This window comes from Dermacentor variabilis, chromosome 5 (assembly GCF_050947875.1).
Source record: "Dermacentor variabilis isolate Ectoservices chromosome 5, ASM5094787v1, whole genome shotgun sequence".
In the NCBI taxonomy this organism is placed as follows: domain Eukaryota; kingdom Metazoa; phylum Arthropoda; class Arachnida; order Ixodida; family Ixodidae; genus Dermacentor; species Dermacentor variabilis.
This window is the reverse complement of record NC_134572.1, coordinates 200450729-200522817: the sequence shown is the minus strand read 5'-3', so window position 1 is coordinate 200522817 and position 72089 is coordinate 200450729. Positions and strand designations below refer to the sequence as shown.

Sequence of the window (72089 nt, the reverse complement as noted above, 5' to 3'; positions counted from 1 at the left end):
CCTTTAGGCCGAGTTTAAATTCTTTGCACTCTATCACGACGCGAACAAATACATGTTGCTCAATTTTGCATGTAGCGTGTCGCGTTATTTTTGTAGTTTGCTTCATTAGCTAATTAGTCTAGGATAATTAAAAAACTTCCGAAGCAAGGAAGCTTGGAAAAATATTCTAATTAGAAAGTTGCAGAGCAGTTGGCAAGATGTCCGAATAAACAGTTTCTATCTTTCTATCTTACATATTAGTGTTTTTCACCTTACTGCGGATGGACCGCAAAATACAAAAAAACACCACGTGACATGCCCGCCTGCGAGCCGTCATTGCACTGCTCTTAAGCCTTCCGCGCACAAACGAACATAGCATTTAACTTGTGTGAACACCCGTCTGCTGATCGCCATCATGAACCGCCGCGAGGGAAGCACATCGTTTGCGTCAATACCACAGACGCCTTCGTCATTGGCCTGTTGCCTTTTAAGCGGCAGCACGCCCTGCTAGATGCTATGTTCGTTTGGGAACGCTGCAAGGACAGCGCGCAAGCAGGTATGTCACGTGATATTTCTTTTTATTTCGTGGGCATCCGCAGTAAGCTGAAAAACACTAACACTTCTAGATAGAAAGTTAGAAATTGCCTAATCGTACGTTTTACAAAGTGCTCTAAAACTTTGTAATTTGAATTTTTTGCGTAACTTTGTTGCTTCAGTATGACTAATTTTTGTGACTAATTAACCAATTAAGAAAAATACAAGGATAGCGTGACACATACAAGAGTGAGCAACATGCATTTGATAGCGTCGTCTTAGAGTGCATCGGCATATTTTTAAACTCTGAGTAAAGTTAGAATGAAACACACGGCATAAGAAATGCGCGTGAAAGAGAGAAAGTTGTTTTCCAAGATGTGCATCAACTTTTCACATCGAACCTTGCGGAACCATACATGCCTCTATCTTGAAATCAAATACATACATATGTGTGTGCATGTGTGCGTGTGTGTGTGCAGGGTATTTTACGTAACTTAACATGTTAAGGAGAAAATTCTACATCGACATGAAAAATTTCCGATACAGCTTTCTGTTGCTCAATAAGTGCCACATAAAAGTATGTTTCCGAGCATGAAAGAAGCCCGCGAATGCACGCAGAGTGCCTCGAGCGGCCTGTCGCGCGGCAATTTTTCTAGCATTTGCGGGCTACTTTCGCGCTCGGAAAAACACTTTTATGTAGTCCGTGTTGAGAAACAGAAATCTGTATCAGAAGCTTTTCAGGTTGCTCAACAATTTTCTCATTGGCACTTTTAATCTAATTATAATACTTGAAAAGTCGGACAATTAATATTATTTACCCAAATAGAATTAATGAAAATAAATAATTGGACAATCACCAAGCGATGGCAAGCAAGATTACCTTGGTTCTATCCAACTACATTGCATTCCTATATTTTGAAACTCTGGCTGAAGTTAGCTGGGACACCCTGCATATAAAACGTTCGTGAATGAGAGTTTTTCAAGAAGTGCATCAACTGTTCAAATAAAGCCTTGCGGCAGCCATAGCTGCCTCTATCATGAAGTCACGTATATATATATATATAATATATATATTCGTTCAATGCGTTTCACGTATGAACTGAAACCACAGACATATCTACTGGGTGCATGGACAGGGGGTGATCAACCAGTAACGTGAATGGGGCACCCCCCATCCCCTCCCCCGCTCTCTGAAGTGGGGGAGCGGGGCGAAGTCACGTAATTTGAAGTATAGGCGTACCTACATGGCAGGCCGGGGTCACTGTCCCCCAGCCCACTCGTTAGATACGTCTATGGCTCAAGGAACGTGAAACAACACCCTGTATATATGCAATGGCGATAAAGTGATCAGTAAAACAATATATATGTGCCAAAGACACCCACATACATATGTGCGTCTGTTTTTCACATACTAATATTGAGTATACATCGGAACTCAATATTGCTCAGGAAGACTCAGTGTTATATAACAATAAGTTAACAGCATCGAATAAACGACTTTATTGTTGTGAACACTCGACAATATCTCAATAACACTCAATATAATTCAACACTATATCAAGATCATTTATTGAACGACTTTATTGTTGGAAACTACACAAAAATGGCCAATGATACTCAATACTATTCAACAATACGTCAACAAAATTTTGTCAGCAACTTTATTCTTGGAAACTACTCAACAATTTATCAATAATACTCAATAATATCATACAATATATCAACAAAATTTGGTCAACGACTTTATTAGGAACTACTCAACCATTTCTCAATGTTGCTCATAGTATTTGACAATATATCATCATAATTTAGTCAACAACTTTTTTGTTATGAACTACAAAACAACTTTATTGTTGAATGTTTGCTCTGGTTTAAATATTTATTGAGGTATTGTTGAAAGGCTGTTGAGTCAACAATTTGTCAACAATATACCAACAACATTTCAACAGCCATTTTCATGAGGGTAGGCCACCTAAAAGGCCGCCAGCATCATGTCAAGGTCTGGATCACACTTCTATGAGTTAGCCGCGTCCTTGAGAAGAAAACCGAGGAATGACAAGTTACTTTTTAACGATGGGCTGCCACTCTTACCTCTACCACAGATCTCTTCTCGCAGCGGCGAACAGGGCATTGTCGTGAAGCTGTGATGCGTGGCTCTTTCTTTACTCACGGTATATTTTTTTCGTGAAAAACACGTCATCGAGGCAGGTTTAGGTCAAACGGTGGTACCCAGGAGGAATCTATGTCCGAGAAGGATTGACTTGTACAGTCACATTTTTTTGGAACGTATGACCACCTTGTATTAAGCACACAACAGAAGTTCATACAGAGCGTTTTTTTTTGCAACAGTTTAATAGAAGGCTAATAAGTCCTAATAATAAGCCACATATATACATCCTTGAGTAAAAGCATACGGACCACCGAGCCGCCTAAAAATCAGAATTTGTTCGTAATTCACACGCATAAAAAGAAATTGACAATTGCGCTAGAAAATTCGTTATGCCAAGTGTGGATGGTAGTCTTTAATTTCAAGTTGCATTCACAGACAGAGGGGCAATCAAGTTTTATCGCGCAATCCCTGGTTCGTATACTTTGCTCACTGGTGTACCTTGGCGTACTTGATATAATAATGCTGGTCAGCTTACGTGCATAAACGGCATTACTAATCACATCAACTATGACCTTGGCTACACCCTATGAAAGAATCACCTACCTTTTCTGTTTGCTAAAAAATGATAGCTGGAAGACAGGCAAAAGTTAGAATGGGAATGAGCAGTACTGTATTAGTATCGGATATTGAGCGATATAGGGAGTGATAACCTTTGACTTTTATTGAGGTTAAAAAATCGCTAATCCCAGGTTTAATCCTAGTCCATGAGCTGGTTTGTTCAGAGAAGCAGACATTACTTGCACGAGAAATCGAAACACATATTCTACTAATTAACAAAAGCTCGCTAATTAACTCCCTAATTACTGTATTTATGGCGCATATGATAATTTATAATTGTAGCCGGTGAGTTTTCAAGGCGTGTACACTTAGAATTTTGAGAATGGGGGCAGTTTGGAGATACGCGGCATCATACTCAAGGTGAAGATGCACTGAAGTTCCACTTGGTAACACAAGGCTTGTTTATGCGTTGCACCACTAAAGTAACTGGAACGCCCTTCTATTTCGTCGCACACCTCAGGAAATACTATTGTTACGCGAGCAAAGGATTAGGAGTGGAGACTATTTACAAACTATATTTCCAAAAGGTAAGTGCAACGATGGCCAGTTCAGCCGACAGCTCGAGAGCCAGAAAGCGCTCGTCGTCTACGTCGGGGCGTCCGCGCGCATCGGTCACAAGAAACACGCAATATGCATGTATCACTACTCCCGGCGGCAGAAGCACCGTCCCGGGGCGTCTAAATATCGGTGATAACACGAAAGCAATATGGCTTCAGGCGTGCGACATGCACAACGCCAGTGGAATTTGGCGCAGATGAGGCCCTGGTACTGACTGGGGAGATTTCGTAGGTAACTGGAGTCACGGCCCGCAGCACTCGATATGGGCCTGTGTACCCAGACAGGAGTATCCTGACAGGCCAACGTGACGAGTCGGGGACCACAGGAGTCCCAGAGATCCATGAGAAAACTGGACGTCTCTGTATTGGCGATCGTACAAGCGTTGTAGCTTGTCTTGATAAGTCAGGAGGGGAGTGCGGGCAATTTCGTGTGTTTGCGCTGCCCTGGTGATGGCGTCAAGTGCATACTTGCGGGTTCCTGCTGCGGCGGGTAGAAGGGATGCGTGCAGTGGCAATGTGGGCTCTCGGCCGAACAGCAGAAAGAACGCAGAATGACCGGCAGTGTCGTGACGCAAAGAATTATGTGCAAAAGTTGCAAAAGGTAGGGCAAGGTCCGAATCAGTACGGTCAGACGAGAGGTACTTTGCAAGCATGTCTGTTAGGGTGCGATTCAGACGCTCAGTGAGACCATTAGTCTGTGGACAGTACGACGCAGTCAGCTTGTGCTTGGTTTCATTTTCAGTTTTTCAGTTTTCAGTTTATTGATGCGTTTTAAATGTGTTACAGAAGTAACTCTAGGAGGTCCCATAGTCAAAGACTGGGGAGGGACCTCCAACAATAAATACATAGAAAAAGTATACACAATGCGGTTAACAACAGCAGTAGCAATCCTAGGAAGAGAAAGTGTTAACAAATAAAGTCAAGTCATAGTAATAACAATAAAGTATAAACACGAAAAGCAGATCCAAGGAGTATTATTCGACATACATAAGCGTAAAAAATATGCAACACACTTTCCCAAGAAGTGGTGACGAATTTTCCTCTTAAATAAATGAATGGAAGGAGATGATTTAATGGAGGGTGGTAGTGAATTCCACATTGATGTTGCCAAAAAGTTCGCAGTAAGTTTGCCGTAGTTAGTCCTTGGTTTCGGTAGGAGGTAGTTATTATGGTGTGAAAATCGAGTGCCAGTGATATGGGGGGTTTGGTCTTTTGATATCAACGAAATTGGCAATTCTCCACGACAAAATTTATACGTCAGGACACTAAGACAACATTTGTTTAAATCCACTACGCACAACATATTATATGTGCAAATAATGGCAGAGCACTACATGAAAAATGGCTGTAACTGATAATTCTCAAAGCTTGGTTTTGTGCGTGTTGCAGCGGTACCAAGTGAGTTGCGTAAGTATTACCCCAAGAAGAAATGCAGTAAGAGATGTGGCTGTGAATGAACGCGTGGTAGAGTGAAATTAATATATGTATAGGAAAATAGGGGCGGACTTTAATTAGTATTCTGATCAGGACTGCTGGATGTCGGCGATGACCTGAGAAAGAAATGTCCGGCCATGGTCTGTGAGCAGTTGTTGTGGAGCACCATGGCAGAATCACGTCGTGTAAAAGAAAATGGGCGACATCTTTGGCGCAGCTTGTTGAAAGCACTCTGGTGATGGCAGAGTGCATGGCGTAATCTGTCGCCACAGCGACCCACTTGTTTCCATACTTGGATACCGGGAAAGGGCCAAGTAAGACCAAACCTGTGGGCATGCCGGGGTCAGGCAATGAACTACTTCATTGTAAGGATGTACGCGATATATATAAAAAGCCTTATTCAACCTTGCTACATCTTCCCTTGTACTGGGGAAGTAAGACATAGTTCCGTGTCTCTTGTTGAGGGTACCGACAGGGCTCGCGTCGAACTCTTGTGCTTCTCCGTATTTCTAGACGGGGCTCTGTGGAAGATACATCTTCGGGCACGAGGCTCGCTTCCCGTTGTGGGTCTACCAGGCGGAGGGGCTCTCGTGTGCGCTGAAGTTCCCGGCCGTCTTCAGTCTTGACGGTCGTCGAGCGGTGTTCATCGGCTGGTCGGAGAAAGACGGCAGGAGACCAGGTCCACTGGTTTGCATCGTACACTGTGACCTGCTGACCTTGCATCACAGGCGGCAAGTTCCTGCTGCCACGATTATGGTAGGTACACTGTCGTTGGCGTATTTCTTGAAAGCGGCCCTGGACCACGTCAGCTGGAATTTTGCGTGGTTCCAAGGGGCTGGTAGATACTGGTAGAACAGTCCTAGTGTGTCGTCCCATCAGCCGCTGCATGGGGGACTGCTGCACATCTTCAAGTGGGATACTGCGCCATTCAAGTAAAACCATTTTAAACACAGGCATTTCAAAGGGACACTCCTGTAAAAGCTTTTTTGCTTCCTGAACCGCTCTCTCCGTTATGTCATTGGAACGCGGATGATAGGGGCTTGAGGTGATGTGATCAACACCCAAGGTGTTGAGAAAGTCCTTAAACTCCCGGCTGTTAAAAGGCAGACCATTGTCAGTGTACAAATTCCTGGGCAAGCCATGGACCGAGAAAATTTGAGAACACCACGTATTAACAGAGCTTGCGGTTGTACGAGACTCTCGAATTTCCAAGGAGAAGAAGCCAACAATAAGGGCGAACTCGTGGTCTTCAAAGGAGAACAAGTCCAGGACAACAACTTCCCATGGTATGGAAGGTACATCATGGCTCACGAGTGGCATTTTAGGGTTCAGAGGATGACGCTTTTGACACACTTTACAGGCTTTACAGACCTGCTCGATGTTGCTCGAAATATTGGGCCAGAACATCCCGTTCCTTGCTCTAGCCTTCATCTTATGCACTCCCACGTGCGCCACGTGAAGAAGATTCATCATTTGCCATATCGTTGTTTGTGGTACCATTACCTTGTTGCTTCAAAACACGAGGCCACCCTGTGCATGTATCTCGTCCCGGTACACCCAGTACGTCCTAAGTGGCTCCGGAACTTCTTGCTTTTGAAGGGGCCACGTTGTATTTGCGTACTCCGGTAGCTTTTAGAGGGTGTCGTCATCATTGATTGCTGCTAGCAAATCTCGCAGGGAGCGTTGAGAGGCTGAAACAGATTCAAGAATATTGACTTGAAACTGGTCGTTTTGTTCCATGAATCTTCTACTCGGAAACCTTGATAAGGCGTCTGCGAGGAACAGCTCTTTGCCAGGCTTATACGTCACATTGATAGGATAACGTTGTAGAGTTAGGCGCATTCGTTTAAACGTAGCAGGCTCTGGTATAGCGGCTTACTGAATATCGCCCCTAAAGGGCGGTGGTCTGTTTCAACTTTTACTGCCTGCTGTCCAAATATGTAGTCATGAAATTTGGTGCATTCATGAATAATAGCAAAAGTTTCCTTTTCTATCTGAGCGTATCTTGTCTGTGCCTCTGTGAGTGTCCGGGAGGAAAAGGTAACGGGCTGCACATCTTGTATAAGCACAGCGCCTACCCCCAGCTGGCTTGCATCAACTGAATGCGTTAAGGTTTTGCTTGGGTCAAAATAGCGGAGCACAGGTGCTTGAATCAGAGCATCACGCAATCTAAGAAAGCTTTCTTGATGTTTTTCCGTACAGACCCATACAATGTCTTTTCGCGACAAAGTTCGTAGTGGCGCTGTTACAAGAGACATATTTGGGATAAAGCGCTGTACAAAATTCCTAGTGCCCGAAAACACTTGAAGTTCCTTACGGTTTTTTGGTGTCGGCATTTCCAGAATGTCTTGAACACGTTGGGTGTCCACTAGCAGGCCTTCGGCGCTGATCATATGGCCCAGATCATGCACCTCTCGCTGCAAAAAAAAAGCATTTCTTCAAATTTTGTCGAAAATTTAGTGCAATTCATGGCAGTGCGTTAAAGAAGTTGTAGATTGTGGTCGTGCTCCTGCTTAGTCTTGCCGCAGAGAAGAATGTCGTCCATTACTACTGCGACATTTGGCAGACCTTCTAGGATGCTCTAAATATCTCCGGAGCAGAGACAATGCCAAAAGCTATGCGCAAGAAGCGGTAGCGTCCGTACGGCGCACTGGTTGCACAAAGTTTCGAACTCGAGTCGCTTAACTTTATATGCCCAAAGCCCGATGCTGCGTCTAAGGTTGAAAAAATGTTGGATTACGCAAGCTTTGGCACAACGTCTTTTGGAGTAGGCATAGGATAGTTTTCCCGTCACAATGCCTTTTTCAGCGCTGTGGGGTCTAGGCAGATCCGCACTTTATCTTTCTTAATGACTGTGACCATTTAACTCGACCATTACGTCGGGCCCTTTACCTTTGCTACCATGCCTTGTTCTTCCATGAGCAGAAGCTCTTCTTTGACTTTGTCTTGAAGGGCCACTAGAACTCTCCTGGCTGGCACGATGACTCCTGCGGCTTCTGGCTTTAGCTTCATTGTATACTCCACGCCTTTCAGCTGTCCCGGTCCACTTGAACGGCAAACTTGAACGTTTTGCACGCGACAAAGACACCCGAGGCGTTTCGTCACTGATCCGCTTAGAGTCACGGGCACATTTTGTTCGACCACGAAAAACGACGCTTCGTGCACTCGCTGTTTGCTAACAGTCGCAGACAAACTTTTCCTGTCGCAGTAGACTTATGACCGAAAAAAGCAGTCAATGTGGCGTGGCAGGTTTGCTGGGGCTTGTTCGGCCGCAGTTTAGCATCCTTGCTTGAAATGACGCAGCAGTTAGCACCTGTGTCTAGCTTGCACGTGAACTGTTGCACTCCAATGATCTCCGACTTCGACTGCACTGGCAGTCAGGGCTTGTAAAAAGAAATCATCTTCTTCTGCTTGTACCTCACGCAGCATGTTTTTCACGCCTCTGGTGTCGTGGCACCGACTATCTACATGCTTGAGCAAAGTGATTACGCTCACCACACTTTTTTATGTTCATCCTTCACCAGGGCATATTTCGCCACGGCGAGTGGTATAGCCACAATGACTACTCGGTTTCCTTTCTGTGGTGACTGCTTGAATTACTTTGGCACGTGCTGCTTCTGCGCCTTCACTGATTTCTTTAAATTGCTCTTTTCCCAGTTCCTGAGCCCGGCAAATTTCAATGATCTTACTGTATGAGGGGCTCTCGGAAATAAGCCTTTCCTGCAAGCATTTGTTTCGCACTCCCAGAATTATTCGGCTACGGAGCGAACGGTCTTCCAGGTCCTCGAACTCGCGGCTCTATGCTAAAAGCCTGAGGTCTGTTAGCCAGTCACTGAAACACTTCCCTTGCTTTTGGTCTCTTGAGCCGAAACGAATTTCATTAAACGTCAAATTTTTCACTAGTTTGGTAGAATTCTTCAAATTTCTGAAGCAAAATGTCCTCGTTGTTCCTATCCGCTTCATTTTCGAATTTTAACGCGCTGTAATCATTTTCGAATTTAAGGCTTACCGCCACCGTTGCTCTCGGTGCAGCGGTGGCGTAGAGGTAGAGCATTCGCCTCGCGTGCAAGAGGACCATGGTTCGAATCCCGATGCAGCGCAATTTTTTACAGGGTTAAAAAAATCCGCGCGCTGATAAAATTGCATAAACAGGCCTAGAGCATGGCCTGATCCCGGTAACCAGAACCGGTAGCGCACTCCCTCACCAGCGCAGGATTGGCCACCCTGGTGCAGTACTTCGCGACAACCTCCTATGTGAATACAATAATCAAACGTCGACTCTCTGTCCCCAGCTGCGAAACAAATGACTACGGCGGTGGTCAGACCTGTGGCGCAGCAGAGGGTGTTAAGAATCCTTGGATCCACACAGGAAGCCATTGGAATCTGAACCTGGCAACGTTTAACGCTAGAACGTCATCCAGTGGGACGAGTCTAGCAGTGCTATGGGAGGAAATAGAGGGCCGTAAATGGGATATAATAGGGTTCAGTGAAGTTGGGAGGACGACAGAAGCACTGTAAGGATTGGGAGATCAATCCCACCGTTTGTGACCAGTTGTCAAGATTGGAGTCGGCCATGAATTAGATGGTGGCTGGCCCATGCCGTCGTCCAACTTATCCACGCTGAGGACGTTGTTGAAAGGAAGGACTGCTTCTCATCGAGCAATACGGGTTTATTTACAGCATCTACATAAGGACGTTGCAGTTCATCAGACTAGCATGACTGCGAGAGAAAGCACACTGAGAAGCCGCACAACAGCGGTTTATAAACACTCGGTCCTCCCTCGATCCCTAGGTTAGGGAAACGTTGACCTGTAGACGAAGACGAGCCCCCTCTCTGCGGGAGGGACACACACGCACTTCCGCACAGGTTCGCGATCTCCACCGGCGTCAGACGGTCTTCGCAGAACTCGGGGCTTATGTCAGGAAAGGCGCATCTTATTCCCCGAGCTGACCCCCGCAGCGCGGCCGCCGGTTCTCCATTGTCTTGCGTCTTGAAAGGCGCATGGGAAGGGGCCTCCGAAGACGTTCCCTTGGGACCTGCCTTGCTCACGGCAGACCAGGTCAGCGGTGGCGTGTTTAGTCACAGAGCCTGGTTCGTCGAACTCAACTCGGCAATCCCGCGACGCAGAGTGGCGGACGTAGCGCATTGTCCTGCGGACGCAGTAGACCTAGTGACGCCGTTTGGCTAGAGGGTTGCAGTGGCGTTCCAGGAAAAGTTGACACCGCTGTCGCAACGCGCTGGCAAAACTTGCACCTCAGCGGGCCGTTCTTAAAAGCGCCTCCATGGCCCGGAAAATCACGACTGTCCAGCGCTGAAAACCCTTGGGCAGGAAGAGAACGGCTGGTGGCCAGGGGGTGATGCTTTGGCGCGCAGCGACCACTTGTGTAACGATGTCACCGCGCCAAAACATCCAACAAAGACAGTTAACTGCAAAACGAACCCGACAACATGGCTCTGCGCCGAGATGACGTACCTTGGATCTCACTTTAGACCCTTTAAGCTTCAAAGAAAACATAAGTGGAGAAAAAAAATGCTGCAGTTCGTTATGCAAATTTTTGAAGCAATTTCGTGCTGACAAATTAAGCAATCATAGAGGGGATCCCCCTAAATGAGAGTGGATCTTCTTGGCTTAACAAAATTAATAATAACCACAACATATTAACAATAATAATAATAAATTTAGGCGGGACGCTTAAACGCAGTATTCAAGTTAGCCTGTTGAAACAATCCACATTGCAATGCAACTTTCCCTTCTTATAGCTAACGGAGAAGTTGTACTCTTGGAAAGTGAGGCTCCATCAGAGCAAGCGGCCATTGTTGTGTGACATTTGATTGAGCCACGTCAGAGGACAGTGGTCGGTCTCAAAGATGAACCTCAATCCGTGCAAGTAACATGACAACTTCTGGGCGGCCCAAACTAAACAAGCGCACTCCTTCTCTGAAGCGCTGTAGGCTTCCTCTCTTACAGTTAGTTTATTGCTGGCATAAAGGATAGGATGCTCATCGTTATCGTCGCCGACCTGACTAAATACCACGCCCATACCTCTGTCGCTTACGTCGCATTCAACTATAAGTTCCTTTGTGTAGTCTGGCGCGCGAAGCACAGGACGAGAAACCAATAGCGATTTCAAACTTTGGAAAGCGTTCTCTTTTTGCTTATCCCAGTGTACGCTACTCGGCGGTCCCTTTCGAAGGGCGTCCATTAATGGACTTGCCATTTTCGAGTAATTTGGAATGTACCGTTGATAGTACCCCAGAAGCCCCAAAAATGAACGAAGGTCTGTTTTCGTGCGCGGCTGAGAAAATTCTTCAATCGTAGCTATTTTCAGCTCGATCGGCCGTCTCGTGCCCTGGCCGACAACATGGCCACAATAAGTAACCTGTGAACAACCAAATCTACACTTTTCCGCTTCCATCGTCACGCCCGCTTCCCTCAACAGTGAGAACACCTGGTTGAGGTAGGTTACGTGTTGTTCCCAGCTGTCCGAAAAAATTGCTACATCATCAAGATATGGCAAGCCGAACTCCTGTAAGTCTTTTAGGACAAGATCCATTAACTTAGAGAAGCTAAAGGGCGCGTCCTTGAGCCTGAAGCTGAGTGCGAGAGGGTGAAAAGTGCCTACAGGTGATATGAATGCGGCATAGCGGCGGGCACTTTCTGAAAGGGGAACTTGCAGTACCCCCGCACGAGATTTATAGTTGAAATGTATTTAGCAGCACGAACTCTTTCAATTCGTTCCTCAATGTCGGGTATCGGCTACATCTGATCCATAGTGATGGCATTGAACTCCCTGTTGTCAACACACGGACGAGGGTCCTTGTTAGCGATTCCTACCAGTATTAGCGGTGACGGGTTGTCACTCTTAGCGGGCTCAATAACTCCCAACTCTAGCATGCGCTGTATCTCTGCCTCCATAATTTCTCTCTGTCTTGGAGACACCCTCTAAGGCTTTGATCATACGGGTTCGGTTCATGTCAGCTCTATTTCATGCGTTATTAGTTCGGTTCTACCTGGCCGATCGCTGAATCAGTCGAGATATTCCCCTAACACCCCTTTTAGCTCATGTAGCTGCTCGGGTCTAAGAGCGTGCGAGCTTACCGACTGTTTTACTACTTCTTCTAGGCCGATTTCATAGTTGGAGGTCACCTTGTACTCCTTAAACTTGGTACTAGTGTCATCCTGCTCTTTGATTGTAGAGTTAACGACTCCGCTCCGCTCTACATACGGCTTCATAAAATTGCAGTGATATATCCTCGCCTACTTCCTGCGACCGGGCATTTTCAGAGCATAGTTAGTATCTGAATGTTTATGCAACACTTTAACGGGCCCGTCCCAGTGAACTTCAACCTTGTTCTTTCTTGAAGGTTTGAGGATCATTACCTGGTCTCCGGCGTTAAACGTACGAAGCCTCGCATTCTTGTCGTAATAGAACTTGGCCTTCTGTTGAGCGACTCGCCTGTTCTTTTCGACTAGTTCTTGGGTTGCGCTTAGTCGTTCCAGCAGGTTTAGCACGTATTCAACCACTGTTGGGCTCTCTGCCCTTTCCTCTCACACCTCTCTTAACATTCTCAGTGGAGAACGGAGTGTCCTCCCATACACTAGTTCTGCTGGCGAGAACTCTGTAGCCTCATGTGGAATCTAGTTCAGGACAACATTCATTTGGGCTAGATGGTGCGTATTTGAATTAGGAAGGAACAGCGCCAACTAAGACGATCACAAGTAGGGAGAACGACACAGGACAAGCGCCATCCTGTGTCGTTCTCCCTACTTGTGATCGTCTTAGTTAGAGCTGTTCCTTCCTAATTCATGTGGAACCGTTCGCAAAGCAAGCAAAGTTGCCGGCAGACAGTTCTCCCAGTCCACCCTGTGCTCTTAACAGAGCGCACGCAAAACTCGCTTAAGCACTGAATGCCACCTCTCCACACTGTTTGACTGAAGGTGATTGACGGAACTGTGTATCAACTTTACCCCGCACTTCTGCAAGAATGTGGAAGTCAGTGCGCTGGTGAATACTGACCCTTGATCCGCCTGAATTTCGGGTGGAAACCCAACTCGTGCAAATACTGTCAAAAGCGCGTCTACTACTTCGGTGGAGCTGAGCTCTTTCAGAGGGGTTGCGTCTGGAAACTTTCTAACCGGACACAACATGGTAAACAAGTACCTGTAATCCGATTTTGTTTTTGGTAGAGGCCCTACCGTGTCTATCACAAGTCGTCTGAAAGGTTCTGTTATTAAGGGCACTACCTTTAGGGGAGCTTTCCATGTCTCTCCTCGTTTACCCGAGCGCTGGCTGGCGTCGCATGATCTTACAAAGTTTTCTACGTCTTTGAAACAGCCAGGCCAGTAGTATTCCATACGCAACCTTTACTCTGATTTGTTTATGCCTAGGTGGCCGGACCAACCATTTCGATGACAGAGACTCAAAAGGTCCTCCCTGTACTTAGTAGGTACGACTAACTGATCTAGAATCCTGCCCTTTCGATCTCTGTAGTGCCGATGCAACAATCATCCTCTCTCTTTTATCGTCACGTTGCGCATAGCAATGCCTTCTTTAGCTGTGTGGTGTAATTTAGCTAAGCTGCATCATTTTTTCGCTCCGCTGCCAGTCACTCTCTGTCCACTCGTAAGAGTTGATCAATGTTCTTTGAGGCTGGTGATAGTAATGACCCTGTCTCGCTTGCGAGTGCATGAGCGGGCTCTTCCTGTAGGGGTGAACTTTGACACCCTGGCAATACGCTGTCATTGACCTTGTCAGCTGGCAGGCTTTCCTCAACTGTTTTTTTGTCCCTCGGGCAGCTCGGATTCAGGTATTGAAATTGTCTCTTTTGCTACTTCCGCTGGAGCAGCTTGTGCATTTCCACCCGAAAGCGACGCGATTTTATGAGCTTGACCTTGCGTAAATGCCTGTACTACGCCCTCTGCCAGTTTAAGCCCTTTTTCACGCAGTAACCGATTCGAACGCTTCGAAAAAATGTAAGGGTCCTGCAGTGACAAAAATTTGGAAACTGCAGCCTCGGCCACTAGCTCCCCGAATGGTCCACTGATTTTAGACTTTGGCCATGAGCAGACACACGCTGTGTTCTTTTTCAACCTGTTTGATTCATGCTACTTCTCCAGTGAAGTCATCTACCGTCACGTAAGATGGATGTACAATGTCCATCGTGGCGGCACTGTCTCTTTGCACCCTGCATGGTTTGCCATTAATTTGAAGGTAGGGAAGATATGGGCGTTAAAGTTCCATAAAATCGTCTTTTCCTTCTACGCAGGAAAAAACTACGATAGGCTTTCCGAAGCTCACAGCGATATGTCCCAGTTTGTGGCACTTATACCAGCGGATCGGTCTAAAAGATTCGAATTTTTTTTCGGCTCTTTTTGTGCGGTTTCGCCGTGAGGTTTCTCCTCGCTCTTTTCGGCGGGCTTTTCGTCCACATCTACAGGCTCCGATCGTCCAGTCTGTGAACCCATCTTGAACGGAAATAGTTCCGTTACCGTCCCAATTACTGTCCTCGGCGTTCAGCTTTCTACGCGTTGCGTACTCTTCGGGTAATTCCGCCGTCATTTCCACAGTGTTTAAATTTCCTGTCTTGCACCCACAGCTTCACAGATGGTGGGATGCGTTTGTAAAACTGCTCTAGACACATGCATTCAATGATCCTGTCTCTGCTCTCGTACGCTTCCGCGGTTTTCAGTCACTCGACTAGGTTTGCCTTTAAGCTATATGCAAACTTCGAATACCCCCCGCCATCTTGCCTGCGCTCCTAAACCTTTGCCGAAAAGCTTCGACTGAAAGGCGGTATTTCTCCAGGAGACTAGCCCTAACTTTCGCATAATCATATGCATTCTGCGCACTGAGCCTGGCGATTACTTCAGCCACCTCACACGGCAACATAGACAGCAACCGCTGTGGCCATATACTCGGACCGAAGTTAATCTTCTCGCAAGTCCTTTCAATATTGCATAGGAAAAGCCTATGTCGGTACCGACCTCAAATGGCTTTAATAGCCTGTCCATGCGGTATGATTCTGCCTCACTTGATCCTCCCACAGCCCCTTCACTTCCTTGAGACAACTCCAAACATTTGCTTTCAAGTTCAAGTTGCATTTTTCTTAACTCGCGATCTTTATCGCGTTCCTCTATCTCTCTCTGTCCCGTTTCTCTCTTTTTTTCAGAAGTTCCAACCCCATTTGAATTTCTTCCTCACTGGCCTGTTCGGATATTAGCTGCAATAATTCTGATTTTAGCATTTCATTGCGTACATCTAGGCCCAGTTCCTAACCAACAATCAACAATTCTTCTATCAGCAGTGTCCTTAACTCCATGATTGCTGCTTTATTGCCTTGGTCCTGCTCGCTAAATCTGCCTACAAAAACCCAATCTAGCTAACAATCAACAATCTACCTTCCCTACGGTTCTAAACAGAACAACCCCAAAATGAACCCTAGAGAGTCAAAGCGAGAACCAAGCACTCATCGCAGACACAGCACCATGTCGCAAAGTCCGTCTCACCGCTGTCGGCTAGTTGCGAGATTGGAGTCGGGCATGAATTAGATGGTAGCTGGCCCATGCCGTCGTCCAACATATCCACGCTGAGGACGTTGTTCAAAGGAAGGACTGCTTCTCATGGAGAACGGGGAATATGAGTTTATTTAAGGTATCTACACAAGGACGCTGCAGTTCATCGGTCTAGCATGACTACGAGAGAACGCACACTGAGCAGCCGCACAACAGCGGTTTGTAAAAATTCTCTCGTTCCTCGATCCCTTGGTGAGGGAAACGTTCGACCAGTAGACAAAGACGGGTCACCTCTCTGCGGGAGGGACACACACACTTTTGCAACCAGGTTCACGGTGCCCACCGACGTCAGACGGTCTTCGCAGAACTCGGGGCTTACGTTAGGAAAGGCGCATCTTATTACCCGAGCTGACCCCCGTAGCGCGGCCGCCGGTTCTCCATTGTCTTTCGTCTTGAAAGGCGCGTGGGAATTGGGAAGAATTGGGGATAAGAGTTAATGGAGAATACCGTAGTAACTTGCGATTCGCTGATGATATTGCCTTGCTTAGTAACTCAGGAGACCATTTGCAATGCATGCTCACTGACCTGGAGAGGCAAAGCAGGAGTGTGGGTATAAAAATTAATCTGCAGAAAACTAAAGTAATGTTTAACAGTCTCGTAGGAGAACAGCAGTTTACAATAAGCAACGAGGCACTGGAACTGGTAGGAGAACACATTTACTTAGGGCAGGTAGTGACCGCGGATCCGGATTATGAGACCGAAATATTCAGAAGAATAAGAATGGGCTGGGATGCGTTTGGCAGGCATTCTCAGATCATGAACAGCAGGTTACCATTATCCCTCAAGAGAAAAGTGTATAAAAGCTGTGTCTTACCAGTACTCACGTACGGGGCAGAAACCTGGAGGCTTACGAGAAGGGTTTTAGTTAAATTAGGGACGACGCAACGAGCTATGGAAAGAAGAATGATGGGTGTAAAGCGAAGGAATAAAGAAAGTGCAGATTGGTTGAGGGATCGAACGCGCGTTCATGACATCTTAGTTGAAATCAAGAAAAAGAAATGGGAATTGGCAGGACATATAATGAGGAGGGAAGATAACCGATGCTCATTAAGGGTTACGAACTGGATTCCAAGGGAAGGGAAGCGTAGCAGGGGGCAGCAGAAAGTTAGGTGGGCGGATGAGATTAAGAAGTTTGCAGGGACGACATGGCCACAATTAGCACATGACCTGGGTAGATTGAGAAGTATGGGAGAGGCCTTTGCACTGTAGTGGTCGTAACCAGGCTGATGGTGATGATGATGATGATGATGATGATGTAAGCTTTCCTGCCCTCCTCTCCAATTATTACAAGTAACGTTGCTGTTTGCACGTCTCTGGGCTGCTTACTTAACTGGGTAGCCGTGGAGAACAATGTGAACTCTCATATCCAAGTTTTCCATCCAAGCCAAGCATCTGCTGACGGGTCCAGTGGTTTCGCAGGGGAAAGCAGCGTTGACGAGGCCGACATAGCGATAGTGAACCGCTGACACCATGGTGGGCGTGTGGGGGTCAGGCAATGAACAACTTTATTGGAAGAATGAACTGGATATATATATATATATATATATATATATATATATATATATATATATATATATATATATATATACAAAGCCTTATTCAGCCTTGCTACAAATCCAGCGGGAAAGAACGGCTCCGAACAAATGTCGAGGGGTTGCAGGCACCTGGCAGGGAGTGTCAATGGTCTTTTTCGGAGCTGACATTTTTCGCACAGCTCAACGTATTTCTGAATGGAACGGGCAATGGCTGGCCAGAAGAAGCGTCGGTGGATTCGGTCATAGGTGTGGGAGGCGCCAAGGTGACCCGCCGTTGGTACATTGTGAAGTTCTTGGAGAACAGCTAACCGGAGATGTTTAAGAATGACGTGGAGTATGGCAGAACCGTTGGGGCGTACATTGTGGTGGTATCATACACCATCACGGAGAAGAAACAGGTGAAGGGATGAAGCAGAAGTCGAAGATTCCAAGCCATGAATGATGGCGCGCAAATGGCATCACAGCGTTGTTCGTCGGCAACGTGTAGCAGCTGAGACAAGGAGAAAACGCAAGCGTCGCTATCGGGGACATGGTCGGCGGGTGCTTCGTGCATTGGATAGCATGATAAACAGTCTGCGTCTTGATGTAATCAGCCCGACTTGTACACTATTGTATAGGAACATTCTTGCAGCCGCCGAGCCCAGCGACCAAGCCGGCCGGTAGGACCCTTGAGTGAGGAAAACCAGCAGAGCACGTGGTGGTCCGTGATTGCAGGGAAGTGCGTGCCACACAAGTACGGGTGGAATTTCAAAACCACCCAGACGAGAGCCAGGCATTCACGATCTGTAATTGAATAGTTGGGTTCCGCTGCTGTGGGGAGGTGGCTAGAGTATGCGATAACGCGATCTTGACCCTGCTGGCATTGGGCTAAGACGGCTTCGATACCGTGACCACTGACATCGGTATGCACCTCTGTAGGAGAAGACGGGCAAAGTGGGCCAGTATAGGTGGAGTGGTGAGAATTTCGGTGAGGTGGATAAACGCTGCAGTTTGAGCGGGGCCCCATGTAAACGGCACGTCTTTCTTCAGAAGATCAGTAAGGGGTCGGGAAATCGCTGCGAAGTCTTTAACGAATAATAATAATAATAATAATAATATTTGGGGTTTTACGTGCCAAAACCACTTTCTGATTATGAGGCACGCCGTAGTGGAGGACTCCGGAAATTTTGACCACCTGGGGTTCTTTAACGTGCACATAAATCTAAGCACACGGGTGTTTTCGCATTTCGCCCCCATCGAAATGCGGCCGCCGTGGCCGGGATTCGATCCCGCGACCTCGTGCTCAGCAGCCCAACACCATAGCCACTGAGCAACAACGGCGGGTAGTCTTTAACGAAGCGTCGGAAGTAGGCGCAGAGTCCTACAAAACTTCAGACGTCTTTGACAGACTGAGGTACAGAAAAGACGTCACAGCACGAATTTTCTCCGGGTCTGGTTGAATACCGGAAGTGTCGACGAGGTGGCCCAGTACTAATCTGCTGACGACCGAAGTGACATTTCGAGGAATTTAGTTGGAGCCCGGCCTCGCTGAAGGATTGAAGAACAGTTCATAAGCGCTCAAGGTGTGTTTCAAATGTTACGCGAACAAAGGATTAAGACTGGAGACTATTTACAAAGTATATTTACAAAAGGTAACTGCAGCGCTGGCCAGTTCAGCCGACAGCTCGAGAGCCACAGAGCGCTCGTTGTCGCCAGAGAGCCAGAGAGCGCTAGGCTCCAAGCTGATGTAATACTCGAAATTCATTGCAAGTTGATACATCTTGCAAAGTCAACAGCTCCAAATCGTAAATTGCAATATTTACTGTAAAGTAAATAATTAAGCTATTTAGTGAATTCCCATTAATAGGCCATAATGTGTTGCAATTTCTAGCGCTAGTAATGTTAGTCTCTTCGAATAATATAATGGACGGGAATTATGCTCTCCGCCTCACGCGAAAATTAAAAATTCCGCTAAACTTAAAAATCATCGCTTAGCAGAACCTATGCACTACACTCGAGTCTCCAGAATCGTAGGGTAAGATTAATTTAAGCTGACTATTGATCTATCATCAGTGTTACTAATGAAAAGGCATGCGGAGCTTCTATTGCAAAATTTGCTTCGTGAAGTCGGCTGGCCTTGCAGACGCTCTACATTCTACGCTCGATTATTCTAACATCAAGAACTCGGCGCTTTTCATTACTTTATCAACCAAAACGCAGTCTACCACCTTCGGAACGTATATTCAGCGTCAAAAGCTTACGGACTGCGCTATCTGGAAAAAAGAAAGATGGCTAACATTTCCGTATCCTAGGCATGGAGCGTGGCACTCGGATTCACAGCGTGTGTTTGTCAGTGCCAAAAATCCCTTTGGCGTAGTTTTACTGCCTTAGGGCCGAGTTGCGCTGAAGTTATACTTGTTCGCAAAACTTTGGCCGCGCAATCTTTTGACGGCGACTGGGCGATTGAACAGCTGTATTTCTTTTACTCCGCACACATATTGTTTTTTCTATGAATGGACTTCCAACCAACGCCATTACAACGTCAGTACCTTAGTTTGCGTAATTTGCAAGACACCCATCGTACACATGATGTACGAAGTACAACTTATCTATAATCTAATACATCAATATTAGGACAACTGGGTGGAGGTGTAATAAATATGTAAACGAATAACGAATATTGAAATTTCTTATCAAATTTTTCCCAAATGTGAGGGATACTTCAAAATGTGGCCTGCTCACCTCGTCTATCTTCCTAAGCTTTAAGGAGAATTCAAAGGCAAGTATTCAAGGGCAAAATAGCTGTCTCGTGCCACTACAGCTAAAGAGGGAATGCGTAGCTTAGTAGGACCATATTAAAATTTTAGCTGTCATTGTGCTACCTACGCACAACGAACAACACCTTCCTGTTTTATTTAGAGGTAGTGGAGAAAATTATTAATGAAGCTCAGTGGGCGTTCCCGTGTTCATGAGAAAATCGCAGTACCAATTTGTGTCGTAAGCGATTCTAATCAGAGAATTTTTCCAGAAGACCATCACGGGCCTTTGTCATAGTTCTTCTTTTGCTGAAACATGCTAAACTAAGGTTAGTAGAATATTCTCACACATTTAGAGAAGAATTGCACCAGTGATTATATCAAGGTACTGTGAGAAGAGGCTGCGCACGGTTGCACCGCACATGGGTTCCGGCCTTTACATCGCTAAACCCTGGATAATTGACGTCAGCGCCGCCACAACCAGCCTCAATCAGCTCCTTACGTCGAGCGGAACACGTGGACAGCCAAGGCTATACTGTAAGTCGCTTGCTCCACGAATTACCGGACTCTGAACTTCGCAAGAGGCACCCGCCCAGCTAAGCCTAACGACGGGTACGGTCTAGCCGAAGACCTTGACCTGGTTCGGCGCACCAATGGCCGCCAGTGATGGCACCGAGATGAATCTCGAGGACGCACAAATCCCACTTCCTGATGGACCTGCCGGCGGAGACTGGCTCACTGTTAAGTACGGTCGGAAGAAAACATCGACTCCTACCAATCCACCCCTCCAACCCCGACACCCATCGGTTCCCCGACAACCCCGACTCCCACCGCTGCCTCGAAACAACCTCAAGGTAATCATCTGTCCCCGAGACGGACTCAACCTTGCCACCTGGACCACGCCACAGGTTGCTGAAGGCATCAAGCTGGCATGTCAGCAACCCACTACGGAGCAAGTACGGACCCTTACTGTCAGAATTGACCCAGTACAAAACATCGCTATTGCTAGCACACCAAACGAAGAACTAGCTATGAGCATCCGTCAAATCACTACAATTCACCTGGGCGGTCGAGAATTTGCAGTCACGGCATACGTGGCGGCACCCGACAGCTCCGTCAAAGGGGTCATTCACGGCATCCCCACAGGAACTCCCACAGAAGTCCTCCTTAACGGGCTCTATGCACCTGGCCGAGAAATCTTACATGCCCGTATGCTCGAACAAACCGCTGCGGCAGGGATCACATTCACTGGTAAGGCTGTGCCCTTCTACGTCTGATAATACAGCGGTGAAGTACGATGCAAACCATACCGACCAACCACGCATTTTGCCGCATCTGCCACCAAGTCGGCCACCGGACCGATGTATGCCCAACTCCAGAAGCAAACATATGCCCCCAGTCTGGTACATGGAACCCCACTCAGGACCACCCCTGTCATCCCCGGTGCGCCTTATGCCAGGGGCCTCATCCTACGGCTTCCAAGGAGTGCCCTGATCGACTTAAGAAGGCATCCTCGACATCCCAAAGGACCAGCCACCGGGACTACTCACGGTCGAAGTCTCGGTCACGTACAGACGAGTAACGGAAGCGTTCCCGCTCCAGGTCTCGTATCCTGCTCGCGGAACCAAGAAGAAGTGACCCGGAACCTCAGCGGACCTGCTGTACCGGGATCACAAGCGGTGAGCTGGTCAGCACGGCTTTTCCCCTCTCACACAGTCCACCAAGACAACACCCTCTCATCACGTCTACACACAGCACCCACCCAACACAATTCTTCACCCATACACAATTCTGATGTTGAACTGCAAATTCTAGCTGAGCTAAAGGCCATCAGAAAAGAAAACAAGCACCTTCATGAAGAAAACAACAAACTTCACACACAGATTGCAGAACTATACGCGACTGGTACTGCCACTCAGCATTCCACACCAATAACCGCACCCTCAATGCCATCTTCTCCGGAACATTCTGAACCCATGATTCTCGCGGAATCAGCAAAACCGACAGAAATCGCACAAGTCGAGGACAAAGTTGATGTACTGCAACGGCAGCTTCTAGCAATGCAACAAAGCACCCAGCAACTGGCAAGCGTTATTGAAGAAACACTGCTCGCAAAAGATCAGCGACGCAAGAAAGTTAGAACACTAGTACAACAGGAAGTAGAGCAGGGACACCCTGCCGATCCACCCGTCAGCCAGGACGAATAGCAAAACCAACCACAGGAACGAAAACCCACTCATAATCTGGCAACGGAATTTCCGCAGCTACAAACGCAAGCAAGGATCACTGGGACAGTACATAAGTAACTCCAAAACGACCCCAAGCGTAATCGCACTCCAGGAAACAGGCACACACCCAACTCAAACTGGCTACAACACACATACCACCACGCCTGAAAGCCGCGTGGCCACGCTTACAGCTAAAACGCTCACAACCACACAACACAAAATAGACGGCAGTGACGTTGATCATAACCTAATTGCGATCCTGCCGCTCTAACGAGACCGAAAGAGCTTTTTCATACTGAATATATACAGCACACCCAAGCAGAAGCAGCCCAAGTTCGACTACTTGATCACTAAAGCGATTGGCATAGCCAAAAATAATAGTCTGCTGATTGTAGGCAACTTCAACGCTGCTCACCAGGCATGGGGCTACACGACAGCCACATCAAAAGGTACTGCACTCCAGTGCACGATACAGCAGCAGCGTCTCACCATCCTCACAGACCCCGCATACCCCACACGTCTAGGAAACAGCGTCTCCCGAGATACATGCCCTGACCTCACCCTCACTAAAGGGATACAGCAAGTTGCCTGGTAGAACACGGAGGAAACTCTGGGCAGTGACCACTGCATACTTGCCACCACATGGAACGTTACGCATGCACGCCATCCGATAAAAAAGACAACACTCACAGATTGGACAGCTTTTCGCAAAGAGCGAGCGGAAGACTCCTCAACGGGTATTACGGATCTCGAGCAGGGGGTACGAGAGCTCCAACAAGACGTAGCCAGACATTCAAAACAGATCACACTCACCACAGACATACTGGCCGTAGACCCGCACCTTCTTCACCACTGGCAAGCACGTCGAGGCCATGTTAGGAGATGGAAGCGCCAAAAACATAATCGTAAATTGAAACTACGTAAAGCGAAACTCATGGCAACCGCGGAATTTTATGCTGGGGAGCTCACCCGTCGCACCTGGCGACAATTATGCAACAAGTTGCAGGGTAATCTTAGCACGGCCAAAACATGGTCGCTGCTACGCCATCTTCTTGACCCCACACAAAGCAAGGCAATTAGCCAGCAAACAATCCAACGTATCTTCGACAACCATCCGGGTTCTGATGACGAAATCCTGGAGGAATTGCGGGCGCGGTACATAGGCGATTTCGAACCCGCACAAGGACAACCTCCAACCTACAGCGGGAGCGAAATATACGACCTCGACAAGCCGATCACTATCCCTGAGGTGCAAGAAGCACTCCACGCACTCACACAAAACACGACCCCAGGCAAGCACAAAATAAATAACAAGCTCCTGCGCAATCTGGATGATGGCACCATTCAATCTCCTACTGACCTCTTTAATCATCACTGGGAGCGGGTACACTACAAGCAGACTGGAAGCACGCGGCCATCATACTCATTCCGAAGCCAGGCAAACTCTCCAGCTTCGAAAATATCAGACCAATCTCACTGACTTCATGCCTAGGCAAGCTTCTGGAACATGTCATTCTGAACCGCCTTCAACCTCACCTAGAATCCAGCGACCTCTTTCCCGAAACAATGTTCGCATTCCGGCCCCACCTTTCTACCCACGACATCCTTCTTCAGATGAAGGAACAAGTGCTTGAACACACCTCACCGCACAACACCGGAGCAATTTTAGCACTCGATCTCAAAGGCGCTTTCGACAATGTGACTCACCATACCATCCTTACAAACCTAAGCCTCACGAACTGTAGTCGTAATACTTACAATTATATACGCGCCTTTCTAAGCAACCGCACGGCCACAATTGGCAGTGGCTCACTCAGAACCCCGACGTTACCTAACCGCAACACAGGAACCCCACAAGGTGCTGTTCTATCACCCACCCTTTTCAACATTGTTATGATGAAATTACCTGACAAACTTAACGAAATACCAGGAATCAGGCATGCAATACACGCCGATGACATCACTATCTGGAACACCGCTGGTTCCGAAGGAGAGAAACAAGACGCCCTTCAACAAGCGACCGACGTCTTCCAGCAATATGCAAAAACAAGTGGTCTCTGGTGCTCCCCCGAGAAGTCAGAACTATTAGTCGTTCGACAGAAATCACGAAGAAAACTCAATGAACTACCAAACATCATACTCACCCTCGACGACAAAGAAATACCCACAGTAAACCGCGTCCGCAATCTCGGACTCCACATGCAATAGGACGGCGGAGGCGCATACACCATCCAAAGTCTCAAGCAGAGCACCTTCCAGATCATGCGAATGGTCAGCCGTGTCACCACCAAACAATACGGCCTGAAAGAAGACGACATAATACAGCTCGTCCAGGCCCTGATAATCAGCCGCATTGCCTGCGCTGCCCCGTACTTGTCCCTCACTCCCAAGGAGATAGATCAATTAGACGTACTTCTTCGGAAAGCCTACAAGCAATAGAAACAATCAAGCCTACAATCATAATACAGCTCGTCCAGGCCCTGATAATCAGCCGCATTGCCTACGCTGTCCCGTACTTGCCCCTCACTACCAAGGAGATAGATCAATTAGACGTACTTCTTCGGAAAGCCTACAAGCAAGCGCTCGGCCTACCCCCGGGAACAGCGACACTCAAGCTTGAAGCGCTAGAAGTCCATAATACTATAAGAGAAATTATAGACGCCCACCTCACAAGCCAACGCGAACGACTAGCCCTCACACCAACAGGAAGAACATTCCTAGTGCGCCTAGGCTACCCCACACACGGCAAAGGCCACGAACAAGCATTCCACCTGGCCCCATACTTCCGGGAGCACGTAGAGGTAGCCATTATCCCCAGAAGCATGTACCCGGAGCATCATGCCGATCGTCGCTAAGCTCGCGCAAAAGCTCTACAGACAAAATATGGCAGTCTCCCCACCACACTATACACAGATGCCGCGCAGTACCCCCAAAACGCAGCCATGACGGCCAGCGTTGTCGACTACAACCTACAAGAGGTGGTCTCGATGACGGTCCGCACTGCGAGCGCCCTCGTAGCGGAGGAGACAGCCATCGCCTTAGCCATCTCCTCTAGTCTGACCAACGAGTATATCCCAATTATTACCGACTCCCAGGCAGCTTGCCGTAGCTACGCGAGAGGTCGAATATTTTCAATCGCCCAACGACTCCTCAAACAAGGGTCCCGATTCCCGGACGTTGAAATAGCGTGGACTCCAGGACACGAGTCCCTCCGTGGAAATCAGCGTGCGCACGCTGTAGCCCGAGCTCATGCCTCCCGGACGCCACAAGAGAGGGATACGGACGCATCCATGGAGCCCGTACTTTTACAACACAATGCCATACTACAACACCACAGGTTGAACAGACGACAATACCCACCTCCACACAAGACCCTCTCACGTGAAGACGCCGTAACGTGGAGACAACTACAAACCAATACATACCCATATTTAAGCAGACTACACGCAATCCACCCTAGACTATATTCATACAAATGTCCCCTTTGTAATGATTACGCCTCCCTATATCGCACCACATGGGCGTGCCCCAACGTGAAGGCGGCCCCGCAAATACCCAACCCCACACCCGAGCAGTGGGAGGCCGTGCTGACTAGTTCGGACCCTCGTAACCAGCAGCAACTGCTGCGGCGGGCCCGGCAGACAGCAAGAGCCGCAGGAGCCCTGGACTACGGGCGCCTCCTGCACAAGCAGAAATACACCTGCTTGACCTTTCTTTATTCAATAAATGTTTCTTCTCCTCCTCCTCCTCAAGGTACTGTGACCTGCCTCAGCAGCAGAGGAAGTCAAGAACTGAACAACAGATTCGTCTTGCAGCTGCGGTCATTGTAACCGAGGACAAAGCCTTCTCACACAACTTAGGGGGCATAACTGAAAAAGGACCTGCGGTTGAGATGGCTCCCTGTTTTTACTCGACAGGGCACATTAACATGCCGCTGTCTCTCTTCGCACTATTTTCAATACTCGTCTGCGTTCGTCGCAGCAAATATCTATGGAGACCCTTATTACGTCCGAAATTCCATGAAACTATATGCATGTAGTTCACATCATAAGACCCGCGCGCTGCATTTCGCTTTGAAATTTTAGGTCTAGAGCTAAACATCCGTATGAAGCGACAAAACTTTTCTAATGATTCCGACAGCGTTCATTTACACACAAGTCAAGACACGCAACAATGCGGCTTTGATATAATGCAAAGGGACTATGTCAAGTAGATTGAACTATATCCCTTTGTACGAATACTACTTGCGAATGCTGTGAACTTTTCAATTTTTTTGCGAGATAAAAAAATTAAACTATAGGGTTTTAAATGCTAAAACAACGACCTGATTCTTAGGCATGCCATAGTGGAGTCCTACAGAGAGTTAGACCAGCTGGGGTTTTTTATCGTGCACCTAAATTTAAGTACACGGGTGTTTTCCCCTTTAGCCCCCTTCGAAATGCAGCCGCCATTACCGGGATTTGATTCCGCGATCTCTTGCTTAACAGCTCAACACGATAACCACTAACCAATCGCAGCGGGATTATGTGCACTTTATTGTACTGCAACTGGGCACACTGAACGCTAAATATTTTTTTGTACGATTCAAGCAGCACAGACATCGCATCCCATTCCCAAACATAGCTGTGGAGGTAAAAATATTTCTTAGTAATATCTTCACAATGTTCACCTTAAAAAGGAAACCGCGTGCCTCATAATCAGAAAGTGGTTTTGGCAGGTTAAAACCCATAATTTCAAGAACCATCTTTCAAAACCCGTTATCTGCATTTATTTCCTAAAATACGCTATATCTCAACGAGCAAGGTGTTTGGCAGCATTTTGGCATTTTATAAAAACCATAGAACTAGGCATCTTTTACACGGGAAATTTGGCGCAGATAGAAACAAACAAGAACAGTAACTAAATTCATTGGTATTTCGCAGTATGCCAACTGGCGGACAATTGTCAGGCTAAGCAGCGACAAAAACAGCCAGCAGCAACCGGCTTCGAACCTTTACTCCCACGTGTGGTATTACACTCTAAAAACTAGGAAGGGTATCGCAGGAGAGAAGCGGCTGATTTACTCTTCAAAGCGTTGTTTTACTCTCGCAAAATGTCGAGTAGAGTGAAATGCATTGTTCACTCTGTCACCAAGGAGAGGGTGAAATGTGCTTTTCCCTCTCCCTTTTACAGAGAGAGTAGGATGCCCGTTCTACTCTTGAGGCACTAGAGAAGAAAACGTAGCGTAATCTTCTGCTTCAACTGTAGGTGACTGGCCCCGAACATGGCAATGTATTACACATGCACGCTGAGCAAAGAACACATCGTTTTGCTTCTAAGAGAACAAGCCGCCGCAGTTCAAAGGAACGCGTAGCGAGCGCTCTACTTTTTCACTCGGCGTTGCTCCACCGCGCGCGCGTGCTCAAGATCGCGGAACAACGCAGCACAGGAGAAAGGTGATCCGTCCAGCGAGCAGCAACGAAGGCAGTCCAAGAGAGATCGTGTGTCAGCCATCTCGCGTCGCCACGAAAACACGACAGTCGTTCGTAATGCCTTGGATATAACAAGTCCTCCACGGTAAGTGAATTCTAATTTAGGTGCACATTCTCCGTATAAGTCATGCTATCGCCAGGAAGTGGTCGCTGCGCTTAGCCGACGCGATTGACAAAGGACTAGGCATACGCGCTGTCTCTCGATGTCAATCGAAAAAGCCAGTAGTCGCGATAACTGCATGTGATTTTATCACTTTGCCGTTATCCGTAAGAGCTTTGAACATCGCAAACGCTGCCAGAACTATGGTATGTTCAATAAGACGCCAGGCGAGAGGACGCTTAAAATGGTTTGTTCACCAGCCCGTGATTCCGAGCCTATGCGGAGCGTGATTAGCGCGCGTTTTGTATCTTTGAATTTATTCAGTTGGGCAGTCTACTGTGTACGGAACGCTGTTGAAATAAGGAATCGCATAGCAGAAGGCGTCATTTTGCTGGCAGCATGCTTTTGTTATGAATAAGCCGCGCGCTTGACGGTGTCTCGCCCATGGGGAATCTGCGACCACTGAAGTTACGTGCAGCACCAGTGCTAGTTAGAAACTTTGCCGCAGGCATTCAGCTGCATGCTGCAAGAGGTCAATAGGGCGCGTTATCTTGAACTTACTGAAAACGCATGAGGAATCCGTGTTTTATGCTGAAAAAAGTATAAACCCCATATAAGCGATCTTGCGCGCGGCAGCTACAAGCGACGCGATGGAGATGGCTGTCGCGTTCGCTCGTCGCCTACAAGTCGTACTCCGTGCGAGCGACGATTTTGAGCGACGACTCCCCGGTGTTGCCGGTATGAGGGCTGCAATCACGCGTGACGCGTGATTTAGTAAGTTACGTTGATCTATTTTAATATAAAAAGTAGCATAAAATATTTCCGGAGGTCTTGCAATACGTTCCTATCCTTGCACGTATAAAAATTGAATCATTTGCTTGTTCCGCGCAACAATCGGTAGTATTTGAGCGATGTACATCCAGTTCCGGCTTTGCGCTATAGACGAGGCAACCTAAAGTTTGCCCGCGCGGCACCAGCGCTGAATACTCCCCTAGCGGACCGATGGAAGTTTCGAAGGTCGTCGCTGCGGGAGCGCGCGCCCGTGATATGTTCGGCGGGAGCGCTCGTGCTGGCTCGTGCGCGTTGTGGCGAGTGCGACCTCATCAGCCAGGAAAGGTGGCACACAATACTGCTGCGTTGTTGATTGCCACAACAGCTTCGAAAACACGAAAGGTCGAACGCCGCCCGTGAAATTCTGCAGATTTCCGGGGAAGTGGTACGAGAAGGACAGACGACAAGCATGGATAACTGCAGTGCGCCGAGTCAAGTAAGTACCATACTTTCGAATTCGCGTGCAATATCGCGGCCGCTCCATGAAAACGGAATATTGATATGCCTGTTTTTAGCGCGCAACCGTTTGTTTAGTCGTGCGGCGTTGTTGAATTGTGTTGACATCCGCCGCTTGTTAGCGGTAAATGCATGCGTGTTGCGCCGCTGAGCTCGACGACGCGAGCGCGATTCCCGGCCACGGCGGCTGCATTTCGATAGGGGCGAAGTGCAAGAACGCCCTTGTTACCGTGTGCTTTGATTTTTGCGCACGTTAAAGAATTCCCGGAGGTAATAATTATTCCTGAGACTCCCGATTACAGCGCGCCTCATAATGATGTCGTGGTTTTGCATGGTTTTGGCAGTTAAAAGCCCCGAATTTATTTGATTGTACTGTGCCTTCACTCGCAATCGGCATGAACAAGCTTCAGATAATTATTTCCCTTTTCCAAACGCTGCAACTTAATTTACTGCTTGTGCAGGTAACGGAAGGGGACGCGCCCTACTTTTGTGTGATAGCAGACCGCGTTTAATGCAAGCCGCAGTCGTCGCGTGCGTCGGTAAGCGGCAGATCGGAAAGCAGCCGCTCGAGACCTGCGCGTTATGTTTGTTGTTTGGCCATGCTTTCTAAGTTCACAATATTCAAGCTTGCTAAGGTAATTACCACCTTGCACAGTCTTGCTGATTCACTCTTCCTGCCAAAAATTGTCGTTTCCTCTAGTAACCGGCCATCGCTGCTAGCTTACTTTAGCTGTTCGCCCGACGAGGCACTAGATTGCTTTGGTGAGGCATGTATCTCTAATGCTTGCGCTCGTACTCTTGGTCCTAAGGAAATCGCTTGTTAACGTGGTCTGGGTTCATTTCGCGGAGCAGTCTGTACGAGCCAATTCTCATTAGCAGTGAAAAGGCACCTTGCTGATTAATGCGATGAGTTGCAATGACTCCAACATGTGCATTGAATAAGGCATGATACACACTAAATATTTATTGCAGCATGATATAATGCAACATGCGCCTATGTAGTACTTAAATGGTTAATTTTGAGTAGATGTGTGTTTCGGCTGTTGTGTTCTAGGATTTCGTGCACTCCGGGAAGGAAACTGCTTTAGTGTTCTGGTGAAGCAGCGCACTGACCAGGACAAGGCAGACACACACATGAATATAAGGCAGTCTCTGTGCTTGTGTCTCTCCTCTTTGTACTGGTCAGTGCGCTTCACCAGCACGGTATGATGATTAATCTCCAACTCGCCCAACCTCCCACATTACTGCGTTAGCTTTATAATGCAGTTCTCTTCGTGCCATGCAGTGACGTTATTTGGACAAGAACTAGGCAGCACAAGTTACAGGCACTAGCATCTCAGAATCACCATGTATTAAAGGCATGTACAGTTTGCCAAAAACATCTTAATCTGTGATTTGCCTGAACCTAAGTTTGAGAGGGTATATTGAGCTATAGGCTAGGCCACGTTGCTGAAGATGGGAAGATGCTCTTTCTCTTTAGTATAGTTCCATGCTTATTTGTGTTAATACATGTGTTCTTTCTCTGCTCGCAGTGCTGATGACACTCCCTGGGAGCCATCCAAAAGCACACAAATTTGCAGCACCCATTTCGTTGGCAACTGCAAGAGTGACCTAAGAGAACATCCATCTTACATCCCTACCATCTTTCCACCTGTGTACAGAAAGAAAGCACCAGATCGAGAGAGGGCGAAAAGGTATGACTGGCAATGCGCGAGTATCATGACTTTTAGTGGTAGCATTCTTGTAGAATATTATATGCACACATTACCCTTGCGAACATTACCTTTGCAAACATTTTATTGGAAGTAATTTAATTCCCATAACAAATAGGCTCTTGTCATTTCTATGCGATGCAGATGGGAGCGGCGTCTAACAGACCAATGACAATCGCAGCAGTCGTCTCAGCAGTCAGCACCACTGGGACATGCGCTTTTGGACTTCAGTGACACAGCTCTTGAGCAGCAGCAAGACACATGTGAAAGAGACTCCACAACGTGCCTTTCTGAACTGACAGAACTGTCAACAAGCAACCCAATGGATCTCCAGTCATCGAGTAGCATGACAACAGAAATTCCTGCTACCAGAGTGGCTGATGTTGTAATTACACGTTTTTATTCATAAACAGGCCAGCATTATTTTATCATACAGAAATATTTAATTTTAGGAACGGTAGCAAGAATGGCTTTAGGTGCACTCCTCTGTCCAGCAACTCTGTGCTAGTTCTTGTCCTGTCATTACTATTTTGTAAGTGCCTTCAATATATTTCCATGTAGCAAGCTGTGGCAATTATTCATTGAAGCCTGTGCTGTTCTGTGGCAACTATTTCAGGGATGCCGAACAGAATGTTCTGCTTCAGGCAAGCTGAACCTCCTGCTCTCGGCAATCAATGGGACTGAAGCATCAACGCTAATCCCGCATGCTCAACGAAGTGACAAGGTTTGTGATTGTACAGAACTTGCCAAATACATTTTCAGTTTTTGTGAGGAGAGTACTATGTAAATGAAACCCAAACTGAGAGCTAGATAGTGGAATCTATGCTGAAACGGCATGAATGAAACAAAAACAAAAAGCTACACACTACAAGAAAAATACTAATAATTTTGTCTGTGTCCTTGTTTCAGTTTCACCTTATTAGCTTAAATTTAGGATGAACCAACTAGCCTGCACCAAGATGTTGAATTTAAGAACTAGAAAAGAACAGTCAGGGAACATCAACACATTGTTCGAGCAAGAGTTTTAGACATGCTGAGGTAAAAATATTGGTGCCCGTCAGTCATCTACTGAAAGCTTTCTTGCGTCTAAACCAAACCGTTTTTTTATTTTCTCAGAAAGAACAAATTCTGGAGAAGTTTATTAGCTAAAGCTGTTATGGACAGCATGACTGGCTCATTGAGCCCTTTACTAGGTAGTTGGGACCAGAAAAATGTTTCTCATTAAGTATAATACATAAGATGATAAATATGGCATATTTACCACTATTTCATTAAGCCAGTTATACTAAAGAAATGAATAATAAATTATGTCAGTATACAATATGCAGTTTTATTAAAAAAACACATGTGCCAGAAAGAAATATTGAATACTCATGCAATCACGATAGCAAAAATAAGCAGTGGCTCCGTGAGCTTCCTAGGAGTTTATTACTGACCCATGCGTATATTTTTTCAGTGCATTATAGTGACCATTTCCTCCAATTTGTTTAGATGACTGGCACAGACTATAACTGGAAAAGAAGATGCAGCTTTGAGGACTTCAACTCGGTGAAGGACAGTGAGGAAGCTCTGCGTGACCTGTGCAGCGTTACACTGCCTGTGTTTAGTCTCCTGCTGAACCGTCTCCCTCATTCGAGGTACAAAAGCACTGATGTGACACGTGAGGACGAACATTGTTTGTTTTTGGCTAAACTTCGGCTTGGTGTGACATTAAGTGCACTTGCTGCAATATTTAGTGTGAGCACCACAACTGCATCAAATGTGTTCAGGAGAAAACTTGACCGCCTTAGTGTTGTCTTGGAAGACTGGGTGTTTGTGCCTTCACGAGATGTTATAAAACTCTCTTTGCCCCTCCCATTTAAAGAACATTATCCTAATTGTACATCTATAATAGACTGCACTGATATTCGAACAGAAATGCCCTCTAAAGTGAAACAGCAACATGTAATGTTTTCTAATTATAAGGGGACTTACACACTCAAGTTTCTGGTAGGTACAATTCCTAATGGAATGATAGCATTTATGTCTAAAATGCATGGTGGGCGGCTCACAGACTCTATTATTACACAAGACTCTGGATATTTAGAGCGTCTAAAGCCTGGAGATCTAGTGCTAAGTGACAAGGGCTTCCCAAGAATTAGGACAGAAGTTGAGGGAAAGGGAGCGGTACTGGTGATGCCACCGTTCAATACATATTGTTACGTGAAGCTGAAGCCGAATACTATTTACAATTTATTTACAGGTAAGCTCACGGAGCCAAAATGACGGCGCTCTATCAAACCGGCACACACGTCGTCTTCGTCCTCCTCAGTGCAGCCACACTGTGGCGGCTGTTCCGTAGCATCACCCCCGGCTGTAGAAGCACCGTCCCGGTGCTTAATCTACACATCCGCGGTGCAAGGTGTGTGGTATGGTTTTAGTCTTGCCACGTGAATGATGTCACTTGCAGCTGATGATGACGCTGAGAGATCGGCGGGGATGATTTCATACGTGACATCGGTCACTTGTACCACACGGTAAGGGCCAGTGTAGCGCGACAGCAGCTTTTCGGAAAGGCCCACACGGCGAACGGGTGACCAGAGAAGCACCAGAGAACCCGGAGAAAACTGCACGTCACGATGGTGGCAATCATAGAGGCATCTCTGATGCTCCTGTGAGGCCTCGAGACGGGAGCGGGCGAGCTGGCGCACGTGGTCGGCGTGTGCGATCGCCTCGCGGGCGTATTCAGTGGCGGAACGTGTGGCCGAGGGCAGCAAAGTATCCAAGGGCAACACGTGTTCTCGGCCATATAGGAGATAGAATGGCGAATAGCCGGCGGTGTCGTGACGCGATCGATACGCGAACGTCACATATGGTAAGTGAAGATCCCAGTCGTGGTGGTCGGTCGCAACGTACTTGGAAAGCACGTCGGTGTTGGACCGGTTGAGGCGCTCCGTGAGGCCGTTGGTCTGGGGGTGGTAGAACGTGCTGAACTTGTGCTTTGTCGAGCAGGAGCGGAGGATGTCCTCGACGACTGCCGACAGAAAGCTGCGGCGACGGTCAGTGAGTAATTGGCGCGGAGCACCGTGCACTAAAATGATGTCATAGAGCAGAAAGTCAGCAACATCAGTAGCGCAACTTGTCGGGAGGGCTCTGGTGATTGCGTACCACGTAGCATAATCGGTAGCGACGGCGACCCATTTATTTGCGGAGCCCGAGAGAGGAAATGGTCCAAGAAGGTCTAGACCAACGCGGAAAAAGGGTTCGGGATGTCGATCGGCTGGCGACATCCAGTTGGAGGTGTGGAGGGCTTCTTTCGGCGCTGACAGGGCTCACAAGCGGCAACGTAGCGCCGCACGGAGCGAGCGAGACCCGGCCAAAAGAATCGACGGCGTACACGGTCGTATGTGCGCGAGACGCCCAAGTGTCCAGCCAAGGGAGCATCGTGAAGTTGCTGGACGACAGTCGAACGCAGGTGCGATGGAATGACGAGCAGCAGATCAAGGCCGTGTGGATCAAAATTGAGGCTGTATAATGCCCCCTCCTTAAGGAGAAACATTCGGAGAGAGGCATAGCCAGGAGTTGAATCCAGACGGTCGATGAAGGTGCGTAATGAAGGGTCGCGCCGTTGCTCATGGCCGATTTGAAGCAACTGGGACACAGAGAAAACGCAAGCGATGGCGTCCGCTTCAGCTAATTTGTCGACGGGGTAGCGAGACAAACAATCGGCATCCAGGTGCAAGCGTCCCGTCTTATATACCACGGAGAAGGCATATTCTTGCAGGCGTAACACCCAGCGAGCGAGTCGTCCCGTGGAGTCCTTGAACGAGGATAGCCAGCAGAGAGCGTGGTGATCAGTGATGACACAGAAGGGGCGTCCGTACAAGTATGGACGAAATTTCGCAGCCACCCACACAAGAGCGAGGCACTCTCGCTCTGTGATTGAATAATTGCGCTCGGCGGGCGATAGAAGTCGGCTGGCATAGGCTATAACGCGATCATGTCCACGCTGGCGCTGTGCTAACACTGCTCCTATGCCGTGACCACTGGAATCAGTTCGAACTTCCGTTGAGGCAGACGGCTCAAAGTGGGTCAAAATTGGAGGCGTGGTAAGGAGAGTAGTCAGCTGCGAGAAAGATGCGGCATGGTCAGGACCCCAAGAAAAAGGGGCGTCTTTCTTCAAGAGGTCGGTAAGGGGACGTGCGATGGTCGCAAAATCCTTCACAAAGCGTCGGAAATAAGAGTACAGCCCTACGAAACTACGAACGTCCTTGGTAGACTTCGGAACAGGAAAATTCGTAACGGGGCGAATTTTGTCAGGATCGGGTCGCACGCCTCTGGCGTCTACGAGGTGTCCAAGGACGGCGATTTGGCGGCGAGCGAAATGACATTTTGACGAGTTCAACTGGAGACCGGCGCGGCGGAACACGTCAAGAATCGCTGAAAGGCGGTCAAGATGCGTGTCGAATGTGGGCGAATAAACGATGACGTCGTCCAGATAGCACAAACAGGTGGACCACTTGAACCACTGAAGCAAAGAGTCCATCATTCGTTCGAAGGTGGAGGGCGCGTTACAGAGACCGAAAGGCATCACCTTGAACTGATAAAGGCCCTCAGGGGTAACAAATGCAGTCTCCTCTCGGTCCATTTTATCGACGGATATCTGCCAGTAGGCGGACCGTAAGTCGATAGAAGAAAAATAGGTGGCACCGTACAGGCAGCCTAGAGCGTCGTCAATACGTGGCAAAGGGTTCACGTCCTTTTTTGTGATTTTGTTCAGGTGGCGATAATCTACACAGGAGCACCACGTTCCATCCTTCCTTTTGACAAGTACGTCGGTAGATACCCAGGGACTACAGGAAGGCTCGATAAGGTCTTTTGCAAGCATCTTTGTGACTCCCTGTTGGATAACAGCTCGTTCCGACGCAGAAAGACGGTATGGACGTCGGTGAATAGGGTTCGCATCGCCAGTATTTATGCGATGGGTCACGACGGACGTTTGACCTAAGGGTCTATTGTCAAAGTCAAAAATGTCGCAATAGCCTTAAAGAACGCGCCAAAGAGCTTCAGCTTGAGCAGGTGTAAGGTCAGAGGAGGCCATGTTCTTAATGGTGACGTCGGTACCGTGCGATGACGTCACGGTATGGGCTGAGCTGTAACGATCTTCCACTGTGAATGGCTCGACCGCATCTTCCTGCAAAGCGCGAATTATAGCGAAGGAGATGCCCTGAGGCAGAACTTGCGCGGTTAGCGCGAAATTGACAAGTGGAAGGCAGGTGCGGTTGCCAGTGATTTTCAGCACAGTGTGCGGCACGGTAACACCATGTATAAGCATAACGGCCGGAATTGGTGCGGCCCCGTAATTGCCGTTAGGTACAGCTGGTGAGGACAACAAGTCGACGTGTGTCACAGAGTGACGTGGTAGGTGAATAAACCTATGCAGCTCAGACGGCTTGGAGGCGGGTCCACAGGGTCGGCAAGAAGAGGCAAGTCAAGGCGAAGTGAGCCGGCCGAACAGTCAATGAGGGCAGAATGATGGGCAAGAAAATCCAGACCGAGAATGAGTTCGTGAGGGCAATGCTCAATGACGTTGAAGAGAACGACGGTGTGTCTCTCAGCGATGGTGAGTCGGGCAGAACACATGCCAACAATAGCGACAGTCCCTCCGTCGGCGACTTGTACAACTCGGTTCGGGGCAGGCGTCAGAACTTCCTTGAGCCGATGGCGAAGAGCAGCACTCATAATGGACACATGCACCCCGGTGTCAATCAACGCGCACACAGGAACACTGTCGAGAACGAGAACGTCCAAAAGATTCTTCTTCGTGGGTAAGGTGAAGCGAGGATTTCGTGCCAATGTCGTCAATGCAGCTTCATCTCCAGAAGATGCACTGTCTAGTTTTCCGGTCGGGGGTGCGGCGAGTAGGTCGGAGAAGGAGCACGGCGTGACGGGGGCGAGCGAGATTGGCGGCGCGAGGGAGAAGGCGAGCGGGAGTAGCGGGGTCGTGTCGAAGATGTCGCAGGGTCAGATGATGGAGCGGGCATAGAAGGGGCGAAGGAAAAGGATGCGCTAGAGGGGCGAGGGGGGTAATCAGGATAATAGCGCGTCGGAGAAGTCCAGCGGCTGCGGCAGTGGTGAGCGACATCTCCAATGCGTCGGCAGTTAAAACAGATCGGCTTGTCGTTCACGGTTCGCCATTCGGAGGGGTTGTGCTGTCCATAAGAGGAGTAAGAAGAGCGCGGTGGGGACGTGCGTGGAGACAAAGGTTCGGAGCGTACGGAACGAATGGATTGCACGCCGACGTTGGACAACTCTTGACGGACGACGGCCTGGATCAAGGAGATTGTCACCGGAGAATGATCAGGTAACGGGAATGAAGGGGCCGCCGGTTGTGTCGCTTCGACCTCACGACGAATGATGCGGGTCAAGTTGTCACATCGCGACGGCTGGTGGAAGAGGTCATCACAGGATGATGTAGCAGCTCTGTTGGGAAGTCGCATGATGTGCTGGGATACCCTGCGGCTTTTAGCATGCTCGAGACGGCGGCACTCCTTGAGGATGGTATCGATCCTGGTGACGTTCGTAAACACCAGTAAATTGAAGGCGTCGTCAGCAATGCCTTTGAGGACGTGATTAACCTTATCGTCCTCAGTCATGTTCGGGTCAGCCTTGGCACAAAGGGCCAACACGCCGAGAATGTACGGCACGTAGGACTCGCTCGACATCTATACACGTGTGGCAAGCGCTTTCTTGGCGTTGACTTGTCGACTAAACGGATTGCCAAAAAGGTCGCGTAGCTTATCTTTTAAGAGATCCCAGCTCGAGATCTCCTCTTCGTGAGTGTGGAACCATGCCAATGGAGCTCCGTCGAGGTAGAAAAGTACGTTGGCAAGCATAATAGTCGGATCCCACCTGTAACTGGTGCTGACACGTTCGTATAAGCGGAGCCAGTCGTCAACATCAGGACTGCCGACTCCGTTGAAAACACCAGTATCCCGAGGTGGGGAAACGGCGACGTAGGTCGGGGCTGCAGGCGGAGACGTTTGCGTAGATGAAGTGCCGCCAGCAGGAGCCGAAGTTGCATTGTCGCCGTTGGGACCGCTGCGAAGCTCCATGACGGGTACGGGGAACGTCCACCTCCACCAAATTAATGTTACGTGAAGCTGAAGCCGAAAAAATTGGAGGACGCTTAAGCTTCGCCTTCAAGAGTGGAACGCGACAGCGTTCCCGTCGACCCGCCAAGGGGTGGAAGACAATGGGCTACGGCGCAGCGACTACGCGCCCCGCATCGGACGCGGTGAGCGTCGAGCAACGCAGCGTTCGGCGCGACAACTAAATGTGCGCCTGAGCAAGCGACGCACGCCTGAGCCTTAGAAACAGCTCGTTTCTAAGGCAACACCGCGTTCACTAGAGGCGCTTTTGTACCGCTTTGAAGCATCGAACTCGTGGCTCAGTGGTAACGTCTCCGTCTCACACTCCGGAGACCCTGGTTCGATTCCCACCCAGCCCATCTTGGAAGTTGCTCTTTATTTATGAAGTGCCTGCCGTGAATTATCGCTCACGGCCAACGCCGCGGACGCCGACGCCGACACCGACACCGACGCCGACGACACCGGCGTTTCTGCGACACGAGCTCCTTAACGCTATCGCGTTAATACCATTTGCAATTTATTTACAGGTAAGCTCACGGAGCCAAAATGGCGACGCTCTATCAAACCGGCACACACGTCTTCGTCCTCCTCAGTGCAGCCACACTGTGGCGGCTGTTCTGTAGCAATATGGAGGGCAAATGTCTTAGGAAGACATGGACATGACGTATCAAATTGCATCAGTTCGCATACATGTGGAGAGGGTAATTCGGAGGCTGAAGACATATCGTATTCTAAGCAACACAGTGCCCCTGACTTTAGTACCCCACATGAAGAAAATAGCTGCTGTGTGTGCTGTCCTTGTGAACATGGAGCCCCCTATAATCAAGAAGCAAGAGTGCATGTAGTTTTTTGTTCTGCAGACTGCTGTGTTTTACATGCTGTATTTGTTCTGGAAAACTGCTTCTAATACTTCATTGTGCAAACCACTTTATTTTAAGCTTACCTTTGTATTCACCTTCCTTGCTTCTAACTGCATTCAACCAAGAACATTCAGCTTGGTTTTGAAGTAAGCTCATGCAACAGCATCGTTTAATGTTTGTTTTAACATTAGAAACCAGCGCTTTTAAATGTGTGTTTCTGTCCTATTATGCCAACTGGCAATTCCTCTACTGTGGCATACCCTTTTCTTTCTTATTTTGAGTGTCACTCATGTTCACATAACAGATCTGACAACATACTGTTCAAAAAGGGCTTTAGAAATTCTTGTAGTTATATTTGTCTGACAGAAGAACCCGACAATCATTTTAGCACATTTTAGTGTTTTGGCTCTCTTACTGTAGGCTCGGTTAGTGTAACAGGCATTCCATTCTGTTTGAGTCAGTCTGTTTTGTGTTGAATATCATACATGTTTTCTTTACGAAATGGATAGGTAACATGGGTGAGCATAGTACCATGGACCAGTGACTTCAAAAGAAAAGGATAGTTTTATTGTTTTTGTTGTTGCACAACAAACTTTATTTACAGTTTCATACAGGCTGCATTTGAATGCTAATACAAGAGGCTATATGTGTTTAAGAACACATGACAGTAGTGTAGCGGCGAACCTGTGCACAGCTATTCGTTGATTTGTGTAACTTTCTTTTGCAATGTAGTAACAAGAACATAAAAACTGCTGGTGTTTCTATTTGTACTCATTTTTACATCGCAGTGTTTATGTTACCCGTGCAGGTGACTAGAAGCACTAAGCATGGAAGCTTTTTGTTGCAAACGAATTCATTTTGTTAACTAGCAGCACACCTATTAAAAGCTGTAGTATTTCTTGTAGTTCTGAGTAGTGCTTTACTAGTTGCAGGTGTGACTGCAAAGATGTTGTCATTTAAACTGTTGTTGCTCGTGTTGATAGCATCACTAGTATTGGTGCTATTATTGCAGTTGGCGTGGTATTGGTGTGAAATGATGATATGTAGCAATGGTAAGGGTGCAGGAGTATTGTATTTTGGTTAGTTAATTGAATGTTCTGAATGTACACACAACGTAGGGTTGCTTGGACGATTATGATTGATTGGCATTTGGTTGTTGGGGCCGTATACTGCCCTTTCATAGCATAGTGATGATGCACTGTTGTTGCTGCTCAAATAGTAAGCATGCAACAGACATTAGAGTGCTACATAAAAAATGTTGTATTATCACATTGGTCTCTCTGTTAGAGACACAAAACACTGCAAGTAATGCATGCCCATGATATTGGTGCGACAAAAACAATTCTGGCGTTTTACATGCCATAGCAGCAGATGGAAATTTGCACCATCTGGAGTTCTTTAACGTGCACAGTACCTAATGTTTAGCCGAACAATGATAGCTAGCAGAGAGAGTAGAAAAGAAGCAAAAAGTTCACATATAGCAAGAAGACAACATTGAGAATTTAATATACAAAAATCTTGCATAACTCAAGGCACAAATGCAGAAAGTTAAAATGGAGCAAGGCGCAGTGCCATGACTAAACCATAGTTTAAAACAATGCTGGAATTAGAAATTTAAAATAAGAGTACTCCATCTTAGGAATCAGCTTCCACAAGAATAATTCATCTCTCTGTACATTCACAATAATGCTCTGGTTTGGGCTGTAGACATACAGAAGGGCCCGCTGAAGGTTTAGAACGTACAGCTGAACCTCAATTTATGTGTAATAATTGTGTGTCTTCCTTAGCTCAACAATGTTGTTAATAAATGTAAGGTAAGGCAGCTCACAGGTCCTTTGCTCGTAATTGAGAAAGGGTCCATTTCTGTATTTGTATGTGCACCTAATCTCAATGAAAACAGTTTCACCACCGAGATATGCAAGTCCGTCGGGGCTGCAGCATAGCCATGGTTGTTCTGGCAGAACAATGAGACCCATCTAGAGGAGACAATGTGTTTAAGTTAATGCAAGTAATATTATAGCTAGCATATATTTTCAATATATGCACTTACTCAATGATGAAGTAATAAATGATCGAAACTCAACAAGAATGTCACCTGAACTATGCGTACACCAAGTTTTCGCTCCAGATTGCACCTAGCTGTGGCCTCAGTTTTGATTCCGGCAGAAAAATTTATTTAGATGTGCACATGTGCATGTCAAACGGAATGGTGACGAAGGCAGGCAGAGCAGTTTATTTCTAGTCTTTATTTTTCTGCCCATCTATTGCACTGTTTGATTCCATTCAACATGCACCAACTGCACCAGTTAAGCTCACAACTGCAGTACATGTGCAATAAGATTTGCTTCTATTTTGTTATAAATTTTGTTATTGTCCAAGTTCTGTAAAAAACATGTGCATGCAGTGCAGCATTTTTGTGCTTAGTAACCTTACCATAATGCATTGCAGCACTTCTGTAAGTGCTGTGCCTTAGTAGCTGCTGGGCTGCACTCGTTATTCCTTCATCATTTTTCTTTGTTAGAATGGTGTGAGCCTTTGTACTGCTAATTCGCACTCTTCGTTCCTCATGCCACCTGTACATTGCGAAAAGTTCCAGAGTCTGTATTATTGGATATTAATGAAATGCGTGAAACGAATTAAATAAAATTGAAGTTACCTTGTGCAGTTTGCTTGCTCTTTTGTGAGCAAAGCAAGCCTTGTGAATTTTTCTTTAAAGATCACTTTGGTGGTATATTCAGGCGCCTCTTTAGGCTGTAGATCTGAAACAAAAATTGGAGGACGCTTAAGCTTCGCCTTCAAGAGTGGAACGCGACAGCGTTCCCGTCGACCCGCCAAGGGGTGTAAGACAATGGGCTACGGCGCAGCGACTACGCGCCCCGCATCGGACGCGGTGAGCGTCGAGCAACGCAGCGTTCGGCGCGACAACGAAATGTGCGCCTGAGCAAGCGACGCACGCCTTGAAACAGCTCGTTTCTAAGGCAACACCGCGTTCACTAGAGGCGCTTTTGTACCGCTTTGAAGCATCGAACTCGTGGCTCAGTGGTAACGTCTCCGTCTCACACTCCGGAGACCCTGGTTCGATTCCCACCCAGCCCATCTTGGAAGTTGCTTTTTATTAATGAAGTGCCTTCCGTGATTTCTCGCTCACGGCCAACGCCGCGGACGCCGACGCCGACACCGACACCGACGCCGACGACACCGGCTTTTCTGCGGCACGAGCTCCTTAACGCTATCGCGTTAAAATCCCACTGTTGCATTGTCCTGCTGTCATCGACAGAGAGGTAATGGTACACTGGTCTGCTAAGCATTGTAGCAAGCATCTCGTCAAGGGTGGCTCCACCTGCTGCATTTGAGGCCTGCTCAACAAGCTTATCCAGAACCTGCCGCCAGGTCAGGTCGTCCTCATGCATTTTGGACAGCATCATTACCTCTTTCAGGGAACAGTCTATCTCTGGATAATGTGGTAGAATGTCTCGATGGCTTTTTCATATCTTTGAGTTTGATTGCTGAGCTGTTATGGAGAAAATGTGCATAATGACTGTGCATACCAGGGTCTATGCAAGCTGTAATTAAGTTGATGTATGAACTCGTTTAAATCTAATTTGACAGCAAAAAAGTGCGCAGGAGATGGCCAAATTTTTACACAAGCTCACCTGGAAACAAGTCTAGGAGATCTTGTTCTGGCTGCCGCAGGGGCTTGCTGGTTGGCTTGCCCCACTTTTGGGGCTCACTTGCGGAGGAGCTCTCTTCATGGTTACTTATGTATAGGCACACAACAGCAGCATGTTTGCACTGGCCCTGAATACCGGCTTTGCAGCTGCATTTTCCTTTGCTTATATGTATGCTGGCGCTTTACAGGGCATGACCACAAGAGCAGAAGAAACAATGGCACTTTAGGTGCATCATTTAGTTGTCTGTTTGTGTCAAGTTTCATATCAATATCTTTAAGCAACACTATTATAATATTGTCAAAAAGTTACGTTACTCTTTTATCCCTTTCATTCCCTTCCCCGACACAAAAAGAAATGTGTATGCCTGAAACACCTAGGTCATCCATACACAAATATATTGACTCATAGTGGACCCACATTTAGTTCACGGAAGTAAAATGGAACTTAAGTGAGTGATGAAAGGCGGGCATGAGCATGCTAGTGAGTGTTGGTGAGTGGTACTAGACATGCGAGCATGAGTGAGTGCTGGTCAGTGAAAGTGAATGAATGCGAGTGAATGCAGAAAAGTGTGGGTAAGTACATATAGGCGGAATAACCTAGCGGTATTTGGAATACCAGAAGGCGTGAAGGAATCCGTAACTGACCTTGAAACGAAAGTGTTAGAAGGTGTATTCGAAGAAAAACTTGGCGTCAACTTGAGTACCGTGGAACGAATACATCGGATAGGAAAAAAGAGCGCCCGGCCTCGACCTGTAATTCTCAGGTTGTACGACTCTAGGGAAAAAGCTAAAATTTACAAACAATGCAGAAAGCTGAAGGGCAGCGGCGTCTCCATTTCTAATGATTTTTCGAAAGAAACGCTGGCGAAGCGTAAAATGCTTTGGGATTCCGCAAAACAAGAAAGGGAGGACGGGCATCGCGTGCGCTTGAATTACGACAAACTGCACGTGGACTCTGACGTGTACACGTGTGATCAATCAAAGCACAGCCGTGTGAAGGTTCCGTATCCTAACAGACGCCCTACTGATGTTACGGGTGACTGACGGAACACAAAATGTGATTCGAATGCCTTCCGCTTGATCAATTTGAACGCTAGAAGTTTATTAAACAAAATTGGAGACTTCGAATATATCCTGGCTAATTACGATCCCCATGTGCTTGCAATAACCGAAACATGGCTGCGGCCCGAAATACAAGATGAAGAGCTCGTACCACCTAATTACAAAATCATACGAAGAGACCGCGATGCTCGTGGGGCGAAGTTGCTATTGTATTCAAGGCCGATATTGACTGTGTGCAAATTATTGGCATTCCAACACATGAGAGCATCTGGTGTGAAATTAAGCTAGATAAAACAAGGATAATTCTTGGAACTGTTTATAGACCGCCTAAATCACCCATTTCCTATCTTGAAAATATGCAGCTTTACTTAGAAAGCCTTAAAAAGTGCAGCTGTCGCATAATCATTGCTGGTGATTTCAACTTACCAGGGATTGATTGGTCCACGCTTAGCGCTCAGCCTCGCGAAGATGCCTATTGTGAACTACTTCTAGAAATGGCTTTCAGTAAAGATTTACAACAGGTAGTTCATGAGTGCACACACATAGTTGGGAAATCAAGATCTGTATAAGAATTGGTGTTCCTAGACGGGCGATTTGAAGACTACGACGTATCGGTTGAAACCGGCCTCTCGGATCATAAGCTAGTTTATGTGGAGATAAAGTCTACCGCTGTACACCCGAAGGCTGGTAGTACTACGCATGTTCTGTGCTTGGATAGAGCCGATGACACAAGCATTGTTGATCATCATTCGCTGTGTTTTGATGAATTCACTTCAATCGATGACGTCAATGCGATGTGGATTGCGTTTAAAGATATTGTTTTTTGCTGCGCAAACAGGTTCGTGCCAACTCGGAAGAAGAAAATAAATAAACGGAACCCGTGGATAACCCGCGAAATTATACATTTAAAGCGGAAAATTAACCGTGAGAGACAGAAGTCAAACAAACATCATAATAAAATTTCGGCGCTAAGCTCTATATTGCGCACAAATATGGCTGCTGCTAAAACAAATTATTATGACGTGACATTAACTAATTTTATGAAGCACGATCCGCACCGTTTTTGGCGCCATTTGTCGCATAATAACGAAGGTCCAAGTGTCATTGTCGCTAATGACGAACTTGTGTCGGACAACTTGCGTATGGCAGTATGTTTTAATGATTTTTTTCAATCTGTCTTTACTGACCCTTCTGCAGATGGTCTTTCTCCCCTCTCTCTAGAATCCCCGTACACATCACCAATGCCTAATGTTCAGGTTTCGCATGAAGGCATTGTAGCTCTTTTGCTTAAAACTAACGATAAGAAATCTGTAGGTCCAGACGGCATACCAAATGCCCTTCTGCGCAGATATGCGGAATGGGTAGCTCACTATCTAGAGATCACTTTTAGTTCTTCGCTGAAACAAAAACAGGTCCCAGATGATTGGCTGGTCGCAAAAGTGGTTCCGATTCACAAGTCTGGTGAAAGGCAACATATTGGAAACTATCGGCCAATTTCACTCACGTGTGTATGCTGCAAGCTACTTGAACACATAGTTTCAAAGTCAATCTACACCCACCTTGAAGACAAGAAAGCTTTTTTTCCCAACCAGCACGGGTTTAGACAGCATCTTTCGACTGTCACGCAGTTGATAGAAACGATCAACGATTTTTCAGCGTCCTTGAACAATAGAAAGCAGGTCGACGCTATATTTTTAGATTACTCGAAGGCTTTCGATCTGGTTGTACATAATAAATTATTTAAAAAACTGATGGAAATGAATATAAATTATGATGTTATGTGGATCCGCTCATATCTTACAGATCGGACACAATACGTTCAAATAAATGGTAACAAATCTAACCAATTAAAAATAACCTCAGGCGTTCCGCAGGGATCCGTTTTAGGACCACTTCTTTTTCTAGTTTACATAAATGATATTGCTCATAACATAAGTGACGACATAACCATCCGGTTATTTGCAGACGATTGTTTATTATATCGTGAAATCAATAACCAAAGCGATCAGGCGTCACTTAGTCAAACCCTTAAAGCTGTAGACGTCTGGGCCGCAAAAAATAAAATGAAAATTAACGAATCTAAATCAGTCATGCTCAGAGTTACAAACAAAACAAAGCATGTTATTGAGTGTAATTATGAGATGAACTCTACAATTCTTACCGAAGCTGAAACGATAAAATACCTAGGTTTAACAATTTCGAAAGACTTAAGTTGGAAATCACACATAGACAGAATTTGTGGGGCTGCAGAAAAAACGTTATGGTTCCTTCGCCGAAAATCAAAACTAGGAACGTCACCCGTCAAACTACTTGCATACTTAACTTACATTAGACCAACGTTAGAGTATGCCATAGTCATTTGGGATCCGTTTAAATCCGGAATTATAAACCGCATTGAGAAGATACAGAGAAAATCTGCAAGGTTCATTCTTTCCCGCTATTATCGTACTGACTCTGTTTCCGAAATGCTTCGGTTGCTTGATTTGCCTCCACTGGCTCAACGGCGGAAGTTAGCTAGAGTTAAATTTCTTTTTTTGTTGTCGAAAGGCCACTTCAATATTGAAACCACGTCCTATCTTGCTCCCAGGCAGGCTAGAAACGTCAGATCAAGCAATCATTGCATGTTCTCAATTCCAAAAGCATATCTGGACATATACGCTTACTCATTTTTTCCGCGAACTATTAAGGAATGGAACAGTTTGCCAGCGTCTGTTTTGCAGTCGAGTTGCATTGAAATCTTTGAGGAACACGTTAAAAACCTTTTATGAATTTTAATCTTAGTGGTGCCGTGCAAACATTGTCACACTATTCTAGAAATACATACAATAGTCTTTCTTTCATGCTGCTTCCAATATCACTGTCACAATGTTAGAAACATGTATTTCTCAGCCAAACTATTGTTTTTGTATTTCATTATTTGTTTCGCATTGTATTTCCAACATTCATTGCTTCATGTCCAATTTACGTTTGTATAGTGTTTTCATTTTTTTACGCTATGTGCAAACCAGCTGTACCCACCCTGTTACGGCCAAGACGGCCAACAGTATTTGGAAATAAATAAATAAATAAATATATAACCTGCAAAAATAAGAATCAGTGAGTATCAGCTTAATTATCCTGCTGGCCTGTGTCCAGGCGCAGGTTCCTTAGAGAGAGCACAAATATTCTACTTTAGGGGTTACTGTCACTGCTGGCAGCATTGTACTGTTGTACAAATTAGCCTGGGCGTGCAACGGTCCGCCACCAAGAATAAAAGCCAACTGATGTGAAAATGGTTACTGCATGTAGTGGCTGCAAGACTGCATGTCTAGAAGTTGTGTGGTTGCCGTGTTGCTGCCTCTAAATGGGGATTCATATTATTTGAGAATTCGCATTTGGTTATTCTGCCAAATCGCAGCACAAGGACACTTTGCACTTGTGCTTGATCAAAACGTGCACCTACTAGGTAAGTTGAACTAGGCTAAAAGATTACTCCTGACAGTCCGCAATTGCATAAAAAGAATCTGCGCACATCACGCGGATATGCAATTTCAGTTTTGTTACCATGCATACCAAGGGCAGACAAGCGCAAGTTGCTGATGGAACTTACGCTTTTAACTACAAAAAAATTACATGTGAATCCTGAAAACACACTTTATTTCAGTATTTTCTCGTGACCAAGCAAAGCTGATTAACCTGTGCAATAAAGGTGGTATCGCAAGATATGCGCCGTTGCCCGTAAGTACGCAATTTTCAATTTGTTATACGTAGAGCAGAGAAGCATAGGCGTAGCCATGGGGGCATTTAATCCCCCTCTCTAAATAGGCTACATATAAACACACGCTCGCGAATATTGGGGTGCCGGAACACCACCTCTCACTGGTCATAAATAATCTGTGCCCCACAGATAAGCGTAAAAGGTATAGCTGATGTAACAGAGCTGCAAAAAAAATATTTTTGTAATTATTTATTGGGCAAGTGAGTAGGCGATGATGATCTTTTTCAGCGAGCAGCGTCGGAAGATGCAGGTAACGGATCGCATTTTAAGCATTGAACTCTCTCAACACGTGATATGTCAAATGAAACCTGGCAGTGGCACTGGTTCAACGCAAAAACAAGCAGGTTTCGCGAAGCGATGACATTGATCACGCTGGCCGTTGTTCGCCGACAGGTCCGCGCAAATCAGAACGAACACCAACGTGTAATTTTCTAATGGTCCAGCCAAGAAATTTAGCAGCAAAAGGTGGAAGCACAAAATGAGAGCAGCCGTGTGCGCGCGCTCAGTTACAGAGGAAACTAACGGCAATCGTCACCGTTCCTGCACATCTCTGCAAGTATGCATGACCGCTTTATGCCTGCATCATATAAAAATAAATGTGGCTAAACTTCTGAACTTGGTGCATACCTCTAACTCGACGTCGTATACGATCTTGTCGGACACCTGTGACACGCACTTGCCTTTCACTGTCACATCACCCTCCACGATTTGTTCAACGCCGTACACGTGCGGAAGCAGATGCTTCACTTTCATGATGTTTCCACCACGAAAAAATCTGTCGGCGTCGGCAACCCTCTTGAAGCCGCATTGCAATCTTTGCATCGCTGTTGCGCAAGCAGGCGATCTGCCGCCGTCAAAAACGGAGCGCCGTGAGAACGAGCAGCTTAGAAACGCGCGGGCGAACCGATGTAAACAAAGCGGAGACCTCGCCACGGCACGACCGTGCTGCATCACGTTTTCACATTGGGAGCGCTGTCAGGAGGCGCAGTGGCGCCGTCTGGCCATGGTTTTCTCGTCTATTGGCTAGTCGCTCATAGCACTTCCGGGCGACGAGCGACGATTTCTAGATTTCCAGAACCGAGCCATCTGTTAAAACGACGGCCCGTTTTGTCGCTCGAAGCCGTCGCTCGTCGCCATTGCGTGTTCACGTGCTCACGTGAGCACGTGACTAGCAAGAGCACGTTGTCACGTGCTCTAGCTAGTCATCTTAACATGGTATATTTATGTAATGTCTCTGATTGGAAAGTCAAATCAAGTATGCTCTCTGGAGAAAAACACATAGCAGCCAGTGTCATTGAAAAGTTAGAAATGTGTTTAAAAAAAGCTGATTAGTTCTGTGAAGTGACTGCTTTTTGTCTTGCCTCTCAACAGATACATCCATGTGATAAAAAATAGTGGTACAATGAAATTGCATATTTGCTTAGTGACATGATACATACTTGCCATGGGCACGGTGCCTGTGTTTACTATAAAAAGCAACAGCCCATGCTTGGTTAGGTTAGGCCCAGTACAATATGCAGGCATGTGTGATTGGCGCTTCTTTTTGTTTTCTGTGTCGTGAGGTTTACTGACGTGCGTATAGGTGCAGTGGCACGCAGTATGGCTAGTACAAAAAGGGGGGGGGTCAGATATATATAGCTCACTGTACACGACACAGGGCAAAGGAAATCTGTGTTCAGCAACTATGTTAAATGCCATGTGCGTAAATTTTAGAACGCTACTCACTCGACGCGCGCACAGGTGCATCTTGAATAAAAGTTTTCCCGGGTACATAATTTAGTGCGTAATTTACACTAATATCGCTCTAACCACGAGACATAATAATTTGAATATATTATATTGCGTGGAAAAACCTAGAGCGAATTAAATTGTGTCAGCTTCGTGTGTATACATATAGTCTCCCATGCATTAGGTTTCTCGCGTAATGCATTACCAGTTGACAGCCTATCTTATGATGTGTACTCGGTTTACATTACAGTTGTTTATTAGTTTACTAGTTTGTTTTGCGACTTATGAAATACTGAAGTATATATATTCTCAACATTTGACATAACCCTGTATGTTTTGTAGGGACAACATAGGACGTGCATTTCTCAGCAACCAGTCAACTGCCAGAAGTGACTCAAACACAGGCCACCAGTAAATGGACATCAGCTGCAATTTCACATTATGCAGTTGGCTGTTGCCTTGTACTGAGGCTTTTTTTTTAGTGAGATGGTGATGTCGTTCTAATGTACATTTTGACCACAAAGGTGCGATCATGTCTCACAGAGGCATATATGGTCGCTATTCTCTGCGAGGGACTTATTCTTGTGTTCGTGAAGCATTCGTGTTTGGTAGTATTGTCGCCCAATGAGTCAGATAAAAACACTGTAACTCGCCACTGCCGGCAAGTAGTTGCGAGAAACGCAATATATTATGGCGCTGTAAAGTTATTTCATTAATTCGAAGGAAAGTTTTGCAGCAGGAAAAAAGGTTGCTATTCCAGGTAAACATGTCTTTTTCTCACAAGTTATTTAGCCAAACTGTGGATGCGTGAAATTCGTGACTTATGAACAGATTTTAATTCATCCTTTAGTAATGCTTCTAAAAGTGACTAGAAATAGCATGTGACTACCTCTCCAATCAGCAGATCATACACTTACAGGCATAAGCGGCAGTTCCATGTAGTCTCGCACTCTATATAACCTTTCTTTCAGCTGCATTGGAACTGGTGGCTGCGTTTTCAGAAGGAGAAGGAGAAGTGCACTTGGCACTGTATATGTATGTGTGAATTCGGTTTTCTTTGTATGTGTCGGCTCACTGACACAAACAGTGCAAAAATCAGTTGTACCATGAGGCTGACGACGCCTTCTGCTGCTAGAAATGTGGCACTTCATATTTTATAGTACTACATGACACTTAAATCAAAGCTAGCACATAAAATGATCAAGAAAACTAACCGCTCTTATAGCTGTTTTCCTCAAAGCAAGCTTGTCCTTTGTGGGCTGTGTTAATCTGAGCTCTCCACCGATGTTTCAGTAGTATTATCCCTTAGTAAGTGAGAGATTGGGGGCCATTATTCGTGTTAGTGTTTAAATGGTGTCATAATAATGTGCATTTGTTCCAACAAAGTTCTCTAGATTACTATATTGTGTAGTGTAAAGCTTATGAAACCATCAGCAACTAATGAGTTGCTAACATGCATGTGCATTTGTCACTATACAGGTGGCACTCGGCTGTACCGCTGCAGTGCTGCGGAAATTGCCAACACCAGCGGCTTTGCAACAGCTGTTTCACAGCATGTCGGTATGTGCTAATTTATAGTTGTGCTGGGATGGGCTAGTATTATGGACCACTGCTACTCTATTGTGACAGATCCATACGATAAGTGATGCAATGGGCGCAGCGAAAACCTTTGAATGTTGTACTATGGTACATAAAAAGACTCTCTTTTTCGTCATTGGAGGAGGGGAGAAGAGCATGCAGGCACTCCTGAATGTACATATTATTCAAAACATGAGCCAAATATATTTATATAAATATATATATATATATATATTGTACTGAAGGCACTGGGCAGCGGGCATGGTGCTAGTGGATGAGAAGAAGACGACAAGGTGTGCTTGCTTCCCCGTTTCGAGATAGCACCGACCTGTTTTAAGCCTACCGCTGCAACCTAGAGCTAGTGCTGCTAGGCGAACACCCCCCGTTGCATTATATATATATATATATATATATATATATATATATATATATATATATATATATACACTTAAACTAAAGGCAGGGACGTTACATCTTTCATCTTTAATTGACTTGTACAATGCAAAAATACAATACAGACCACAGAGAAGCGCACATGTTAACAGGTTTGATACACACAATAATTCAACAGATTTCATATTTCAGGTGTGCTATTTTACGCAAGGGGGAAGGGAAAGGGGAGAAAACCAGAAAGAAGAGTGGAGTGGAAAAGAAAGGAATCGTGCCAAAACGCATGAGAAACATAGTGCAGCCAGGATCGCCAGCCGGACATCTAAAAGCACTCTGATAAAATTACATACAGGGCAACCTTACGTATTGCTTGTTTCAATCAAATCGGATCACATGCAGCCATTACTGCAATCAAGTTGTTTTCTTATGGCATATGAGGGAATGATGTGGGCCCAAAAAACTGTTTAGAGCTGAAGGATTATGTTCCATGCTAGCCTCATTACCTGCTTGTTTATCATATTGTTATCAGCTGCTTATGTTAGGGACAAAAAGTAAGAGTACGAGCTGTTTCCTGATTCGCCGTTCCACACAACATGTCTTTGTGACTATATGTACATACAGATGATCCATAGATGAAAATATTCAGTACAGTAGAATCTCACTACAAGATACACTTGGTTGTAAGAGACATCTGAAAATGGTTTGGTTGGTTTTCCGATGTTTGCCACGTTAACAACACTGTATACAAGAGACACCTTTGTTACTAAGGATGACTTTTTAAGTATTGACTATTTCGAAGGGATACAACCCAGACACATTCACTTCGTCACCTTGTGTGCTCCGAAGGGCGTAAAGATCACGCAATCCTCACATAAGTCAATTCCGCATGTCTCTTTAAGGATGAACTAGAAAAGGAGGGCAACGAGGACTGTGCAGGGCAGAAAGTGTCGGCAGTTAAAGCTGACGAGCGTCTAAGAGCACCTCAAAGGTACTGCGAGCAACAAGTGAAGTGTTTAACTTCCAGAAGTTGGGAAGGAAGCTAACACAATCTACAGTCACTAAAAAGCTGTAAATGTCTTCTTTAAAGGGCCCCTAAACCACCGAGGCTGAAATTTAGTTGCGGTGTTGCAGTTGTACACGATAAGGCAACGAACACGTAGCCACGAGAATTTTTCGACACGGTGCAGTAATAGTGGAGCTGCGTGTGTTTGATTATCGAAAAGGAGTCCCCGCTCATTTTACCCTTTCATCTGGTACACGCCATCTGGACAGTATCGTCTCTTCTAATGAGGCTTTACTGTAATGTACACACACAATGAATAATACTTGCAGGAGGAGTTACACAATTAAGCCTGGTCACTGATGTGCAAAGCTTGCGCTTAAGTCTGGATATCCGTACTTTTTAGAGCTATGTTTATTAATTCAGGCTGTTCTTATTGGTTCCTCAATGCAGGAGACAATGCCTACGAAATTATTGGCCCTGATGACGAGAGTCCTCAAGGGCCAAACGACATCTCTGTTGCAGAAGTGTGCCCGATACCACCTGAAGTTACCATGACAGATGACCCGGCAGCAATAGATACAGAGACTGCCATGTCTGCTGCAGTTGCAACAGTGTACGAGGCAAGCAGCCGTGCGTCAGCATCAGCAGCAGTGTTAGAAGGAACCGCACCAGGCCTGGTAGAGCAACATGTGTGCTATCACTGTGACTTTTTTTTTGTAGTGCATACAACTCATTTGCTCAACATACAAAAGATTTTCGCCACGACTGTGAGCCAGTGTTTTTGTGCAGCAAGTGCAAGACTAAGTTAGGTGTTATAACGCAGCACAAGCATCACTTCAAGATATATAAATGCAAACATATTACAGTTGTTGCCTCCCCAGCCAGCCCACATAGCGACAACAATGCGGAACACATGGTCGGACGCACCACTCCCCCATTAGAAGATAGTAGAGATTGTCAGTGTTGTTTCTAGATTGACTGGTCTTTGTAGGCAACTAGAAGGAAAACACAGGTGTCATAAGATTGTTGTTGAAGTTGTTGAAGAGGTAAAAAAGAAGTTTGATACAGCTGAAGTGCCAACTGATATTGAGCAAATCAAAAGCAACCATCTGAGAAAGCAACACTAACAAAATTTGGGTATCTATGTGCCGCCAACTCTGGTAAGGATGGCATAGGACAGAAGTGTGATGAAAATCACAGAGATACTGCTGTTGCATCATTGGCCACAGTGAGCAGCTACTTGTAGGGCAAGAGAGTCAACTGAAACGAACATTATGACATAGTGTCATGCTCCCATGTGACCACTTTTCATGTTATTTTGCATGATAGAGCTCAATCTCCAGAAACAAGTCTGCAACTTGTCTGTAAACAAGCTTTCACAAAAAATTATTCATAACACTATTAACATAGCAGTATCTTTCTTTGCGTGTCGGTTCGAGGTTTCCGGGTGTCCATTAATGTAGAAATTGAGGAAAAAAAGAACATGTGTCGTACTTACACCTTTTTAACAAGTACGAGGGGGACAACTTTTCCAGTCATGCATCTTCATCATACTATCAAGTTTCTAAATGCCTTCAATAATTATTATTACCAGTTATATCTGAGTGCATTGTATGCATGTAGCAGGTGTAAAATCAGGTCAGTTGGATCAGGTGCCTTATCTGCAAGAGAGCCCTATATTCAAGAAATTTGAATTAATATAGCTACGTTAGAAACGCAGCCTTTCAGCACTTTATTGCCTGTGGTTTAAGCATTGCTCAATGCTTTTGTGGATGGCAGTTTCAACCGGCACAGCACTGCGCTTTGTCATAGTCACATGTGTCGTCAAAGTGGTGTTTACCATTTGTGTTGATCTTTTTGTGTAAGCATAGAGCAAGTTCTTAATTTATCTTTTTCCGCATTCTAGTGCTTGCACTAAGCTTGTATAAGGCAGTTACAAAATGTGCGTCACTATAACGAACTGTTCTGTTGAGCTTACACTTGCTAATAATAGTGTTCAGATGGCCTTACTTCTATGTTGGTGCACCGCTAGCTTTGTGTATGTTCTCATGTTTGTATAAAGTTTATATAGGCTAGTTACAAAATGTATGTGACTAAGCATTGTGATATTCTTTAAAGGACAGCTTGGTTGGTTTTACACTTGTGAATTAGTATTGAGGCTGTGGTATTCCCATGTAGGCCCACTGCTAGCTTTCTGTGTCCTCACGTGTTTGTACTAAGCTTTTGCAAGGGAGTTACAGCATGTACGGCACTAAGCGCTGTGATATTTTTTAAAGAACTGCTTTGTTGGTTTTACATCTGTGAGTAATAGTACTCGGGTGGCACTAGTCATGTGTAGGTACACAGGGACCATTGTATACATTATGCTCATGTAAAGCAGTTACAAAGTGTATACCACTAATCACTGTGATATTTGTTGAAGAATTGCTGTAATGGTTTTACACATGTGAATAATAGTGGTCAGGACACAGTACTCGCGATGTATAGTTGAATTTATACAGTGCCAAGACATGAGCTGTATACGCATCAAAAGAAATGTATGTCAATATATTCTTGTGATTATTACTGTTTGGATTTTATTAAACTGTTATAAAATTGTTTCTTGTATCTGTTGAGGTATGGCAATTTGCCATGCAACCAAACTGAGGACCTGAACTTGTGCATACAAATAAACAGCTAACTTAAGAGCATACTGCTCATATTCTGCTAAACCAGTTTAACAAATCTTGTACTACAATGCTGGAAAAATGACAGAGCTGACTGGGATGTACAGAAAGAGTTTTGCACTGGCTGATGGACTGCCCCACACTGGAGTTGGTAATGTTTCGTTTATTAGAGTAGAACATAAAGTGCACTTCTATTTAAAATGGACAGTCGGTGCAGAAACATAAGGCAGACGAGCAGATGTGGCACATTTTTTCAGGTCCGTCCACTGCATTTCTAGCCTTCCTGTGCTCTGCGTATAAGCCCCTGTTCAGCCAAGGTTTTGACTCCATGACAGTTGTTCTACTGGATTTGTAGCGATATTGAAGAAAAAAATTAAATGGTTTTCAAGGACTTTCGAGGCCCCGACACAGTAACTTCAAGGACCTCGCGCGGTGTGTTTTGTAGTTTGGACAGGCAATAACTTGTTCAACAACATCGTTAAGTTTATAGCAAACAAAAGAAAACAAATCAAATCGCTTATTACTGATTTCAAACATTTGAAAGACTGCTAATTTGCCTTTCACCGCCCATCGCTAAACGCACATAAGGAAGCATTTCAAGAAAGCGCTCAAAGTTTTTCTGCAATAGCACAATTAACTACTTGGATCTGCAACATTTGCACTTTTTGAATACTGTTTGGTTTGACAGTGTATGTGATGTCATCTGTTGCCTCAGCTTTTCACCATCAAATAAGCAATAGTCAATTCTAATTTCTTTTTATTGTGTTTGTAGCTCTCGATTTACTCTTCACGGCTTCTCTTCGAATGCCTCAACTGTTGAGCTTCCTGCTTCTGCTCCTCCAAGTAAATTTGTCGCCGGTTCCATGTGCCTAAAATTGGTATCTGCAGCTCCTTTGTAATTTCAACTTTAAGGATGTTGCTCTCCTTCTATTACCTCCACAGACAATTCTCTGTGACATGCGAGAGAGTGTCACAGAAGGAAAAAAAACGCTTGGCGATGTCTGCTAAGTCTAGCCAAGTGTACAAGTTTAAGGACTTTCCAGTACTTCTAAAAATACAAGGGTTTTCAATGCCTTGAACATTGCATTTTAGAAATAAAGGATTTTCAAAGATCGCTACAAACCCTGGATTCTAGCCCCCAAATAATTTTACAAGCTTATTTTGGCATGGAGTTCGGAAATTCATGCTTTTTAGCTAACGCTACACTATCTCTGTACATTGAAGCCGCGAAAGTGCAGTCATTTTGGAGTAAACAAAAATACTCAAAGTATTTAATACCACTCTTCTTTTTTTCTATGGAGCTTCGTATTGCCTAGTTAAGTTTACGAATGTGCCTGGTTTTGGTGGGCGTTTCTTTGAGATTTTGTGTGAGAAGCAGATGACTAACCCCGTATTCAGAAATGAATCTTAATACAAAGCTCATGCTTGACTTGATGTAAAATACGCCTGGTGCGAACGTCCCCCAAGACGCTCACTGCCTTTCTTTTGGTGCGTTCACGACTTGCATCGTTTAGATCAAGTCAATCATGGGCTTCAAGATATCATGCATTTCTGCATATGGGGGTAAGCGTGCGCAATTCCGGGCAACGCACTGTGCCATTGACACTGAGACTAAACGGGGAAAACAAAGTTAACCCACTATGCTCCTAAACTTGTGGTGTGCGTGTATCGTGGAAGAAGAAACAGCGCAAACACAAGGACGAAAAGAAGTATCAACCACACCACCGTTTCGTGGTGTGGTCCATGTTTTTGCGTCGTCCTTGCGTTGCTCTGTTTCTTCTAAAATGCTCAACCAACTAGCTGGCAAGTCCATCGTGTGCATATATATTGAACACACGCATGAGTGTAGATGGTCTTCGAAGCTTTTAGAACGAGCACTGCCACAGGATACGAGCAGTGCACGCGTAACAAGTGGACACATTAGGCATTGAAACATACGTGCCAATGCATGTGACGCGGCTATCGGCATAAGCAGTCTCCAAATGCTGGAATGCATGCGCTTCAAAACGCTAACGATCCGCTGCTAATGCAGGACAACAGCTCACAGCGGACTGAACCAAACTCTAAACTAATGCACTTGAAAAGAACACCTACACGGCAGCGTGAGGCACGTCGAAATGCCTGGTACTGGCGTCGCAGTTGACCATATACGAATGGAACTGGCGAAAAAAATAAGCAGAAATGCTCACCAGTATACCGCGAATTAAATTCACATACGTGGATGGTTGGCGCGATACTTTGTATCCGCGTATATTCGTAGAACATATAATGTGTGGACTGGAGAAGCACTCGATCGTGAGGTGAATGGCACATTTGTTATTTTCCTGCGGTGACGACAAGCCGTGAATAGTTCTCACGTTGTCGTCCACGTTGTCTTCCTTCGTTAGTCGTAACAAGGAATGGAAATGATGCAAACGCAAACGTATTCCAGTACACAACAACAGAGCACACTGCAGAGAAACCCCACCTGCCGCAGCCGATTCCTCAAATACATTTGTTACATATATAACCTCGAAAAGAACATGACTGGGCATGATGGCGCTGTGGTGTAATGGTTAGGATGTGTGCTTTGAATTGTATAGATGCGAGTGTACGCGGGTTTGAATCCACGTGATGTATAGAGCATTGTTATTCTTCATAAGTATGTGATTCCCTTGACAATTGTGTTCTAATTTGATTATACGACTCCTGATTGTGAAATTTGCCAAGAACATTGCGGATTAATTAGTTTTTTTCTCCGCAGTGGCGTCCACGACTCATACGCATAGGCCCCTTCAGGGCAATTTCATGGTAGGCACCAAATACCAGGAAAAATGAGTTTAAAATCCTGCATAACTTTGCTCACGCCTATTCTGAAGCCGCTTGGAATTGGGCCACTGTCTCTGAGGAGCCACCTAGGGAACAGTATATCAGCGGCCCTAATTTTATCTGATTTCCTGCCTGCATGCGTGGCCAGGACATGGGTAAGGGTTATGGGGAAGAGTTCTAGCACTCTGTTCTGAAGGAGTACAAGCACTCTGTTTGGGGGAGGAGAAGTACTCGGTTTGGCAGAGTACGCTTACCCATGCGGGGAGAGTATTATCACTCTGCGGAAGAGTACTAGCAATCCCTTGTGGAGTTGAACTACTCTCTCTCAATGAGGGTCTATCTACTCTCGAAAAGAGAGTGAAATATGGGACAAGCAGCTACTCCCTCAAAGAGAGTTCCCGGGACTCTCTTTGTTTTTAGAGTGTAATAGGTCCGATCTGTCGTCTTCCAGAGCGCTCGGCTATCGCTTGGAGGCTGCAAGCAGAAACCAGGTTTATATATCTGCGCCAATAAATTTCACGACGTCCCTGCGAAAACTGGGATTTTGGAACAACTTTTCTGCCATTTCAAGTGTTGCTGCTGCAATCAGCTGAAAGCTGAGTTACAGTTTCATCGAAAACTGCTTTTTTCGGGCCAAGAAAGACTACGAAATTTCACCGTTCCCATAAACTCCCATGCTTCAAACTTCGCCCATAATTTGGAACAAGTTTTCAGCCTCGAGTAATGGTACCGCTTGCATGGGATGGCAAGCTAGGCTCGTAGAGCCTATTTCCAAGTGAATGTATTCAAAGGTGGCTTCTGTAATGAGTTACTCGCAATAAACGACGCCCTCTCATTTAAAACGCCCATGTGTGTAGGGGCGACTGCTAGAGGTGCTGTTCGGCACTGGACTTACATTTGAAAATGCAATTGTTTGCTTGAAATTAGGGGTACAACCAGGACTCGATGGCAACCAATGGTCAGAGTGACGCCTCGCACTGTGCGCTCACGGGAAGGCTACAAATGAAGCTGTGCAGGCTGATATGGACTGGACTAATTTTGAAGTGAGGGCAGCTCAGAGTAATATTGATTATGAAGATTGACTGAGGAATATGGAAGAAACTTAATGGGCTGGGAGAGTGCGGAAGTATTTTTACAGAAAGAACAGTGGTGCACAGTGGAGGAAAAGAACGAGAAAGCTTACCAGCAAGTATGCGGCCTGGGCGTGCAGGATAGCAAGAAAGAACGTCAAGCGGAACGTCAGAGAGCCTAAGTTAATCTCATGGGTGGCTGCAATGGAAAAGAAACCTGTCATGAGTAACTACTTCAGAGGAAAAAACGAAACCAGGAAAAAAACAATTTTTAATAACTCAAAGGGAAGCTTATTACTTTTCGAAGCCAGATCAGGATGTCATAGAACACGCACCTATAAAGCGAGATATAAGATGGAAGAAGAAGCATGTGCTTTCTGTGGTAAAGCTAGGGAAACGATGGCGCCTGTTTTATTAAAATGTGAAGGTGTCAGCCCAGCAGTTGATTTAGGCACCACTGGCCTCCTTGATGCCCTTGAGTTCAGCGACAGCAGGGGGAAAGTAAACATGGCCGCACTAGAGATTAGTAAGAGGCGATTCGAAGATTGGTGGAAGAAAAGTTAAGAAACTACAAAACACGGAGACGTACAAATACAAAGTTCGCAATAGGAGGTCAGAAAATTTGGTTATGGAAATTCATCGGGGATTTTTCTTTGCTTTTCTTGTTTTCTTCTTTAGCCCATTTACGACATTAGACAGTATAATAGCAAGAGCTTGGTGGCGCAACCCACCGCCGCTTCCAAAAGAGACTCCATGCATCCATCCATCCATGACAGTACGATTTTAGACATTACAGGAGCGTACGGTAATATACACCTTAATATTTTGTGGGGAATTCTGGAAAGGAAAGGCTTAGGCGTCGGATGTCAACAGCTTTTGAGAGAGATTTACCTAGAAAATGCAGTTTCCATTGATTGCAAGGGGTGAGGAGCGAGAAGAAATTGATATCAAGAAATGACTAAGGCAGGGTTGCCCTTATCCCCACTGCTGTTCATGATTTACAAGGGGAGGATGGAAAGGTCGCTAGAAGAATGTGATATCGTGCATAAGCTCTCATACAAACAGGCGGGTACAGTAGTACAGCAGCAGTTTCCAGGTTTGTTTTATGTGAACGACATTGTGCTGCTAGCTAACAAGCAAAGTGATTTGCAGCGTCTGTCTAATATCTGTGCAGAGGAAGGCGAGAATTTAGGTTTGAAATTTATCGTTCGAAAATCAGGTGTTGTGGAATTCAACGAAAACATTTAAGAGTGAGACGCCAGGAAATAGCTTGGGTAAAAGAATATAAATACTTTGGTGTATGAATAAACGAAGGCAATACAGAAATGTAAGAAAAAATAAATGTAAGTGAGAATTAAATGTGGAGAAAATGTAAAAAAATGTAATTTGTGCGGTCAAGAAATGAAAAAAATTTTCTCAGGAGATCAGAAGGCACACCTCTAATGCGCAATAATGTTTTTACCGCTCTTAATAGGCTTGTCCGGCAATGAACACTGTCTTTCACGAATGCAACTATTCATCTGCCTTCTGCAGCTTATCGCTTCAAGGGGACAGAGCATTTTCACCTGTGCACATGAATATTTGTAGCATCCGTCGTCACTAGAATGAGTTTCGTGCTCTTTTCCATAAAGCTGAACACATATTAGATGTAATCATCCTAACGGAAATGAAGATCCGTGCCGATTTTGTTCCCCTATTTTCGCTTAAGCAATATTCCAGCTATTTTATCACACGGCGGTAAGGGAAAGGAGGTGGCGTGATGGTGTTTGTGAATGAAAGGTTAAAAGTTTTATCTTTCGCTACAAAATTCATCTCTGCCGAGTGTGTTGCGCTAAAAATTTCAGTGCCTAGTACCGATATCAGCCTTCTTTCTATTTACACGCCTCCCTCAGAAAATTTTAATTTATTGTTATCAGAAGCAAATGAACTTCTGCACTCTTTACCACCAAATAGCCTAGTTCGTCTGGGTAGGGACTATAATATAGATTGCCTATCTCTATCAAGGCCAGTGGTTTGCGAGTACCCTAACACTCTATCAAAATGGGCAGTTAGCCCAAAGATTAATGCGTACACACGAGAGGAAAATATTGAAAGCAAGATAGCGTTATCTTCCCTTGACCATGTGGTTGTAAGGGCCCCATTGGCTAGTACCGTTTCAGCGGTAATAAAGTGTAAACTGGCGATCAATATATTGTAAACTGTCATGTCGCGTTTCAAGTTCCCTTCAGACCCCGCCATAACCTGCATTTGTGAAACATCCTTCATATCGCTAAATTTGGCAATCTTGTGGGCAATTATGAGTGGACCAAATTTTTACGTAATTTCATGACATCCACCGCCTATACGCGTTTTGTCGATGTAATTCGTTCTTTAAAAATTACCGCCCAGAAAACAATCACCGTGAAAAAACGCAACCCCAAACTTCCATGGCTAACTTGCGATATACTTATGGCTATTAAGGAAAAAGATGCCCTTCGGGCACGTAAGCGTTCCCCAAACAATACGCACCTTAGAAATCTGAACACATGGCCCCGCAACAGGGTGAGCGCCATAATACGGTCGGCAAGGCGTCAGTATTATACTAAGACCTTTTATTAAAGCACGCACTCTCCCAGAAAGACATGGTCAGGTATTATTGAAGTATTTCGACGAAGCACCAATCAACCTTTACAAGATTTATTCGCAAAACGTTTCAGCAACGTCACGTACGTCAGCCGTTCAATAATTTATGTACTTTTTTTTTCTAAAGTGTCTTCACATCTTCAGCCTTTTGCTCCAGATGCGTCTAGCGCTGTTCCCAATACTGTACGATCGGCATTCTTGCCACTGGTTACGGCAGGAACCTTGCACATCATTGCATTTAGCTTTCGACCTAAGAAACCACCTGATATAGACGGCATCTCCATACATGATATTCAACGTAATTTTTCTATGCTTGAATCCGTCCTTCTCTTCATTAATGATGGGCATGTGGATCATTGCGTTATTCCCAATGATTTAATAGCCGCTGTGGTTAATCCACTCTATAAGAGTGGCTCTTATAGCAAGGTAGAGAACTACAGACCGATTTCCATTCTGCCTGCAATCAGTCAAATAATAATAAAAAACACCGGCTCTTCGCGATGACCAATTTCCTAAATCAAAATAATGTTCTGTCACAAACACAGTTTGGTTTCATCCAGGCAATAAGCAATATTTCCTTACTAGAAGAATTTACAGACGCTATTTATTCAGATTTTGATCATAACGAACTCGTATGTGCTTTTTCTTGAACGCAAGCAAGGCTTTTGATTCCGTTATTCACACATTGCTTCTTGATGAGCTAAAGAGAATTGGTTTCGGGGTATATAAAGTTATTGTCTAGTTATTTTAGTAATTGCTCTCAGGTGGTGCGCATAGGTGACTATTCGAGTACAAAAATTTAATATATATATATTTAATTTAATATAAATAATTTAATATTTATATTTAATGGGACTGTACCACTGGAAATGATATTGTTAAAAAGCGAAAGCAACACATCCTTGATGACACCAAAGACGGCACGCAGGTCACTTACATAAATTCCATCTATACCTGGTGATTTATTACAATTTAGGCTAAAGATAAGTGACCTAAGTTCGTCTTCGGCTAGTAAAGGCGAGTGCGCGGACTCCAATGTACTATTATGCAAAGTACACAACGGTGGAAGCGCTGATGCATTACCCGACACTCGAGAGAAGGAAGTAATAAAATCATTAGCAAGAGTGCGGTCATTAGTTCTAAAAGAAGTGAAATCACATTCGCGATTTCGGTGCTTATTAGCACCTCTAAGGTTATTTATTAAGGATAAAAGTTGCACCTGTCAAACATGTTATAGAACTAATTTCACCGTGCCTAACGCACATATTTAATCTGTGTTTCTTACAGGGATATCATAAAAAGCCAACAAACATTGACACAAAGGACAGCATAGCGGAAATTACTTGTGCTTAATAAATGAAAATAAGGAAATGATAAATAATGAAAATTAAAGTGGATGAAAAAACAGCTTGCCGCAGGTGGGAAACAAACCCACAACCTTCGCATTTCGCTTGCGATGCTCTACCGATTGAGCTACCGCGGAGCTGTTTCCGCATCCACTTTCTTGGGTGTTTATGTGTCCTATTAGAATCCTGGGAGTGTTAGCCAGCGCCACCACTCACATACCTTAGCGGAGGACGTGGAACCTCGCTTCTGCCTCACGCATCACGAGAACGTGATCTCTCTTTTTCTTTTTTTGGCTGAAGGCTGAAGGAAATTACTTGTGCTTAAAGTGCATGAAAAAACTGCTGTTTTTCATCCACTTTAATTTCCATTTTTTATTGTTTCCTTATTTGCATTTATTAAGCACAAGTAATTTCCCCTATGTTGTCCTTGGTGTCGGTGTTTGTTGGCTTCTTATGATATGACTAATAAAAATCGGCACCCTCGATTAACCCCCTCTCCTCTCGTTCATTACATAACGAAGATCTCGAATCCGGCAACATTGAGGCCTTCAGGTGGCATGTGTGGGTTTATAGACCAGTTGTCTTCGCCAAAAAAAAAAGGGTACGTTCCCGTGACGCCTGCGGCAAAAGGGACGTTCCACCTCCGCCGCTAAGGTATGTGAGTGGTGGCGCTGGCTAACACTCCCAGGGTTCTACTAGGACGCATAAATACCCAAGAAAGTGGATGGGGAAAGTGCGCCACGGTAGCTCAATCGGTAGAGCATCGCACGCGGAATGCGAAGGTTGTGGGTTCGGTTCCCACCTGCGGCAAGCTGTTTTTTCATCCACTTCAATATACATTAATTCATAGTTTCCTCATTTTCATTTTTTAAGCACAAGTAATTTCCCCTATGTTGTCCTTGGTGTCAGTGTTTGTTGGCTTCATATGATATGACTAATAAAAATCGGTACCTCGGCTAACCCCCTCTCATTGATTACATAACGAAGGTCTCGAATCCGACAACATTGAGGCCTTCAGGTAGCATGTGTGGGTTTATAGACCAGTTGCCTTCACCACCCCCCCCCAAAAAAAAAAGATCACGTTCTCGTCACGCCTGCGGGAAAAGGGACGTTCCACGTCCGCCGCTAAGGTATGTGAGTGGTGGCGCTGGCTAACACTCCCAGGGTTCTACTAGGACGCATAAATACCCAAGAAAGTGGATGTGAACAGCGCCACGGTAGCTAATTGGTAGATCATCGCACGCGAAATGCGAAGGTTGTGTGTTCGGTTCTCACCTGCGGCAAGCTGTTTTCTCATCCACTTTCATTTTCATTAATTCATCGTTTCCTTAGTTTCATTTATTAAGCGCAAGTAATTTCCCCTATGTTGTCCTTGGTGTCAGTGTTTGTTGGCTTCTTATGATATGACTAAAAGAAATCGGGACCCTCGGTTAACCCCCTCTCCTCTCATTTCTTACAGGGAGTGTTTCCAAAACGATCGCAGGTTTCTAGGATGACAATGCTCTATAAAAAACGGCGATAAGAATGACATTGAAAACTGCAGACCTATGTCAATACTCCCTATTTTCTCTAACGGGCTAGAAAGATACTTTACGCCAAAATAATGAATTTCTGCGATAAATACAGTGTACCCTCCCAGTCACAATTTCGCTTCCGTAAACACAGGTTGACGGAACAGGCTTTACTGGAGCAGAAAAAATGTATTTTAAACACCTTTGAAAAAAAAAAGAAGTAGCCTTGGGTTTGTCGTAGACTTCAGAAAATCGTTTGATTTTCTTGAACATTCAATCTTACGCAAAAATTTTGATACATATGGAATCCGTGGTAATGGACTAGCACTTTTAGCATCTTATTTAGAAAATCGACAACAATATGTCTACCGCAATTGTTTCTCTTCAGAAAAAAACAATAATAAGGAGTACCTCAGAGAAGTATCCTTGGACCACTTTTATTTAATATCTATTTGAATGACATTATATGTATTAATCCGACTGTTAAACATATTATTCATGCTAATGATACGACTATGCTTTTCTCAGCTGCATGTCCGAATGACTTAATTTCTGAAGCAAATAGCTCACTATCGCGTTTGCATGTGTAGTCAAGTGCTAATTAATGCATTAAAAATAAACACGGCCAACACGAACGCCAAACATTTCCGTCCGAGGAATAAGAGCGTTTTTATAAATACATATCTTTTGTTAGGCGATTCAAAAATTTATATTCCGTGCATTCAAAACTCTTGGCGTTGTGTTCAATGAGAACTTAACTTATGAAGACCACTTACAACATGTTGTTTCTAAGATTTCAAGTGTCGTAGGAGTTACATACATTAATAAAGAGACTCTGCCTGTGCAGGTCAAGGTTATTCTTCACAATACATTATTTCACACTCACATTACTTATGCACATTTAGTTTGGGGAACTATGACTGTCACAAGTTTACGCGAAATTCTTAAGATGCAGAAATGAATGTTGGGACATGTTCTCGGTGTTCCTCGAGACCACCCATCTCTGCTTTCGTTTGAAAAGTTGGAAATTATCAAAATTACTCACATGTATCCATACCGCCTGTGTTTAATATATAAAAGGAATGTAAAAGAAAACAAACTTTCTTTCCCCCACCAGCTTTAGCTTCTCTCTCAAAGAAAGCTCCTTTATACGATACACGTAGTATGGAAATTTGCAACATAGAGACATGGAGAACTACCTATGGACAGCAAATGATGAAACAAAAACTGCCAGAATTATTGAATTTTTGTCACAGACACGCCATACAGCTAGAAAATACATCAAGAGAGCAATTAAAATTGTTTTTTTCGCCTTAGTTGTATTTCCCTGAACATTGTTCTCGTTTGTGTAAATTGGTATGCGTATCATAGATTTCTGTTTGTCTTCTGACGTGCTTCCTAAACTATTTTCTCATTCTGAAATTTATTTATGAGTGTTCGTGATATACCAGTATGCAGATGTCAGTGAGCCGTTGTTGTGTGTATGGTGTTTACATATGTCTTCCAGCACTGTCCTGTAAACGTAAAGTCATTACTACAGTTGCATGTTCGCACGTTTGGAAATGTGCGTACTAATATGCCACAAAGGTGCTTGTAGTTATACGTACTATTTTTGCATAATGAAGAAATATGTTTTCATTTCTTGTCGGAAGCTGAACTGTATGCCTTTACGGAATGTATTTTTTTTTCTTTAGGGGGGGGCGGGAACTAGTCAGGTTTTCTGTTTTAGCATTTTTCTCTTATCCTCCTCCATCACGTTGATGGAAAAAAATAAAGATTATTATTATCATTGTTAAGTAAATTATAGGGTTTTACGTGCCAAAACCCCTTTCTGATTAGAGGCACGCCGTAGTGGAGGACTCCGGAGATTTTGACCACCTGGCGTTCTTTAACGTGCACCTAAATCTACGTGCACGGGTGTTTTCGCATTTCATCGCCGTCGAAATGAGGCCGCCGTGGCCGGGATTTGATCCCTTATCATTATTAAGTACGAAGCGGACACAGCGCTAACTTCCACCAATTGTTTTTTAGTCTAGGAAGGGGTACACATATATGTAGAGAACAGATAGCAGCGCATGCATGCGCATATTTTTTTGTAAGAAGAAGAAGAAGTTTATTTTACCACATAAGTACACTGATATATACAAAGCGGTAGGAATGGCAGGATAAAAGCTGCGTAACGGCAGCTTGACTAGTCCTACCTCCCCATGAACAACAGGCAGCAACATGGCAAGATATTCGTAGTACATACTTGTGGCAGGGTCAATATACATAGTCACAGACATATATATATACACACATTGATATATATATATATATATATATATATATATATATATATATACATGCATATACGATGTGCTCTTGGATAGATGGCGTATGTTTACATCATTTACACTATATTTGTTAAGTGTAGAGGGAAGACAGTAGGAGAGTGCTTGAAGGCCATAGTTAGTCCGAGGGCGTGGGACTTCCCAGTGTTCTGTATAGCGATTTAGGCGAAAAGAAGGATTCCGCTGCAAGTTCGCGATGTTTATGATATGATTAGTACCCTTAATCATGTCACGTTTAAAAGAACACACAAGTTGATACTCGTAAAGGTGGTCTGCACGTAAAATCTTGAAGTTCCGGAATGTCACGCGTATGTCCATTGTAAGGTAAGTCTGAAATAGCACGTAAGGCATTCTTTTGAACTGAAACTAAATTACCTAATGATTTCTTAGTGCTATTTGACCACACCAGGTTACAATAGCGCAGGTGAGAAGCAAATAGTGCTTTATAAACCATAAGTTTCTGTGGTATTGGTAGTAGCCTCTGGCATCTGCGCAACGTACCTAACGCTTTACTAAGTTTATTTCGTAAGTAATCGGTGTGGTGGTCCCATAGCATCAATTCATGAAAGATAACACCCAATGTTTTGCTGTAGCGGAAAGTTCTATTTTTGTGTCATTGAGTGTGAGGCATTGGGTGAAATCACAAGGCGTGGACTTTGTTCTAAAGAGGACCGCTCTTGTCTTGGAGCAGTTTAATTGGAGAGAATTTTTTACAGACCAGTTAGATATCTTGTGAAGTATTTTATTTGCAAAATTGATGAGTTGATCCTCCTTAGTTCCTGAGAAGAATAAACTAGTATCATCTGCGTAAATAATATAGTTAATCGGAACATCAATATTAACAATGTCATTTATATATATGATAAATAGAAGTGGTCCGAATATGCTACCTTGAGGCCCACCTTGCTTAATAAGTTTAAACGAAGATAATTTTCTATTTATTGATACGCATTGCTTTCTGTTGGCTATGTAAATTCTAATTAAATCTAAAACTATTCCGCGTGCACCATAACAATTCAATTTTTCTAATAGTGTTCCATGGTTAATTCTGTCAAAAGCTTTTGAGAAGTCAAGGAATCCTCCCAATGTTAGTTTCCTCGCCTCTATATTTTTCAAAATTAGTTCCTTTTGTTTAAGAAGAGCAGTTTCAGTCGAGAAGCCTGACCTGAAGCCATATTGACATGGTGTTAAAACAGAATACTTGTTAAAAAAGGCAGTCATCCTAAGAAGAATAATATTTTCTAAACTTTTTGAATACAGTGGAAGAATTGAGATTGGTCTATAGTTACTTAAGTTTTCCCTTTCTCCGCCTTTGCACACCACAGCTACCCTTCCAATTTTCATCTGTTGAGGAAAAATGCCAGAGGTTAGGGAGATGCTGTAAATGTGAGTGAGGCAAGGGGCGAGCACTTTTAGATCGCCTAAAACTTTTGAATACATTTAAAACCTCAGTGTCATCAGTCTCATGAATGTACAAAGAATGTGTAAGGGGACTGGGCAAATACATCAAGGCATCTTGATCATAAGTGCTTTCAACTAGAGAGGCAAAGTAATCATTGAATTTATTGGCGAGTGCTTCATCTTTAAGAACCTCATTACCAACCTTGAGCTCTAATAGTACTGGCGGGTCGCCTTGATGATATAACAGAATTCAGCTTATTCTATGTCTGTTTTGCATCAACGATACCATCGAACATGGAGTAGTAATAGTCGCATTTAGCTTGTTTTTGCAGCTTAGTCAGGTTATTTCGATATTTCTTAAACTGCTTCAAATCATCTGTGTCACGGCTATTCAAAAACGCATGGTACAGCCTATTCTTTTATCATTTTGATTAGCTTAGAGGAGATCCATGGCTTGCGAACGTGTTTAGGTATTTTTTACGTGCCTGTAAGGAAAGTGTTTTTGGTATACTGTGCACACGATCTTAATGAAGCGGTCATAGGCGCTATCAGGTGATGAAGAGGAGAGTATGTCATCATAGCTCAACGAAGCTTATTTCGTCACGAAAGCAAGAAAGAGATTGTGAATTAATGTCTTGGAAATAAATGTCTGATTTCACCGGGTGACTCTGTTTAATTTCAACCGTAGTAATTAGGCAAATTGGCAAATGATCACTGATAGCGATACTTATCGGACCACGGTGTAGTAGGTTAGCAGAATTTGTTATAAATAGATCTATTAAGGTGGCTGTAGCAGCTGTAATGCGAGTTGGGGTAGTTATAACATTTGAAAGGCCATGCGAAAGAAGTAGATTTCACAGGTCAGTTTGTTTGCGAGTCTTTGTGAGCATGACAATGTAGAGGTCACCTCCGAGTACTAATGTATAATTATTTTCATTAACAAACCAAAATAATTCATCTAAAGATTGAAGAAAATTGTTGATGTTGCTGTGAGGAGGTCTATACACAACAGTAAATAGAGAGTTTTCGAATTTCAAACACAGAATTTCAATGTCTTCACAGCATCGAGACCATTCATCAATATACTGATAGCTGATACTTGTTTGCACATATATGCCTACACCGCCGCCTCCAGTTTCTCTATGTAGGCCACATTATACCCATCAATATGCACAATATCGGTGTCGTTGCGGTACCAAGTTTCAGTCAACATAATGACAGAAAATTTAAACTTAAATTCATCTAGAAAATTCCACAATTCTTCTTCTTTAGAATGGGCTGACTGTATGGTCATATGCAGGAAACTCAGAGTCGATAGGCGCTGATGCGCAACACTCGTGCTTAATTCAGTGGGACTAGTACATTTCAGAGCCATTTTGAAACTTTTATTCTCAGGAAAAAAAAAAGAAAGCCATTGCAATGTAGAAACAGTGCCGTTGGCATAGACGAATAAGATGCTATATATGCAAGACCAACTGCTGAAGAGAATATTAAGGGGAATTTTAATTTTTATGTGGGTGACGCCATCAACCGCAACACTGTAGCAAGCAAGAACAAATGAGTGCAACACTGATGTACTATAGACTCTAGATTGTACCATATTGGTCAGAAGGTTAACGTTCATAAACAGAACTTCTGTATCCTTCAGTAGTTTAGAGCTCACATACAGAAAGACACCATCAGGCGCATGTGCTAGGTACGAAACCACATAGATTCGGAAAATGTGCGTGGGTCTCTGAAGAATCGCGCCGTTACACTTTTTTCAAAAATATCGAGAAAAGTAAGAAGAACCATAGGTTCTTAGGTTGTTTTTGAGCCATTCTATCTGTTGGCACCATGATATATAGATGGCGTTGAGTATGCAATAGCGGGAAACCTAACGCACTTTGTCTAGGTCCAAGTCACAGGTAACATGTAGGACAGGCGACATGCGCATACGTACTGGTTTTTATACAAATAAGACAGCAACGGGCATGTGTAATGGAAAGTTAGGATAGTACCGAAGACGAAGAAGTCGACCATGCACAGCCCAAAAAAATTTTGTGTCTACAAGATTAAAATGCTATCTTCATCAAGCCACCCTCTGCGTCACGTTTACAAAATCCAATTCTGTTCTCAAAGATCGATAGAAGGCGCGCTAACAAAAGCGTTCCCCAAACTAGATTTTCGCCGCTTCAATAATCTCGCGTGTTCTTTGCATTGGGCTTCTCCCGATCGCAGTGCACTGTTTATAAATGGGACTGCACCCATGCTTTCTGCAGTGAAAAGCCAGATACCCCACTCCTCCAGTTCGCACATTATTTGTATGTTCACGCAGCCTATCATTTACGCACGTTCCCGTTTGGCCGAAGTATCTTTTGCCACACGACACGACAAGTTGGAGCAGTGCTCCAACGGTGCATGCACTAAGCTGGATGATTGCATCTAGCAATGGATTCATTATTTGCATAGGTGGCTGCTTGCTGCCTAGTCTTCTCTCGTCCTCGATTCCGTGTCCCTTATCTTGGTGTCCATTATTTAACCCTAATGGTCCAATGGTCATCTAACCTGCGCATTACATGACCTGCCCAGCTCCATTTTTTCGCGTGATGTGAATTAGAATATCGTCTATTCTCGCTTGCTCTATGATCAAGACCGCTCTGTTTCTGTGTCTTAATGAAAGGCCTAGCACTGAGCCATCGGACTGGCGTCATTGAAGCAGGCTGTAAACGCCTGCGACAACAGGATGGCATCGCTTGGTGCCGCTGCCGTACTACAGGTCAAGAACACCGCATGCGCATGCGTTAGCTACATGTACAGCACCTATATAAACCGCTGTCTTAATTTTTCTGCAGCAATTCCCCAAAAGTACGTGCACTAATGTGGATAATTGAATCTTGCAGTGGACTCGAAACGAACGACGAAAACTGTGCGCGCCCACATTGGCGCGGCGTTGCGACGTTTGAATTTGGCGCCTCTTCCCCCGCACTCTATAGCTCCCGAGAGTTGCAATGTGGGCTTGTTGGTAATGCATCTTCAAGGGGAGTATGGTAGCGCGATTCAAAGACGTTAGCGCTGTGTGTGTCCCTTTGTGTTTTCTCTTGTCCCGTCTTTGAATCGCGCCACCATACTCCTCTATAGCTCCGGCTGGTGCACTGCCTTACTGCGCTAAAGCAAGTATTTCATCAACGAAGAGAAGCATAAAACTTTCATACACTTGCGAATTGCAGCAATTGTTCAGGAATAACTTATTAGGAAATTTGTTATCAAATGGTACAATTTATGATAATATAAGCGTGTGTTTTTATGACTCTACTTGTGTGAGTGTACTTGTATGATTACGCGTTTGCGTTGTTGATTCTTAGCGCATTCCGGGAGTTTATGCACGCCGTTTGCTTGAGAGCTTCCTGCGTTTTCTCTGTTCTTTGTGTGCTTCACTGTGACTTCTTTGGAATACTCCTGCGAGTTGCTCGCTTTTTTATGGGCTTGTTGCCTCGAAGATCGCCATAATCGCCCCCGACTCAGTGACATCAAAGGTGAGAGTGTTTCGAATTCCCCTTGTTCGTCCATTGCGACGCGGTGAACGAAAGCGCGGAAATGCGTTCAGCGCCTGTGCGTGGGTTCCACGCGCCTCTTTTCGAGTTTTCATTCCTAGTACTATCCTTCCGTTGCGAGAATTCGTTGTACAGCAGTATATTTGTGGTATATAACATGGAGTTTTGTCCTGGTTTAGCTTCACACTCCGCTTGCGGTGACGTAAGGCAGCTATGTGGTGCCAGCTAAAACAGAGCATGTTGTACGCCATGATTTCTGTACGCCATACGGTGTTCGAACACTGATTGAGTTAGCCTTATTAATGAGCGCAAAACAATGCGACGTGAAACCAGCCGATCTGGGGCCAGATCCCACTGCGGTTCCGTTCGAGAACCAGTTCTTTTCGCCTCCTCTCATAGGCCAACCATCATCACGTCCGGCGTAACGAAAAACTTCCGGAGGCAGCTCCGCAGTTTTCGCCTACGTCACGGGGTGTGGACACGGCGCCGAAAGGAACCGTTTCGCCGGCCGGCATAAGAACCGCGGCGAGTAGGTCCACTTAGCGGGAACCACTGTAAACAAACATTGCGGCGCCCATGACTCCGTATCTTTTCGCGGCTCTTTGCGGCCGCACTGGGCAGAGAAGACCTAGAAACAGGGAAGATGTCTTCGATCTGCCGGAGGAGGATTTCCGCCGGCATTTCAGGATGAGTAAGGCGCTGGTGCGTAGGCTGTGTGCTGATCTTGAGGGCGAAATCGGGACGAAA

The 72089-nt window shown here is 45.2% G+C and overlaps 1 non-coding gene and 1 pseudogene across 1 annotated transcript; both read left to right on the top strand.

The window, feature by feature from the left end:
- The first annotated feature begins 21437 nt into the window (after nt 1-21437).
- Nucleotides 21438-38897, top strand: LOC142583751 (uncharacterized; annotated as a pseudogene).
- Nucleotides 38898-63301: 24404 nt separating this feature from the next.
- On the top strand, nt 63302-63374 carry TRNAP-CGG (transfer RNA proline (anticodon CGG)). Its single transcript has one exon. It is a non-coding gene; the product is annotated as a tRNA-Pro (tRNA).
- Nucleotides 63375-72089: the final 8715 nt, after the last annotated feature.